Below are 65,522 nucleotides of genomic sequence, written 5' to 3'. Positions count from 1 at the left end.
CCACTCCAGTACTCTTGCCTAGGAAATCGCATGGATGGAGGAGCCTCGTAGGCTACAGTCCATGGAGTTGCTAAGAGTTGGACACGACTGAGTGACTTCACTTTTACGCATTGGAGAAGGAAATGGCAACCCACTCCAGTGTTCTTGCCTGGAGAATCCCAGGGACAGAGGAGCCTGGTGGGCTTCCGTCTATGGGATCGCACAGAGTCGGACACGACTGACGTGACTTAGCAGCAGCAGCAGCAGGCTGTTGTTTGAATGTTGGACTGTAGAATCTAAGCTGGATAAGGAGGAAACTGAAGAAAAACGAGAAGGCTGATAGATTGGAAGAAAATAGAGGTCAGTTTAGGAGGTTGGCTTCCTAAGTGGCTTAGTGATAAAGATTTTGCCTGCCAGTGTAGGAGATGCAGGTGTCCATCCCTGGATTGGGAAGATCCCCTTGAAGGAGGAAATGGCAACCCACTTTGGACTGTATAGTCCATGGAGTTGCAAAGAGTCAGACACAACTGAGTGACTTTCACTTTCAGTATTCTTACCGGGATAATCCCATGGAAAGAGAAACCTGGTGGGCTGTAGTCCTTGGGGTTGCAGAGAGTTGAACACAACTGAGCATGCAGGCATGCACGCTTATGAGGTCAACAAACAGTATTCTATGCTAGAGGACTTCCATTTATCACTAAAGGTCAACTCAGTTGTCACCTTTTCAACTTTTAACTTCCTTGTTTCCCCCAGGCCCTTCTTCTCTTTCTTATTTTCTTAGTAATTTGAACCTAATCACTTTTTTGAAGCACTGATCATACTGCATTGTAATTGGTCACCATTATCCTTACATGACTAGGAAGTTTCTGAGGACAGAGATGGTGATGAAAAGGATGGTTTAGTAGCAAGTATGTGTGTCTCTTGGCACGGCCTAAGGTTTGTGTCTTTCAGGCTGTGAATTTGGGGGCTTCCCTGGTGGTTCAGGTGGTAAAGAATCCACCTGCAATACAGGAGATCTAGGTTAGATCCCTGGGTCGGGAAGATTCCCTAAAGAAGGAAATGGCAACCCTCTCCAGTATTCTTGCATGGAGAATCCCATGGACAGAGAACCCTGGCAGGCTACAGTCTTTGGAGTCACAAAAAGTCAGATACGACTGAGTGACTAACGCTAGCTATGAATTTTGGACAAGTTACTTTATTCCTTTAAAACAGAGATACCTACTTTGTAGAATTGTTATAAGGATTGAAAGGAGGTTTATGAAGTGCCTAACACAGAGCCTGACATAAACATCAATGAAGGTGCTGAATTGATAAATTAACTAACAATTTAAAATCAAGTAAAATTAAGTACTTTAGTAATTCAGTTGACAGTTAAGCATTTCTGTGTGCTCTATACTGTGGTAAGCACTGACGATTTGAAGGATATGATGTGCAAGACAAGGGCATGCTTAGAAGAAGTTCACAATCTAGGAAAAAAAAGAAAAAAAAATTAGTAAATAGGATTTGAATCCCATCTCCATCATTCATGGTTTTGTAATCTTGAGCCAGATTAGTAAGGCAACACATGAAATGAAGTTCCAAAGTGGCTATGTAGTATCTTTCCAATTTAATATTCTATGAACTTCTTATTGCTTGAGAGATAGGAGAAGAGGATGTGGTTATTTTTTTCCCCCAATTGCAGGCACATGGAAAAAAAGCCTGAAAAGTTACAAAATTATGGAGGTACAGTACAAAAAACTCTTTTTAATGAATCACTTGCAAGTTAAGTTGCTGACTATTGTCCCATCACCCATGAATTAGTTTTCCTACAGACAAGGACATTCTTTTGTATAACTATAATATAACTTCTAAAATCAGAAAATTAGCCTTACATAACTACCTCTAACCCTTGTGCTTTGCTCTTCCATCCTTGGGCACTGACTCCCCATTGGATTATCCCAGTGTGCAGACATCCTCACCATCCTGCTTCTCCCTGCACTGAGTTGCTCTTCTTTGCAAATTTCTTCTTCACCCAGCATAGGCTCTAACTTCACTCTGGGCTACCATTCCCCTGCTACACCTGCCATTCCCATTTCCATTCTTGCACTATATTTTTCTTGCTGCCCTTTGTTTTGGGAAGGAGGTAGCGAATAACTGGGTCCCTATTGCTTCCCTATTTATTATAATTGTTTAAAGCAGTCAATGAAACAATTAAGGGAGATTTTCTGTCTTTAGAACTATTGCAAGGTAACTCCAAATGGTGTACCTCAATCCTTGTCAATTTACTAGCTCTTTTAAGTCCACAGATTTGGTCTTATTGAACTAGACTATATCTATCTCAATGTTTTATAAACTTTTTAAAAGCAACAGAACTGTTTTTTTTCCCAAATGAGATGTTACATAAAAGCTTGATAGGTAAACCAGATCAAAGCAGAATATACTGTTAAAAGTAGGCCCCATCCTATAAACCGCTCCCCATCCCCATAACACATCCCAAAGCTGGGAGGGCAATAGGAATCAGCAATAATCGAGTGTCTAGGACTTCCCTGGTGGTCCACTGATTAAGAATTTGCCTGTTGATGCAGGGGACATGGGTTCTATCCCTGGTCTGGGAACTTAATTCTCAAATGCTGTGGGGCAGCTAAGCCTAGCACCCTCGAGCTGGTGTTCCACAACAGAAAAGCCACCACAGTGAGAAGCCTGTGCCACAGCTGAAGAAAGCCTGGGCCCAGCAGAGACGACCCAATCATAAATTAAATAAATAAAACATTTTTTTGTTTTTTTAAAAAAGATGATCAACATCTACTTGATTACTGGGGCGAGGCTCCTTGCTTCCCAACTGCTGGGGTGGGACCTCTCCTAACTGATTTTTTTTGCTTGTGCTCCCTCATCTTTAGTATGGAGACTCTCTTTTGGTTGGTTGGTGTAGGCCTTACTTTTTTGAGGCCCCTAGGTATCTCAGAACAGACTTTTTAAAAATGAACTTGAGTTATTGAGAAGCTTCTCGATAACTACCATGCCCGCTTAGGTAGATTTTTCCCTAGGTATTTTATTATTTTTGATGCGATTATAAAGGGAATTGTTTCCTTAATTTCTCTTTCTGATAGTTCATTGTTAGTGTATAGACATATAACAGATTTCTGTATATTACTTTGTATTTATATTAGTTTTGTATCCTTCAACTTTACCAGATTCATTGATGAGCTCTAGGAGTTTTTTGGTAGCGTTTTCAGGATTTTCTATGTATAGTATCATGTCATCTGCAAACAGTGACAGGTCTACTTCTTTTCCAATTTGGATTCCTTTTGAATAACCATTATAAAACCCTAGGTTTCTGCAGAATATAATTTGAAAAAAATCTAAATGCCATTTAAAAAAATGGCAACCCTTTACAGTCCTGAAATTGTAAGCCTGTTACTGTTGTATAATAAGATTTCTCTCAAAAATACATCCCAGCTTCCTGCTTAAAGAATTTCATAGGGTTTCTTAAGCTACTGTTCTAAAAAAGGAGCAAATAGGAGAGCTTTAAACTTAGCTGTTCATACTCTTATCACAGCAAAAATCTGTAAAAAATAACTTAAGATTGTGTAGCTCTTCTGTGACTTTTGTTTAGAGAAGAACAGTTGACAGAGTAGGTTATTTGAATTTAATTTAGATGTCCTAGCTGCTGATGCCTGTATGGAGTCTGTACCTCAGTACTGCCCCAAGAGTTGAAGGGATAATTGAGGTGTCTTGATAGAGTCATTGGCCTCAGGTTAATAACTTTTGTTTTAGGATATGAGGTGAGGAAACTGGGCTGAGGGAAGGGAAGGACTAGAGATGAGACTGCATAGCTTGGAAATTGGAAGAGGCAGGATCCAATCAGGTTGTGTTGCTTAAATTTAAGCTGTTTATCAGCCATTTCTCAGGAACTGACAAATCAGTGATAAAACTCACCTCTGGCTGACCTAAACAAAAAAGGGCAAATTTGTTATAAAGATATAAGTTGTCTTATGGAATTCAAGGACAGGCATGTTCCTGGGTGTTGGAATGTTTTAGAACTAGGATTTGGAAGGCTGACAGAATTTTCTTTCATTTTTAAGTGAGACTGTTTAGTTAATGGATGGTCATTGTAAATCAGGAAGAGTTTCCAAAAGTAGGACCTGAAGTAATCATCTGAAAGTATAGGGGTGTGCTCAGGGTTCAGAAGAAGACAAAGTATTTGCCTATGAAAACTCAAGGAAAATAGAGTTTCATGTCTTAATGTATCAGTTCAGTCCCTCAGCCGTGTCCAACTCTTTGCGACCCCATGAATCACAGCACGCCAGGCCTCCCTGTCCATCACAACTCCCGGAGTCTATTCAGACTCATGTCCATTGAGTCGGTGATGCCATCCAGCCATCTCATCCTCTGTCGTCCCCTTCTCTTCCTGCCCCCAATCCCTCCCAGCATCAGTCTTTTCCAGTGAGTCAACTCTTGGCATGAGGTGGCCAAAGTACTGGAGTTTCAGCTTTAGCATTAGTCCTTCCAATGCACACCCAGGACTGATCTCCTTTAGGATGGACTGGTTGGACCTCCTTGCAGTCCAAGGGACTCTCAAGAGTCTTCTCCAACACCATAGTTCAGAAGCATCAATTCTTCGGTGCTCAGCTTTCTTCACAGTCCAACTCTCACATCCATACATGACCACTGGAAAAACCACAGCCTTGACTAGATGGACCTTTGTTGACAAAGTAATATCTCTGCTTTTTAATATGCTGTCTAGGTTGATCATAACTTTCCTTCCAAGGAGTAAGCGTCTTTTAATTTCATGACTGCAGATACCATCTGTAGTGATTTTGGAGCCCATAAAAATAAAGTCAGCTTTCCACTGTTTCCCCATCTATTTGCCATGAAGTGATGGGACTGGATGCCATGATCTTAGTTTTCTGAATGTTGAGCTTTAAGCCAACTCTTTCACTCTCCTCTTTCACTTTCATCAAGAGGCTCTTTAGTTCTTCTTTGCTTTCTGCCATAAGGGTGGTGTCATCTGCATATCTGAGGTTACTGATATTTCTCCCAGCAATCTTAATGTGTAAGGAGTCATAAAGAGTCAGACACGCTTATGAGGCCAACCAGCAGTATTCTCTGCTAGAGGACTTCCATTTATTCTTAAAGTTCTACTCACTTGTCACCTTTTAAACTTTCAAATGTCCTTATTGCCCCCAGGCTCTCTTCTGTTTTCTTAATAAGTAAGTGAGTGAAATTACTCAGTCGTGTCCAACTCTTTGTGGCCTCTTTGTTTTCTTAATACTTTGAACCTAATCACTTTTTTTTTTTAAAGCACTGATAAATACTGCATTGTGGGCGTCTTAGATGGTGCGAGTGGTGAAGAACCTCCTTCCCAATGCAGGAGACATAAGAGACGCACGTTCGATCCCTGGGTTGGGAATATCCGCAGGAGGAGGACATGGCAGTCCATTCTAGTATTCTTGCCTGGAGAATCCCATGGACAGAGGAGCTTGGTGTGCTATAGTCCATGGAGTCTCAGAGAGTCCGACTTACCACTGAAGCAGCTTGGCACAGCACACAGCACAGCAGTGATTTATCTTGCAGAGTAAAGAGCCATGGTTAAGAGCCACTAGGTTGCTGGTTTCCTCTCTGTTTAAAACCAGAAAGCTGGGCAAGTGTACCTCTAAGGTCTCTTCCAACTTCAGAGTTCTGAGACTTGATACTCTGGCAGCATCAGTATCACCTGGGGGCTCATTAGAAATGCCCTTTCTTGGGCACCACCCTAGACCTACTGAATTGCAATCTGCATTTTAACATGATTCATAAATAGTTAAATAAGTTCAGTGTATCCAGCAATGGGCTTATTATATAGGCATTAAAAGAAGATGTGTGTATTTATGTATGAATTATTAAAATATAGAAGAAAATGGCTATTAACTAAGATTAGTTAATGGTTTCATGATTCCATTAAAAAACCCACTTGTACATATAAACAGTCTGAAAGGATATAAATCAGGCTGAATTAAAGATGATTTTCTTTTCATTATTAATGTATTATATGAACTTTTGAAATGTTTTTAATTTCATTAGGGGAAAAAAGTAAGCTATACTCTCTTTTAGAAGTCATTTCAATGCCTGCTGCTGCTGCTGCTAAGTTGCTTCAGTCGTGTCCGACTCTGTACGACCCCATAGACGGCAGCCCATCAGGCTCCCCATCCCTGGGATTCTCCAGGCCAAAGATACTGGAGTGGGTAGCCATTTCCTTCTCCAATGCATGAAAAGTGAAAGTGAAGTCGCTCAGTTGTGCCTGACTTTTAGTGACCCCATGGATTGCAGCCTACCAGGCTCCTCCGTCCATGGGCTTTTCCAGGCAAGCCTAGTATCATTTTTAAAAGGGCTCCCCAGGTGGTACCGTGGTAAGGAATCTACCTGTCAACGCAAGAGACACAGGTTTGATCCCTGGGTGGAGAAGATCCCTTGGAGTAGGAAATGGCAACCTGCTCCAGTATTCTTGCCTGGAAAATTCCATGGGCAAGGAGCCTGGTGGGCTACTGTGCATGAGGTCACAAAGAGTCGGACACAACTGAACGACTGAGCACAGCACAGCATCATTGTTAAAAGCATGGACTGTGATGTCAGCCAGGATTTAACTCCACCATTTTCTGGCTTTTTGACATAGACCTATTAAGTTGTCCTCTGGAAGCCTTGGTTATCTCATTCATGTATATGATAATTAATTGAACCTACATCTTGAAAATTTTGAGGATTAAATGAGATATTGGATGTTCAGTACTTAGCACAGAGCCTGAACATAGTAAGTGCTTGATAAACATTAGCTCTTATTGCTATTATTGTTCCTTTTTTTTTTTACAGGTCCATTCATTGCTTCCCTCCCCCACCCAAAGCCTTCACTTGGCAAAAGAGTAGCAGTAATAACAATTAAAAAACAAAATACAATAGGCTAATGGCCTTGGGTAAGTATCAAATTGAAAAGGAGTAAGATCAAGGTTTCCAAAACTCCCCATAATTACAGTGGACAAAAGAGGTTTGAATAAAAGTACATGGTGTTAACTCTAATGATATTATTCTGTAGGGACAACGTGTAAATCAGCAATACTTTTTTGTTTATACGGATATGTCTCTAATTGTTGGTTGTTTTATTTCTTTGTGACAGAACACTTCAATTAGCTTTAGCAGAAGAGAAATGGAGGAACCATAGAGCATTAAGGATGAATTCAGGAAGACCCGAGACCATGGAGAACTTGCCTGCTCTTTACACTATTTTCCAAGGAGAGGTATATTCTTTTGTCTTTGAAAACCTACCATTTACATTAAGCATAAATTAAGGGTGAAAAGCTTCGGGGTTTGGAGCTCCTGACTGCTTGAGGATGCCTTGAATGTTACAGTTTAAATGGGAAGTTCTAGTAGAACATCTCACTCCCACATGCACCTCCTCTAAGTTCCAGGCTTCTAACTATGGACTTGACATATCTTCATTTGGATAACTCATAGCATCTCTGATTTAAGGGAATTTTTTTTTTTTCCTTTGGACTTCCCTGGTGGCTCAGACGGTAAAGCGTCTATCTACAATGCGGGAGACCCGGGTTCGATCCCTGGGTCGGGAAGATCCCCTGGAGAAGGAAATGGCAATCCGCTCCAGTACTATTGCCTGGAAAATCCCATGGACAGAGGAGCCTGGTAGGTTACAGTCCATGGGGTCGCAAAGAGTCGGACACGACTGAGCAACCTCACTCACTTGGTCATGCTTCATGGCTTGTGGAATTTTGGTTCCTCGACTAGGGATTGAACCTGGGCCACTGCAGTGAAAGCCTGGAATGCTAACCACTAGACTACTGGGCAACTCCCTTTAATTTATGTTTTAAACTGAATTTTTAATTTTCTCAAGAAATCTGTTCTTTCATTTTTACCATCTCAGCAAAAGCACCTATTATTCATTCAGGTACCCATGCTAGAAATCCAGGCATCATCCTTGATTTCTTCACTTGATTTGATCTTTTTTTCCCTCTCTCTCCAGTCTAGTAGCAAGTCCTATCTTTCTACCTCCCAAATATGTCTCTGCTATCCATACGGACACCTTATGGCACCCCATTAGTTTAACTTTTCCATCTCTTCCTAGCCCTTCCTGGGTTCTCTACTTCTTTTGTAGTTCCCTTCCAATCTGTTTTTCCACATTGTAACCAGAATAACGTTTTATTTATTTATTTGGCGACAATGCACAGCTTACAGGATCATAATTCCCCGACAAGGGATTGAACCTGAGCTCTTGGGAGTGAAAGCCTAGAGTCCTAACCACTGGACCACCAGGAAATTGCCCAGAATGTCATTTTAAAAACAGGTTGGAGAGAAGGAAATGGCAACCCACTCTAGTGTTCTTGCCTGGAGAATCCCAGGGACAGGGGAGCCTGGTGGGCTGCTGTCTGTGGAGTCGCACAGAGTCGGACACGACTGAAGTGACTTAGCAGCAACCTAGAAACGTATTAGAAACCCTTCCTGGAAAAGGCATGGAATTAGTGTATATCATGCTTGCTAAGTGCTTCCTAGGTTTTGTTTGGTAACCCGTAAAAGTCACAAATCTCACATCATTATATCAAAAAAATGAATATCTTTCTCTGTACTTTTGATGTGTATTTAATCATGGATCATACCATGATTGTAAAAGCTTTTATTTCAACTATGTGTGAAATCAGTACATGGTTATTAATAAAAGTGAATGGCTTTTAGTGTATCTAAAAAATAAAAACAGATTGGACCAAGCTGCTTTCTTGAAGCTCCTCTCAGTTTCTCATTACGGTTGAATATTTCCAAATTTGTTTTTATGACCCTTAGGTGACTTGGCTTCTTCTTACTCTGGTGGTGGTGTTTTGTTCTACTCTATTCATTGTCTTGTTGTTGTTTAATCACTAAGTTGTATCCAACTTTTTTGCGACCCCATGGACTGCAGTCCCTTAGGCTCCTCTGTCCATGGGATTTGAAACTTGGATTCAATCCCTGGGTTGGGAAAATTCCTGGGAGAAGGAAATGGCAACCCACTCCAGTATTCTTGCCTGGGAAATCCCATGGACAGAGGAGCCTGGCTGGCTACAGTCCATGGGTTGCAAAAGAGTCAAGACATGAATTAGTGACTAAAACAACAACAACTCTTTGTCTAGTCACTCTGGTCTCCTTATAGCTTCAAATATTCTTAAGCCTGCTTCCTTCTCAGGACTTCTGTACATGCAGTTGTCTCTAACCATCCTGCATTCTCACCAACTCCTCATTTTTTAGGTCTCAGCCCAAATGTCATCTTTTCAGAGATCTTTTTCCCACCATAAATAAACGGCTCGCCTTATATTTATTTTGTATTTGTATAAAGTCTGTCTTCCTTCAGTTCAGTTCAGTTACTCAGTCATGTCCGACTCTTTGCGACCCCATGAATTGCAGCACGCCAGGCCTCCCTGTCCATCACAACTCCCAGAGTCTGTTCAGACTCATGTCCATCGAGTCGGTGATGCCATCCAGCCATCTCATCCTCGTCCCCTTCTCTTCCTGCCCCCAATCCCTCCCAGCATCAGTCTTTTCCAGTGAGTCAACTCTTGGCATGAGGTGGCCAAAGTACTGGAGTTTCAGCTTTAGCATTAGTCCTTCCAGTGAACACCCAGGGCTGATCTCCTTTAGGATGGACTGGTTGGATCTCCTTGCAGTCCAAGGGACTCTCAAGAGTCTTCTCCAATACCACAGTTCAAAAGCATCAATTCTTCGGCGCTCAGCTTTCTTCACAGTCCAACTCACATCCATACATGACCACTGGAAAAACCATAGCCTTGACTAGATGGACCTTTGTTGGCAAAGTGATGTCTCTGCTTTTTAATATGCTGTATAGGTTGGTCATAACTTTCCCTCCAAGGAGTAAGCATCTTTTAATTTCATGACTGTAGTCACCATCTGCAGTGATTTTGGAGCCCAGAAAAATAAAGTCGGCCACTGTTTCCACTGTTTCCCCGTCTATTTCCCATGAAGTGATGGGACCGGATGCCATGATCTTCGTTTTCTGAATGTTGAGCTTTAAGCCAACTTTTTCACTCTCCTCTTTCACTTTCATCAAGAGGCTTTGTAGTTCCTCTTCACCTTTGGCCATAAGGGTGGTGTCATCTGCATATCTGAGGTTATTGATATTTCTCCCGGCAATCTTGGTTCCAGCTTGTGCTTCTTCCAGCCCAGCGTTTCTCATGATGTACTCTGCATATAAGTTAAATAAGCAGGGTGACAATATGCAGACTTAATGTACTCCTTTTCCTATTTGGAACCAGTCTGTTTTTCCATGTCCAGTTCTAACTGTTGCTTCCTGACCTGCATAGAGGTTTATCAAGAGGCAGGTCAGGTGGTCTGGTATTCCCATCTCTTTCAGAATTTTCCACAGTTTATTGTGATCCACACAGTCAAAGGCTTTGGCATCATCAATAAAGCAGAAATAGATGTTTTTCTGGAACTCTCTTGCTTTTTCCATGATCCAGCGGATGTTGGCAATTTGATCTCTGGATCCTCTGCCTTTTCTAAAACCAGCTTGAACATCTGGAAGTTCACGGTTCACGTATTGCTGAAGCCTGGGTTGGAGAATTTTGAGCATTACTTTACTAGCATGTGAAATGAGTGCAATTGTGCAGTAGTTTGAGCATTCTTTGACATTGCCTTTCTTTGGGATTGGAATGAAAGCTGACCTTTTCCAGTCCTGTGGCCACTGCTGAGTTTTCCAAATTTACTGGCATATTGAGTGCAGCACTTTCACAGCATCATCTTTCAGGATTTGAAATAGCTCAACTGGAATTCCATCACCTCCACTAGCTTTGTTTGTAGTGATGCTTTCTAAGGCCCACTTGACTTCACATTCCTTAGAGGATGCTAAACTCCATGAAGTCAGGGCCCTGCTTGTTTTGTTCACTGTTGTGTAGTCTCAGGTAGATGAGTAGAAAATGGTAGGTGCTCAGTACACCTTGATGACTGAATGAATGATCAACCTTTGAGGGAGAAGGCATTGTGTTTGTTTAGAGAGCAGAGGCTTTGGAACCATACAAAACCGGATTCCAGTCCTAGCTCTTTTACTGTCTATGAAATCTTTGAGGTTTTCACTTCATTTCTTTGAGCCTCAGTTTTCTCATTTGTTAGATGGAGAGAAAAACAACTTTCATAGGATTGTGATGATGGTTAAATAAACTATCATCTATGAAAACACAGTGCCTGAGATACAGCAATTCATTAATGTTATCTCCCTTTTTTTAAAGCAGACGAGATTGTTTTCAGTGTCTTAGAGGTACCTGTTTCAACCATGTCATTCTTATGGTGTTCATACTTTATGACAGTTGACAAAGGTTTACCACCTAATAATGTGAGGCCTTTGAAGACAGACTTTGTGACTATTGGTTGATTGTAGATAAATGTGGTTCTAGACTTCTGTTAAGTGGATTCCAGCTTTTAATGTACAAGTCAAGGTAGAAATGATGATAACATTCTGATAAATAGCAAGCAACTGCTCTTCAGAACCTCTGTCCTCTTTCTTTAGGGCCTATGGTATCCCCAGAGGTCAGTGAGATACTAGAGCTCAAAAAGAAGAAATTGTAGCTCAGGAAATAAAACTGATATTTCTGAACATGAAAACCTCACTTGTCAGGTATTGCACAAAAAGAAGGAAGAGCTCTTTCCACAAACTGATTCAGATTTTTAGTAAAGTGGCTCCTAACCTTTATCTTTTTATATGAGACGAGGCTTGAATTAGTGTAGGTTTTATATTTTATTGGTCAAGGATGGATGGGCTAGAGTAGTGTTCAGAAAGAACTTTATAGTTGTAATACTAGAACTGTAGTTCTAGTATTTTATGAACACATTTTGAAAAATGCCTAGAAGTGACTGGAATAAGAGAAGGAGCAATTTCATGATAAATTAAAAAGAAGAAACTTCAGAATATTCATCCATTAGTTGAGTGCCTAATATTTATAAAGAAGTATTTACATTAAAATTCAAAAAAATTTTGTAAGCCCAATGTATGTCAGCACTTGCACACGTTATGTGTCATTGACTTTCTTGGAAGAAATTGTTAATCCCATTTTATGGATAATGAAACTTCTTAGAAGTTAAATAATTGCCCTGATGGTTAATAAATGGCAAGTTCTAAATCAAGTTCTCCAAGTCTGCAGCTGGGGTTGTTCAGTTGTTCATAAATGTGTGGTGGAACCAAAAGATCCATAAGAGAACTCTTGACTGAACTGGGTAGTATAGGAGGAAGGTGAACGGTAAACTCAGTTGTTCTGCCATCATTTGTTGGTACCTCTATCATGACATTTATAGTCTATCTTGTACTATGGTTTCTTGTGTGTATGTCTGTCTTCTCCACAAGAAGGTGTGTTACTGGAGAGAAGAGGCTGTTTATCTCATGTATCTTGGTAACTAATTCAAAATTTTTTAAAAATAGACTGAGCATCTCTTTTTTTTATGTTGTTTTTATTTCATGGTGCCTGATGTATCTTGCATGCAAGTGCTTGGTGAATAAGTGTTTGAGTTAAATTTGAATCTAAGCATTTTAGGATCAGTTCCCTTTGAAGAAGCTGGTGGTGTGCTGCATATTCTAGCAGTCCTCTTAGCGGGCTCAGCATAGTTGAGGGGCCCAGTGACAAGATTGCTGGGAAGCTAATATTCATCCTTCTCTTGTCCTCTGAGAGGCATCTTGGTGCCAGAGTCCATTAAGCATGGTAGGGGGTATAAACATAGCAAAGAGATTTGGGATTTGGCTTAGCCCAGCCATAGCCAAAGAAATGCTGAAGTGAGATTGGTGTTGGGAAATTGAAAATAACATTGGATTAGAAGTCAGAAAACTTCTGTACCTGGTCCTGATACTTTCTAACTTTGTGACTTTAGACAGATAACATGTCTCTGAGCCTCAGATTCCTCGTTTACATTATGGGGATAACTACTTTTAAGGCTGATGCAACGTCTAATCTGAAGATGGTAAATTCATTTTACCTAAGCCCTGAGTTCAGTTGAGATAATTACTGAATTTTCTCCCCTGAGCTGTTTGATTAACTGTTCTTGGGACACCAGGCAGACTGTGTAATCATCTAAGGCAGGTGCCATTCTGTTAATTTCAAGTCTGACTGCACCCTAAGAGACACAGTGATGGAAACCCCTGGTGTTAGAAATGGGCAGGAATGTGTTTTCCTAACTAAACAGTAGAGTGCATCCATTCTGGAGCACATTAACCTTCTCTGGGGATAGGCCATATTAAGATCTGTTATGATATTTCCACAAAAGATCATAATGTGACAGTGAAGTTTCAGGACTGAAAGGTGATAATGTTTTTACAGCAGTAAGGTGATTTAGGCTTCAGTTTCCAGATGCTGCTTTTAAGTTGTTTAGATAATTATGCTCTTAAATAAGATGTTACACAATAGCAAGCATTTCAGCCCTCTATCTAGAACCCTGGAGCAAAAGCCTGAGTGCTTTTAGTTGTTCCAGAAAGAAGAAGGGATTTTCGTTTATTGTAGCTAAAAATATTAAGTTTTACCTTCTTTATCCATGCAGCCTTTTTTACAGAGAACAGCTTGCTTTGTGAACTCGGATAAGTACTTCATGTCTCTGGTTTTCACTTTCTTCATTTGAAAAATGACAGGATTGGATCAGCTAATCTCTAAAGTCCACCTTGCCTTGATTTAAAGTACAGTATCTGCCTTATTGTCCTGTTTCTTTGGGAATACCTGGTCTCTACCTCAACATAGTGTATTCGTCATTTTAAAATAGGAGTTTAGAAATGTTGGTTCTTAACCCATTCTTAATGCTATATCTTGGAGTGTTAGTTTAAGCGCCCATTTAAGAATGAGGAAAAAAAAAAAAGAAAAAAAGGAAAAGAAAAAAAAAAGAATGAGGAAAGTGGAAGTTTTTATCTTTCTATCCTAACATTGAAGTGAATAGTGATAATATTTGGTGAATTGTGAGGCACTGGATTATGAGTCGAAGGATCTAGGTTTTGTGCCTACTGTATCTAAGTTAATTGTTTGGTGGTTCCAGTAGTTGCTCACATTTTTGTGCTTCAGTGTTTTGGACTTTAATAGAAAGCTACAATTTATTGAATGGACTTTGGGTGCCGGGTACTAGTACCTGATTTGTTATTTGCAGCAGCAAGGTGAGTACAAATGGGAAAGCAAGTTATGTTCAAGATTCCACAGGTAAGAAGTGGCAAAGCTGGGATTAGAAGCTACATCTTTCATTTCAAAGCCTGGGTTCTTCCTATATCTAAACTGTTTTGCCTCATCTGGAACATGAGGGCCCACTATATATACTCCTAAGATTGTTGCCAGGAGCAGATAAGATAACAAATGTCACATTGCTTTTGGCTGTTAAAAGTTTTATAGTTAAAGGGAACCCATGAGCAGCTGTAGTGTCATTAAGAACTCCCTGGATTCAGATTACAGCTCTGCTACTTATTAGCTTTGAACATTGTATATTTGAACACTTGGTCTCTCCATGCATCAGTTTTGTCATCCATCAAATGAAAGTAATAATAGTCCAACATTATATGGTGTCATGAGGATTATGTAAAGCACTTTGAAGAGTGTTTTGCATGTAGTGAGTATTTAGTATATGTTAGTGAATAGAGGTGCAGCAAAAATTATCTTCCCCTTTCCCTTCTTCCTTCCCCTTCTTTTAGTTGTGTTTAAGTGTAAGCAGTGATTGCCCAAGATGAAACAACTAAGTTTAAAGTCACTGGAAAGAACAAAGTTTATGTGTGTAACATTGTATTGAATATTTTATAAATAATAATGAATTTAGTGATAAATACAGTATGTAGTGTCAACTTTAATCCCAATCCACGATTGGAAGCAGGGGGTTAGAGGATAGAGGGGAGGAAAGCAGTAGAGGTAGAGTCTGAGATGATGATTTATTTGACAAGGCTTTTGGGCCTTATGTTTCTGTTACCTATGGCCTGCATATTACATAGATCCATCAAGCCTCTTTTGTTGTTGTTATTCAATCGCTAAGTTGTGTCTGACTCTTTGCTACCCCATGAACTGCACCACGCACCAGACTTCCCTGTCCTTCACTATCTCCCTGAGTTTGCTCAAACTCATGTCCATTGGGTCAGTGATGCCATCCAACCATCTCATCCTCTGTCGCCTCCTTCTCCTCTTGCCCTCAGTATTTCCTAGCATCAGGGTCTGTTCTAATGAGTTGGCTGTTCAGCTTCAGCATCAGTCCTTCCAGTGAATAATCAGGGTTGATTTCCTTGAGGATTGACTAGATTGATCTCCCTGCTGTCCAAGGGACTCTCAAGAGTCTTCTCTAGCACCACAGTTTGAAAGCATCACTTTTCGTGAGCTATAGACCATGGAGTCGCAAAGAGTGGATCATAACTGAGTGACTAACATCAAGCCTCTTACTTCCCCATTGTAGGTCAACTCTGCAAAAGACAACTCTTTCTCTGATTATATCTTTTCAAGTTCTGTCAGATGTTGTCTGTGTAATGACTTTTTCTTTAATTGTCTTGATAAAACCCAAGACTCCAGTTGGGAGTGAAATAGAGCAAGCTGTATGGTCTTACTGGTTCAAAGTTTAGGAAAAAGTGATGCCTCACATGATCCATCCCAAAGTATTAAACTTCTCTATTTGGATTGGGGACCTCCGTTCCAGAGAATATAAACTATAACTTTATACGGATGTGAGACTTGGACCATAAAGAAGGCTGAGTGCCAAAGAATTGATGCTTTCAAATTGTAGTGTTGGAGAAGACTCCTGAGAGTCCCTTGGAGAGCAAGGAGATCCAAACCAGCCAATCCTAAAGGAAATCAACCATGAACCTTCACTGGAAGAACTGATGTTGAAGCTGAAGCTTCAATACTGATGCAATGAACTGACTCAGTGGAAAAGACCCTGATGCTGGGGAAGATTGAGGGCAGGAGGAAAAGGGGATGATAGAGGATGGGATGGTTGGTGGTATCAGAAACTCAATGGACATGAATTTGAGCAAACTCAGGGAGACAGTGAAGGACAGAGAAGCCTCGCAAAGAGTTGGACATGACTTAGTGACTGAACAAGTACCATTATACCATCTAACATAACTCCAGTCTCACCAGTGTTTTTATTAGAATCACACATACCTGTCAGTTTAAATTTCTAAAAGAACAGAAAGAATGTTTGACAGAATATCAATTTCAGGCAGTCAGTACCAAGTGGAAATTCAAAGAGATGAGGTTAAATTCTACAGGAGAGAGCTCATTTGTGTGACAAAGATTCTTTTTTTGTTGTTTTTATAGGTTGCTATGGTCACAGACTATGGAGCCTTTATCAAAATCCCAGGCTGTCGGAAGCAAGGTGGGAACCAGTAACTTGAAATTCAGCACTCTCATTTGGCTCTGTCTACTTTCACCTCTAATTATAAGCTTTACTTTTTTCAAATAGTAGTTTGTTTTTGTTTCTAGTGTAAAGATGGAAATACAGACAATTGATTAAAGTTCATTTTTAGGAAGCCTTAACTCTGAAGAATGGTGTTTTTCTGACTTCTGGGGAGGGCAGGGGGCATAACCATTTGTGTTCACTTCTAGAAGTAACTCTTCCCTAAATTTCTCCTATGATCCTGGTTGAGTCAGTTGACCTCTTTGGACTTAGGATTTGGGGAAGAGCAAGCTACTTATTCTCTGAGACTAACATTGTGAGTTTTCTAGCATGTTGCATAGGGAAAGGAAATAGTATTGTAACCAGTACAAATTTATATACATAAAATGCTTTAAATTTTCTTCATAATTGATAGGTATCTATTGAACATTTTTAGAGAATCCCTTTTGTATCTATAGTCTTATTTGTTTCTCTAAATAATTGTGTTAAGTAGATTCCATAGACTGGTGACCTGCTCAGAATGTTTGAGCTAGGTTATAGCATGGTCAGGACTAGAACCCAGGCCTCCTGATGCAGATGTGTTAAAGATCTTAATCTAAAAGATATACATAAATATATTATTAGGAGAAAATATAGAAGAGTATTTGACTACCTAAAAGTCAATATAGAAGTATATTTGACTATATAAAAATAAAAAACATAATTGCAAACATCATCATAAGCAAAGTTAAATGAGAAAAAAGAATTTGCAGTCCATATGACACAGGACTAATAGAAAAGAGGAAAGTAGGAATGGGGCCAAGGATATGGAAGGATAATTCACAGAAGAAAAAACAGCAGTTGAACAATAAATATCTTACAAGATGCTCATTCTCAATAGTGATTAAAAATATAACTGTAATATATCCATTCAATGGAATACTGCTCTGCAGTACAAAGGAATGAGAATGAAGTATCAAAATACACAATGATCTAGATTCATTTCCAGAGAATTATACTGAGTGAAAAAAACTAATCCTGAAAGATTACCTGTATTATGGTTCCATTTATATAACATTTTTAACAGCTTTATTAAGATATAATTCACAGATCTACATTTCATTCAGAGTGCATAGTTCAGTAGTTTTGAGTATAGTCACAGAATTTTGTAACCATCACCACAATCTAGTTTGATACCAGTTTTGTCATACAGAAGAAACTCTGTAGCTATTATTGGGCTTTCCAGGTGGTACAGTGGTAAAGAATCTGCCTGCAATGCAGGAGACCCAGGTTCAATCCCTGGGTTGGGAAGATCCCCTGGAGGAGAAAACGTCAACCCGCTCCAGTAGTCTTGCCTGGGAAATCTCATGGACAGAGGAGCCTGGTGGGCTGCAGTTCATGGGCTCACAAAGAGCTGGACAGGACTGCGCATGAGCATGCTTATGTGACAGTTACCTATTATCAATCACTCCAGGCTGCTTATCTCCCTCTCCCCCTTTTAAGGCATGTTCACATATGCCTATGGCTTCTGAGGTAACTCAGTGGTAAAGAATCCACCTGCTAATGCAAGTGCCTTGTTCCATCCCTGGGTCAGGAAGATGCCCTGGAGGAGGAAATGTCAACTCACTCCAGTATTCTCGCCTGGGAAATCCCATGGCCAGAGGAGCCTGGTGGGCTAAGGTCCATGGGATCACAAAAGAGTCAGACACAACTTAGTGACTTAACAACAGCAACATATACTTATGTATTTTAAATGTCATTGTGTATATTTAGAAGAATGTTTGAAAGAATAGTCAACAAATTAGCCGTGGTCACCTGTGGGGAGCTTGGTTTGATCAAGGAGAGACAGAAAGGGAGCTTTCAGTTTGTGTACAGCAGAAATTAAACACAACTTTGTAAGTCAACTATACTATAAAATTATTTTTTTTAAAGGAACTTTTGCTATTTGTAATTATAAAAAATTTTTTTTTGTTTTACAAAAGCTGACCTTACCTTTAACTTTGGAGACTACTCTGCTGCAAATTGCATCTTAGCTAATTAGAAATAGCTTACTAATAGTTTCCAAGCTAACAGTTGGCAATCTGTAATAAAATCTCTCCTTTCATGTTGGCTGAGATTTAATGACATGAAACTCATCCTCATCCCTGTATGGTATGCACCTCTTTAGACCTGAAGACAGATTTTCTTGTCAGTGTACCTGCCATAGACACCAGTACCTGAAAGTCCCATCCTTACTTTAGCATTTATGTGACACTTTGGTGACTGTGTGAGGATTAAAAGCCTGCCACCTTCCAGTTAACAGTTAGTCTTCAACTCACTTATATCCATACCCTGTCAGATGATGCCTCTGATTGTGACTGCCGGTTTACAAGTGAACCTGTCAGTCTAACAACTGTGCTGAGATAAGCTTGAAGGGAGAGGTCAGAGAGCCAAATCATTAGATGGAAACTCCACAAGTTCTAATCCTGGGCACATCTGTAGGTTTATTGGGTAACTTGAGCAGTTGACTTTTCCACAGTATACTTTAGCTTCTCTGCCCTTAAATGGAAGAAGATTATTAAGTACAGTCCTGAGAAGACTGAGTTATGAAATAAATGATCTCTAGATTTTAACATCTGTCAGGAAGGTAGACTCTAATTTGAGTTATTTTTCTCAGATTTCTGTTTTCAGAATTTTTAAATCACTACTGAGTTAAAGACTGGTTCCTAGTATTCAGATCTAAACTAAATTTTCTTTCCCCTCTTATAGTATTATCTGATAGAACTTTCCACAATGATGGAAATGTTCTTTATCCGATATGTTGTCTAACACCAGCCAGTTCTCCAGGCACCAACTGGTTGGAGAATTAAATGTTTCTGGTCAATAATGTTTGGGTAACAAAAAACATATTAAATATGTCTCCAGTCAATACTTTGCTATGAATCAGGAGTTCTCTCGACCTCCCCTCTATGAGTTTGATAATTTGCTAAAATGGCTCACAGATCTCAGGAAAACACTTTGCTTTTGTTTGCCAGTTTATTATAAAGGATGCAAGCAGGAACAGCCAAATGGAAGAGATGCATAGGGCAAGATACAGAGTGGGGAGTACACAGAGCTTCCATGTCCTCTGGTATACCGCTCTCCAACAAGCTGATGTGTTCAACAACCTGTAAACTCTCTGGCTGTCATTGTTTAAGGGTTTTTATCGAGCTCAGTCTCCAGCCCCTCTTCCTCTTTCCTGGAGGTCAGTGGAGCTGAAAGTTCATCACTTCCATCACTTGGTCTTTGTGGTGACAGCTCCGTCCAGGAATTATCAAGGGTGCCCACAACGAAGTGGGGACTCTTTAGCATAAGCTCTAGTATGATCAAAAGAGACTTATGAATTATAAAGACACCACTATCTCTAGGGAAATTCCAAGAGATTTAAGAGTTCTGTGTAGGGAGCAGGGACAAAGACCAAATATATTTTTATATTATACCACATCTGTTGTTTAATACAGTAGCCTACTGACTTTTAAATTTTGTTTGTTTTGATTAAATTCAAACTTTAAACATCTGTAGCTAGTGACTATTGTAGTGGACAATGCAGCCCTGTATGTTTATGAAGTTCTTTCTTTCTTTACTATCCTCTTCCCACCAGCATTGAACTACAAAATTTTGAGAGTAGAGATTATTCATTGTTGCACTTTTAAAGTGCCCTGCTTGTGGTAGAAGTACAAATATTTTTAGCAGTGAATTCAGGTTTAACAAATGATTACTGAGTTCTATGTTTCGGTCACTGTGTTACGTGGGAACAGAGATAAGAAAACATAGTCCCTGCTGCTCTCAGATTGTTTACAGTCTAGAGGTGTAAACAAATTACAATGTAGTGTAATAAAATGAGTGAAGTTTCAGTTAATCCACTGAGCTGTGAATAGGCTACTGGGATAAGTCAGGGCCTGCTACAGTGCCTGAGATATAATGGATGTTCAGCGAATTTTATTAAATGAAAAAATAAATCCTAGTCCTAGCTCTACCACTTACTAGCTTCTTGACTATAGCAGGTTGCTTGTCCTTGAGCCTTCGTTTCCTTATCTGTGAAATGGGACCATGTGTGTTATTTTTAGAATTTCTTGACTGGCAAGATCATGTCTTAGCTCATCCTTAGATCCATTTTTGCTTATAGTATAGTGAATGTTTAGTAAATGTCTGAATGAACCCCTAATACCACAAGATAAAGGATGTGCAAGCACTTCAGTTTATGTGCTTTACATTATCGTTGTGAATCGCTGATTGAAGATACTCAGTTAGCCAAAAAAGTTCATTCTGGGTTTTTCCGTAACAAAATCCAAACGAACTTTTTGACCAGCTCAGTAAATTAACTTGAAAAGTCTAGAGAGGAAATTCATATGTCCCAGAGGTAAAGGAGACCTTATTTTCATGTTTTTTGGCTGCAGCTGACCTCTAATGGTTTGTAGTTTTTACCTTTTTCCTTTATTGTCAGTGAACTTTGTAAAATTAATGGTGAACATAAAACAGATGGGGTAATATTTTTAAGGGAACTGTTATAGGCTCTGTTTTTTTCATATGGCAGTTAAGATTCTAGCTCTTTCCAAGTTGTCAGAATTTTTTTTTTTTTTTTTTACCAGCAGACACTCAGTTGGGACACATTCTGTTTAAGTATTATATTGGGTATATTGAATATGGTGATGGACTTGATATGCCCTTTGGGTATTTATGACTTAATGTCAGAGATCCAGATACAGACTGCTTCCTCCATGTAACACAATGAGCAAAGCATTTGTGTTGATTTCTGTTTTAGAGCCTTTGCTAGAAAAGAATTAGATGTGTTTCTATTGTTGCGGATTGTCTTTCTCTTTTTAGTTGAAAAGATAACAGATTGATAATATAGAAAATAATGGAGAAGTATCAATATGATGTTGAAGACATTTGAATTGCATTTCTTTATCAGCTCTGTCACTTTGGACAATTTACTTCTAGACTATTTCCTCATGTGAGTCTATGTCACAGGGCTGATGTAAGGAAGGATTAAATGGATGCGTGGATATACTGTATCTAGTGAGGTATCCAGTACGAACTGAGGGAGCCTCATGTTTTATTTTGGTTTTCTGCCATATATACTTAATCCAACTATTGGTGGTGTGTGTGGTTAACAATGAAATACTTCCCAAGAATTCAGGCTGAGAATGAAACTAATGATGAATCCCTCATACAGAGGATAGGATTAGCCACAGACAGAAATATACCAGGTAATTGCCTGTAAATCTGTGACTGAAGGGATGGGAACATTCAAGATTTCAACAAGGTAATCTGAGTTTAATTCCAGGGAAAAAGAACTGGAATGAAATTGCAGTTTAGTAGACTGAAATCTAATTGATTGTATCTTTCTACTAGGAAGAGATTATATGAGTAGATATCAATCTCTGGAACATAGTAAAAGAAAGCCTGAGAGCCTGAAGTTGGCAGTGTTTATCTTACCTTATTAAAGAAGAAATGAATCTGATGATAGGAACGAGAGAGATGGATTCTTTTATGAGGAAGTCCATCAAACCTTCATAGACAGGAAACATATCTCAAAACGTTTGTTTCCCTTTTGTTCTTATTCCATGTTGAGGCAATTTCCAATCATTAATCTGATTTTTAGGTATATGATACTGGGGTCAGTGAGTAGTTTTCCCAGATAAGGACTTGGAACCTTCCAGGTGTAAGAAAAGTATATCTTCTATTGTAAGTTAATAACTTGGTGAATTGTGTATATCTCTGAACCAATCACTAAATTGACAGTCTAATTAATGTATTTTGGTATATAAGCATCTGCACGCTGAAGATTCCTACACTGTTTTTTCAATTCATACCCCTCCTCTGATCTATGAACTTACATATCCAACTGCTTACCTGACGTTTACATTTAAGACTATGGGCTCAACCATTTCTCTTGTTTAATTCACCCAATAAGCGAAGGAGATAAGCCATTAAGTTTCAACTATAAAAATCCTACACACCAAAAAAAAAAAAAATCCTACACACCAGTGTAACAATTTTTGTGTTCCCTTTTCATCTGTGTCCATGAGACATAGTTTTACATAATTTCAATCACAGTGTACGTATCATGTTTAGATTTTGTTTATAAATATATATATTTGGTTTTATAGCTAACATTTTTTATGGTTAAAAATATTCATGCTTATGGAATAATAAGAGAGAACCTACCAAAGCAAATGATCATTACTACCACACAGAGATAGGTGCTGTTAACATTTCAGTGTATTTCCTTATAGTCACATATGTACATAGAAATGAACATACTGAAATTAAGATTATATCCTGTGTATACATTTTGTAGCTTTTACACTTAACGAATGTTAAACATTTTTTTGTCTTTTAAAATACTTTTTATAAACATTTAAATGGCGTTAGTTTATCATTCACATGTATCACATAATCATTTTAAGTTGTTTATAATTTTTCATTATTAATGCTCTGCAAAATGCCATATTGAAGAGATGCTTGGGCCAAAAAATATCCTACTTTGGAATCACATAGGAGAACAAATGGTTAACTCATTCTTTCTTTGTGGTACTCCAATAAATAGACCTGTTCAGGAGAGAAAATGTTCTCTCAAGTATATTAGGTTCAACATTAATTTCCTTCACAACTTCCATTTGCAGTTCAGGAAAAAAAGTGAAGTTTAGAATTAGAGGACAGTTGCAGCCACAAAGATGTCAAAATGAAAGTTTTCCCTTTCCTTTAGGGCATCTGAATTTCCTCTGGGTTTTCTAATTAGGTTACTCTGCTCATTACCTGATCACGAAGAAGAAAAGAGCCCAGATTCATGAATTTTATCCAATTTAAAGATTATATGATGGTCTAAAATTTAAAACATGGGTTATATAATATATATATAAAGCATTTTGGCTCTGGCAGTATTGGAAGATAGACTGTCAACCTCCAGAATCAGCTGAAGTAGGTCTGAGAGACCCAATAACCATGAGCAGAGAAAGGAGTGGCTTCCCACAGGAGCTCCAAACACAGATGGCGGATACTTTGTTACAGGCGTGCTGACAACCTTGTGTATGCATGTGTGTGAGAGAGATTGAGAATAAAGGTTAGTAATTGTCTCAGGAAACTTCAGGGAGCGCAAGTTTTTGGGACAGAAATCTTTGACTTATTTTTTCTTTAGATTCCAGGTTTATTTTCATTCAGAATAAGTGTTTATTATATTAATTTCCCTCAGAATAGAGTTCTCTATTATTAGAACATTTGAAAGTAAAAAAAATTGACCTGTAATCCTATACCCTAGTCTAACCATTGCTATAGTATTTTGGATTATTCCTTTCTAATTGTTGGAATCTGTTTTAAGCATTTTCATTATTTAAATGAGAAATGCTGTTTCCTACAGTGCGTGGCACATAGTAGGCACTCAAATATTTGCAAAAGAATTAATTATTGATATATTTTTACATAATCTTTTGAACATTGTTTTTAATGGGCTGTTGAGTAGCTGTACTGTAGACTTAGCCATTACCCTATTGCTGGATATTTGCTTATTTCTATTTTTTTCCTCTGTCTTAAAAATACATTGAATATTTTGATGTAAATCACTTTTCTAGGTACAGATAGATTTTTCTATGTATAAGATTTTTTTCTTAGTCTCAGAAGTGATTATGGGTCAAGTTAATATTTAGAACTTTTGGTTGCTAGGGACAGAAATGCAGGAGAAACATTTTGTAAATTTCTGGATAATTTCCCTGGGCAGTGTAAGATATTCATAAATCTAGCTTCCATCAGGGCTGGATCCAGTGCTTAGTTTATGCCTTCAGGGCTTTGTCTCTTGCTTATGCAGGCTCTTCTTTGCTTCTGGCTGACTCTTGCCACCTGGTGGTAAAGATGGGCATTGGTAACTTCTTGTAGTTTATAATCCTGACAAGTCTTGAGAAAGATCTGATTCAGCTATATCTTGTGTCTGCCCCTGAACCAGCAGTCACTGTGGCCTGGGGAATGAAGCCTTGATTGCCTATGCCTGTGTCATATCCCCACAGCTGGGGGTTAGATCAGCTCCAACCAAACTACAAGGACTGACCAGATTATTTTAGAATGTAAGGAAGGTGGTTCTCCCAGAAAATGACCTTGGATAGACAAGGAAAAGGATGTCTGTTAATTTTATTAAATATTTTTATCACTCTTGATAGCCATTGCTAAGTGATTTCTAAAAATTTATGTTAGCTTCAGTAGTATTTCTTATTTCACTATATTTATATCAACACTGGATATTATTCTCTTCTAAATATTTTGCTAATTTAATGTATTAAAAATGGCAACCTTGTTTATTTTTACTTTTTTCACTTAATATAATTGTTTTTATAACTAATTTAAATGGCTGCTTACTCTTTTATGAAAGATTTATCATAATTTATCAAGCTGTTTTCCAAGTATTGGTCACTTACATTTTGTCATAATTTTTATTTTTAACCTTTGTAGATAATAATACTGCAGGTATTTTTATATGCCATAAATTTTTGCCTGTGTTGAATTTTTCTTTTGGAAAAATTCCAGTGGTGTTTTTTTTTGCATCAAAGGTGTAAACATCTTTATGCCTTTTGTTTTCAAAGAATTTTACCAACTTATATTTTTACCAGTATTATAAAAATATAGCTATTGCATCACATCTCTGCATCTCTATAATTAAGCATTATTTTAAAGAATATTTGTTAGTTGATTAAGTATAAAAAGTCATCTCAAATTATTTTAATTTGCAGTTTTAAACTAATGAAAACTTTTTCAGTGAATCCCCAACTCCCATTGTCTCTTTACTGTGTTATTTAGAGTATGAGTATGAGTATGCCCAGTGCTTTTTTTCTTCTTGTGCCCAGGTCTGGTCCATCGAACCCACATGTCATCCTGTCGCGTGGATAAGCCCTCTGAGATAGTAGATGTTGGAGACAAAGTGTGGGTGAAGCTTATTGGCCGAGAGGTAAAGTTCTGTGCAACTTCAGCTGGTTAGAAACTGCTAAGTAAAGCTGGGACTTTCTAAGCTTTTCATGGTGATACTTCACGAGTGTTTATATATTGTTAACTGTGGCTGGTAATCTGACCTGAATTTAAACCTTTTGGCTATCTGTCTGTCATGCAAACTCAGAAGGACAGTGTGAACTGTAATTAGTGTGGTCCAATAATTACTTGTTTATGAGACTTCCCTCCCTGAAGTTCATCCAAATGATGGATGTGGAGGGGGAAAACAAAAAAGAACCAAAAAGAGAGAAGAAAACTTAAATCTATGAGCCTGTCTTTAGTAGAAAAGTTCCAAATACACTTCAATTTGGACCAAAACGAAAAAGAACATAGAGTTTACAGTCATTTTTCATACCTGACACCATGCTATGTGAGGGAAAGTGAGAAAATGCAGGAGGACCCTGTTAACAGCAGCTCGCTTGAGGGTCTGTGGGTCTGTGCAGACCACCGGCGTGATGTGCATGTACACTGAGACCTGCTCTTCCCCAGAGGATGGCAGAGGAGACAGTCCTGAAAGAGATATTCAACAGCGTTTGAGTGCCTAATATATACTAGGTCTGAGGGATGCCTGAGTTAGTAAATCAGATATAAATGACTTCAGTGGTTATGGAACTTGTGTAGAATATACATTCTATACAAGAGGAGATAAATAAGAAGTGAGCAAACTAAAATAATTAACAATAACTACAGGTTACAGTAAGTGCTGTAGTAGAGTCAAACGATGTGGAGGTTGATTTAGATACAACGGTCAGAAACAGACTTTTGGGGGGATGGTGGTTGTATATGATCTGAGACCCAAAGGAAAAGGAGCCAGTCATGTGAAGAGTTGAGAAAAGCATATTCCAGGCAAAGAGAGTAGCTGATACAGACCCCAAATTGTAGAGGCCTTCAAGTGCTGACAGAAGCAAAAGAAGACCAATGTGGCTAACAACTGTCTTCACATTTAAAGGCACTGTTAGTTGACTTCATGTTTAAGAAGCTTTTAGACAAAGTCCAAAAGGAGATCTAGTCCACTGGAAAGTTCTTAAATCCATTCTATGCTCATGGATCTCTGAACCAATTATTACACTGAACTATATAAAAAAAAAATAGCTTCAATTTTTGCCTGGTTACTTCCGCAGGCCCTGGATTTCTGAGCAGTCATTTTTGTCTTTCCCCTAAGGAGGGTCAAGAATGATAAAGAAAACCATTTCTTGAAATGCCTTTGCCATAGAATTTGCCTGTTATGCTTATTAGTACACAAAATGTTCCTAGCACAGGACCTGAGTTCCTAGAGGAACTCAGTGTTAGATACATGATAAAAACTTCCAATTCTTAGATAATTTTAGACCAGCAGTCCAAATGATGTACTTTGAGCTTTTGCCAATTTTGCTTTTGTATTTTTCAGATGAAAAATGATAGGATAAAAGTATCCCTCTCCATGAAGGTTGTCAACCAAGGGACTGGGAAGGACCTTGATCCCAACAACGTTATCATTGAGTAGGTAAAAGGTTTGGAAAGGTTAAAATAACTTTTCAAACCACAGAATGATATAGTGAATCAGGCCCACCTACACTCCACTGTTTGTAGACTGTGATATTGATAAATTATGTGATCTTTGGTTTTTAGAGGTAGAAAGTGTTATGTGTGTGTGTGCTTAGTTATTCAGTCGTGTCCGACTCTGTGTGACCCCATGGACTATAGCCCACCAGGCTTCTCTGTCCATGGGATTTTCCAGGCAAGAATACTGGGGTTGGGTAGCCGTTCCCTTCTCCAGGGTATCTTCCTGACCCAGGGATCGAACCCAGGTCTCCTGCATTGATGGCGACTTCTTTACCATCTGAGCCACCAAGGAAGCCCAGAAAGTGTTGTAGATAACACTAAGATGAAATGGCAAACATGCAGCTCCTAGCATAGAAGTGCTCTGTCAATGATTTAGCTTCCTTCCCCTTATTCTTTTTCTGCTTCTGCCCTTTAACCAGTTAGCCATAAAGCATTCATCATGAGGTACTTGTTAATTGCCTTTCCCCTAGCTCTGGGACTGAAAAAAGGCAGAGACCATGTACGAAGGACAATTCCAGTGGGGTTTTAGACTCCTGCATCTTGGGATGTGCTGTGTCCTGAACACAGCACCTTACTTTCACTAGCTCTTCTGACTTTTCATTTATGAATAGAAGATTTTCTGTGTAGGATGCTGTCTGGTGATACACAGAATTTGCTGTCTCAGAATCTTTCTTGAATACAAGCATAGCTCTGAGATCCTGTGGTTTCAGTTCCAGACCACCAAATAAAGCAAATGGCTGAGTCACATAAATTTTCTGATTTCCCAGTGCATATGAAAGTATACTGTAGTCTATTAGGTGTGCAATATCACAGTGTCTAAAAAGCAATATATATACCTTAATTAAAAAATACTTTATTACTAAAAAGTGCTGAAATGATGACAATAGTAGCATCGGAGATCACTATAACATGAAATAATAATGATGATGAAAAAGTTTGAAATACTGCCAAATTACCTCATTTGATACTGAGACATAAAGTGAGGAAATACAGTTGGAAAAATAATGCCAATAGACTTGCTTAATTCAGGGTTGCCTTTAAATTGTAGAAAACACAGTATCTGTGAAGCTCGGTAAAATTAGGGTGTGCCAGTGATTTCTAGGGCTTCCCTGATAGCTCAGTTGGTAAAGAGTCCGCCTGCAATGCAAGAGACCCCAGTTCAATTCCTGGGTCGGGAAGATCCCCTGGAAAAGGGATAGGCTACCCACTCCAGTATTCTTGGGCTTCCTTTGTGGCTCAGCTGATAAAGAGTCTGCCTGCAGTGCAGGAGACCTGGGTTCGATCCCTGGATTGGGAAGATCCCCTGGAGAAGGGAAAGGCTACCCACGCCAGTATTCTGGCCTGGAGAATTCCATGGACTATATATATAGCCTATGGGGTCGCAAAGAGTTGTGGACACGATTGAGCGACTTTCACTTCACAAGTGGTTTCTAATCAGGGGTTCCTAGATCCTTAATATCCCTTGAAGGAGGCTGAGGGGTTTATGAACTGTTTTCAGTGTTTCAGAAAGCCAACTAAAATCATATGTTTATCCTCATGTTAACCATGACATTATTTTGTTGCTTCTTACATAAAATATCACATTGTTTATTTCATGCTAATTTGGTGTTCTTAGTGGCCATCATGTTATTTACTTTTTTAAAATAATTTTTAAAAAAGTGTTGTTTGAGTGGGGTCTTGGCAATGCAGTGTTTGGAAGCCCTTATGTTTATAGTTCTGAAAAAAATAATTTTGAATATGAAGGAAGGGAAGTAATGTTTATTGAAAACATACTATATGTCAGGATTAGGCAAGGTGATTCAGGCACATTAATGTGTCTAATTCTTATAACAAGCTGCAAAGTGGGTGTTATTTCCATTTTACTTTATTTTCTTAGTTTCTAGCTTGATACTTGGTGATAACTTGCCTGTGATTGTATAACAAGTTATGGTGGGTTGAATCCAGGTCTTTCTGATGTTAAAACTAATATTGTTTTCCCCACATGATGCTTCTAGGTGTTGCATGTGAATTACAGAGTTTTTCATGTTATTGTAGTTTAGTCTCTAAATGTTGACAGGTTTGTAGGGCTGATTTTTTGTTTTTTGGTAGGGCTAATTATTGACAAATACTTTATATTTGAAATTTTTTATAATTCTGAGCCCAGAAATGTTAAGTGTGATATTTACTGATTGCATTGTAATAAATTACTTCTGCTCCAAAGAATCCCATCTATACAGACACATTAAAAAGCAATGAAATTTCCTAAAGCCACTCTTATAAGGGTAAAAAATATAAAACAAGATAAAAGAGCTACATCTGTTTCTTACAACGAGAGAAGAAAATCAAAAGGAAAGGACCCCTTGGTTTTATGTTGTACATGTTTCTATGTATGGGCTATTTCTAGTAATGACCAAGTGGCTGAACAGTAACTTTTGTTGTAAACTATTTATAGGCTGCATCTAGGAAAGAAGCATGGTATAGTGGAATGATGACAGGTTTTAGAGTTAGACTTGAATCAGGAAGAGCCCTAGTTCTGCCCCAAGCTAGTATATGAGCCTGAAGAGATTACCTAGCCTCTCTGAACCTCAGTGAAGGTATATCTTTACTGTGCCAAGTGAATGGCACCTACATCTTGGTGTAATAGAAATGATGGTATAGTTTAAATTAAATCTTGTTTAGAAAGAACGTTAGCTTAGAAGGGAAGGGAAAGGCTACCCACTCCAGTATTCTGGCCTGGAGAATTCCATGGACTGTATAGTCCATGGGGTCACAAAGAATTGGATATGAGTGAGCGACTTTCACTTTCAGCTTATTGTCTAGTCTATAGTAGAAATTTAACATATAATAACTACTTGTAGTTATTGTTTTAAAATATTTCTTCATTGTTCCTCTAGTATCTGAGATTATCATACGTTTTCTTCTGTTTTTTATTTTTTAATTTGTTCTTTATTTTTTGACCATTCTGCATGACATGCAGGGATCTTAGTTCCCTGACCAGGAATCGAACTCTGCCTCCTGCCATGAAAGCATGGAATCTTAACCACTGGGACTACCTGGGAAGTCCCCCACACTCCTTCTTTTGAAAGAATATATAAAAGCCATGAGGCAGAGGCCACATCTTATCTTTCTTATCTCATGTAATGTATAGTAGTTGTTCAGTTAGTGTATCCATTTACTTAGTATTTGACAAATATTTATTGGGCTCCTATTCTATTTGAAGTACAATGGCAATACCAAGGTTTCTGTCTAAGGACCTTACTGCCTAGTGTAATGAAGTAATTATGCAAATAACTTTGATACAAGGCAACATGTAATATTAAAAGAGTGATTTAAAGGAAGGATTCTAGGAAATAGCCTGAAGAGGAAGAGTTGATATCAGGCCTTGATGGTCAAAGAAGAGGGGACAGTTGAGCTAAGTCTTGAAGAATAGGTAAGATTTCGTTAGGCAGCAGGGGAGAGAATAGTATTCCAGGCAGAAGGAACAGTTTGAGGAAAGGCATGAGGCAGGAAAGCATGTGGCACATTCAAGAGTCTTGTTTAAGGGAAGAAGAGGGTATGCTTAGGTACAAGAATGTAGGGCTTGAAAGATAGTTTGGAGTTAGATTGTGGGCAGCTTTGCATATCAGTCAAAGAATATGAATGTTTTTAAAGCCTTTGAGTGGGAGAGACTCCTGAGTAGATGATTCTCTCCAGGTACCCCATTCTCTGGCTTCATCCTGTTAGGCTCAATATCTTCATGTTGTCTCCAGCTACCCACAGCTTGACAGCTACCTTTCATTCTCCATCAAAATCTAGTGGTCTTATATTTCATTCCCTCAGGCCCCAATGTATTGAATATTAACAAGGTCATCTAATAAGTGAATCTGCAAATGGAAAAGGGCTAAATACAGTTTCCAGTTGGGTTTAACCAGCATAGTATAGTCTTTAGAAAGAACGTTTATGTATGGCCACACTGTAATTATCCATTTATATATCTCTTTCTACCATGTCCTATCACTTCAGTATACTTCCTCACATCACTAGTACTAGTGTTTGCTTCTTATTAGTTAAACTTAAAAATGAAAGATTAATCCAACTATGTCTGCTGGAGACCAGTAAATGAATTATTACTGTTTAAATGAAATGTATTGAAGCCTAAACTAGCTTGATGGCAGTAAGGACAGAAAGGGAGTGAGTGCCATATTTGTTGAATTGAGTGTTAGGTGGGAGGTATGATTCGGCTTATGGTATGTTTGAATCCACAGAGGATTGAAATTGATTATAATGAGGGTTTGCTTAGGCTGCAACTCATAGCCACTTGAAACTGAGCTCTGCAAATGACATCTGAAAGCAATGGAGTGACTGTTCAAGTTATGTCTGCCTTGTTTTCTTAAATTTAATTTTATTGCAGTGAGAACATTTAGCATGAGATCTACCCTCTTAACAAATATTTAAGTGTATAATACAGTATTGTTGGCTGTAGGTACAGTGCATGCATTAGACTGCTAGAACTTACTCATCTTCCTTAATTGAAACTTTATACCCTAGGTAAGTAACTCACTATTTACTTCTTCACGCTCCTCACCTTGGTGTTTGTTCCTCAAGCTTCACTCTTTGAGTGGACCCTCTCCTGTGACCCATACCAGACAGCTGACCTTCTATCATTTGAGTAAGATTCTTCTAGGGCACAAGGTAGGGATATGAGCAGACTTTAGAACTTAAACCATATGCTTATGTGGTCTGTCCCAACTGGGAAGCCACTAATCACATAGGCGATTTAAATGTGAATTAATTGAAAGTAAATAAAGTTTACCATCTGATTTCTCAATCGCAAACCACATTTGAAGTGCTCATCAGCCATAGATATAAAGTCAGACGTAAATAGTCAGCAGTACAGACATAAATTTATAGAACTTTACATCTTTGCTTTTTTTTTTTTTTTTTTTTTGACAACAGTATACTAGATGGTGCGCTGTCTGCTCAGATATAGAAAAGAATATAACATAGACTTTACTTTTCAAGTCCTGGTTGTGATAAAGTTGTTCAGTTGCTAAGTTGTGTCCAGCTGTTTGTGACCCCATGGACTACAGCATTCTAGGCTTCCCTGTCCTTCGCTATCTCCCGGAGTTTGCTCAAATTCATGTCCATTGAGTTGGTGATGCTATCTAACCATCTCATCCTCTGCTGCTCCCTTCTTCTTTTGCCTTCCATGTTTCCCAGCATCAGGGTCTTTTCCCATGAGTTGGTTTTTTGCATGAGTTTGCTTTTTGGTTGTGGAATAAAGGGTGAGGCAAAATATAAACAAATTAGTAAAATAAAGTGAGTATTAACTTTGCCTGTGGTAACAGGGAGCATTTTATAGAAGATGCGATATTTGAGCTGAACTTTGAAGAATGACTGGGACAGAATATGGAGTATCTTGATCCTCTTTGTTTCCTGTCTTGAGCCCACATAGCCCATAAAACTTGGCTAGAATTTGTGAAGTGAGTAGCTTTCTTCTGCTTTGATTAACCTGCATTGCTCTAGGTATTGTGGCTCTTTTGGCAAAATATTTCTCTACTTTTGCTGGACTCTGGAGAGACTCGCTAGTGAACAGTTGGAAAAGCCTAGGTGAAGTCAGAGTAAAGACATTCAGGTAAAGAAAAATATTTTGGATGAAGAACAAAGAAATTGCAGCAAGCATCCATTGATGCTGTTGCTTGCCAAGCCTTGGGCTGAGGTGCCAGGGAAACAAAGACAAGTAAGATATTTTTTAAACGGGCCCAGATCTAGAAAGAAATAACAACTATGTGGTGTGATATGTGCTAGGATTGAAGTGTATATGGGATGCAGTTTGAATCTGAAAGGAAGAGTGATCAGGGGTGATACTCTTCAATTAAACATTTTCTAAGAATACTCTGTGTAGGTCCTGTGTATTATAGTGAAGGTAATAAAAGCTGTGACAGCTGGGGCACTTCGGCTCTGCTGGCAGCAGTGTAATTGGTAAACACGCTGTATGGCAGTGTCTACTGAGACAGATGCCCTGTAACTCAGTAGTTACACTCCTACCTGGAATTAGGCATTTCCCCAAAGAAATGCATGTACATATACAAGTTTACCAAAAGCACCCTCATAGAAAGTTCACAGAAGCACCCTCATAGTAGAAATTACTCAAATATTCATCAACAGAAAAATGCTTTACAACAATGAGAATGATCCACAGCCACACACAACACTTAGATGGATCTCACAAAGCAGTGAAAGGAGCCAGATACAGAAGGGTCCATACTCTGATTCTCTTGATATAACTTGGAAAAATATGTAAAACTAATCTATTCTGTTAGGAACTAGAATAGTGGTTGTTCTTAGAGGAGGCACAGTGGCTAGAGGGCCTTCGGTGGTGTTGGTGATGTTCTGTTTCTGTGAGGACTGATTATGTGGATATTTCAAATTGTGAAAAATCAGTCAAGCTGTATACTTGTGAGTACTTTTCTGTGTGTATTTTATTATTTGGTCATATATTTAGAATTTTTTAAAAGTGTTATGGGACTGTGATCAAAGAGATTAATTCTGGGTGAGGGACTTAGGGAGGAGAATTTGATAGAAGGAGGAGCAATAACTGAGCCGAACCTTGAAATGTTTGGGTGTAGTTAGGCGGTGAGGTGGGAGTAAAGAGGGGAAGCAAAGCATTTCAGGAAGAGAGAGGGGCCTAAGCAAAAACAGTGAACCATCTGGGGAAGGTAAAATAGTGTGGTTTGGCTCGAGCATATTGTACAAATAAAGATGAGGCCAGAAAAGTAGATTAGAGACAGGCTACTTTGCCAACAAAGGTCCGTCTAGTCAAGGCTATGGTTTTTCCAGTGGTCATGTATGGATATGAGAGTTGGACTGTGAAGAAAGCTGAGCGCCAAAGAATTGATGCTTTTGAACTGTGGTGTTAGAGAAGACTCAAGAGTCCCTTGGACTGCAAGGAGATCCAACCAGTCCATTCTGAAGATCAGTCCTGGGTATTCTTTGGAAGGAATGATGCTAAAGCTGAAACTCCAATACTTTGGCCAACTGATGTTAAGAGTTGACTCATTGGAAAAGACTCTGATGCTGGGAGGGATTGGGGGCAAGAGGAGAAGGGGACGACAGAGGATGAGATGGCTGAATAGCATCACCGACTCGATGGACGTGAGTTTGAGTGAACTCCGGGAGATGGTGATGGACAGGGAGGCCTGGTGTGCTGCAGTTCATGGGGTCGCAAAGAGTCGGACACGACTGAGTGACTGAACTGAACTGATGAGAGGCCTTGAATACCAACATAAGAAATTTGGATTTGATTTTCTAAGAAATCTTGGATGGTCACCAGGAGTGACCTTGTATGGGTTGTAGGGGACCTAGCAAGGCGAGTAATTGTATCTTCATCCCCTGTGCATCAGTGAGATGAAATCTAGTCTTACTCATAGTAATTAATTCAGAGCCTTGTCCTGAATGAAAAAATTGTCTGGTTCATGTCATTGCTTTCACTGCCTATCTCCTTAGGCCCAGTGCTTTTCCTTTCTCCCTTCTACACACCAAAAACAACACAAAAAACCAACATAGAGTATTAACTAGTAGTATCTCTGGCCACATCTCTTAAGAGGGCCAACAGTCAGTATCATTTCATTACAGGCAAGAAGAGAGGCGGAGGCGGTCCTTCCAGGATTACACTGGGCAGAAGATCACCCTCGAGGCTGTCCTGAACACCACCTGCAAGAAGTGTGGCTGTAAAGGTAAGGTGAAGCCTCTGCCCTTTCAATTTTATTCTCCTTGTGGATGAACTCTTCACAGGATGAGGGAGGCCACCTAGTGTGCCTTTAGATCATCCTGGGTTTTAGCCAAGTATTAGCCTCACCTGCTTATCTGGTGTTCCTACTAGACTCACATCAGAGTTCATGACTTGCTGCTTTTTCTGTTTCCTTTTCTGAATGCTGGCCCTGCCGGGTGCTACACTACCACCACTACTCCCCTCCCTCACAGGTGATGGCCTGCCTGGGCAGGGCCCCCATGTACTATGACAGGAGGGGTAAGGGTGTTGGATTGTTAACAATCTAAATTTCATCTCTAAGGACCATTATTGTTTGGTTGCAAAAATAAAGTGACTTGGAAGTATATTCCGTAAGGATCTAAATCAATCCTTTCATGCTTATTTTACCTTTCTCTCTCTAACTTCTGAATTCTGAATACAATATTTTTTTCGTAGTAAAGAATACAGGCTAGTCACTTCCTTTTAGCTTTGTTTCCTCAAGTTTCCTCCAGCCCTACTCAAATATTAAAGAGCTCTTTCAGCCTGACTTCCCTTGTTGGAGCTATAATGAGAGGGATTCCCATCTTCTCATTTTCAGAGTGACCTCAATTTGTCACCAGGTCTCCCTAGCCTTTCATCTACCTTGCTCTCTTGACTTTTCTACGAGTGGTAGCAGATTTGTGTCCAGGTTGAGGTTGTGGTGTTTAAGTCCTGATTTATCATTAAGTAGAGGGAGGAAGGGAAAAATGAAATTGAGAGAACGAATACTTCCTTGCAGATATTGTGGGATTGTTCCAGATATTTGGAAAACTCTATGCTGTATTCTCCTTCCAGGCACCATTCAGCTTCTGGACTCTGAGTTGCAAAGTATTATAGTTTACACATAGCTTTTTGATGATCTCATCAAATTGTTTGTGCCCCTAAGGCAGGGCCTACAAAAGGCTCACAGAAAACCAGCTGTGTAGCATCTGTTAAAGGGCAGGCGCAGGGACAGTGAGGTTCTCTTACCTTCAACTTGTTTCCACCAGGTGTTACATGAGGCAGAAAAGAAAAATGAAAGATGGAGTTTGGCCCAGGCAGGCCAAAGGTGGTTGGTTTGGGTGCAACAGAAAGAGCACAGGGCAGGGAGACGTGAGGCCCAGGGTGCGTTTTAGTTCTGCTGCTGTCGGTGTGACCTTGAGGTACTTCTTTACTCTGGGCCTTCATATCTTCTTCAAATGCACTGTTGGGTTTGATGATCTCTCAGGGCTGGCCGGACCTGACGGGCTGTGAATGTTGGCTGCTCCCAGGGGACTTTGCTGTCTCTCTATGTGTTAGCTTGAATTTGAGTGCTGTGTTCTGCCTGCCGCCTAAGAGCTGTCTTCCTGTAGGGCTTCTGTGCCCGCCACTTGGCTCCCTCTGGTAAATACTCTGCTCTCTGGAGCAGCCTTTCGTTGTCAGAAATAAGTTCCAAATAGACCTTTAAAACCAATGCAGAAGACGTGGGTTCAATCCCTGGGTTGGGAAGATCCCCTGGAGAAGGAAATGGCAACCCATTCCAGTATTCTTGTATGGGAAATCCCACAGACAGAGGAGCCTGGCGGGCTACAGTCCATAGCTATGGTTGCAAAAGAATCAGATACGACTTAGCAGCTAAACAACAACAAGACCTTTAAAAATTACTGAACCCAGTTGCAAATGAGGGCAGCACAAGCCTATATCCTCACATTCTTTGCCATTTCCAAAGCAGTGCCAACGTTTCCCACAGTTCTAGGACCAGCTGCCTGTCTAGCTCTGGTTGAGTGAGCAGTGCCGTCAAGCTGCTCTGAATGCAACAGCTGCTGTGAATGAACTTAGTAGTACCTCCTGAACCAGCCAGCCCTTCAGGAGCTTCTGGGGAAGATCCACCTGCTAAGGGGAGAGACTGCTTCTTCCCTCCCTGCTTTTTCTACTTTTTTTCTGCAGGCCACTTTGCAAAGGATTGTTTCATGCAACCAGGTGGGACCAAGTATTCTCTGATACCTGATGAGGAAGAGGAGAAAGAAGAGGCAAAGTCAGCAGAGTTTGAAAAGCCTGACACCACGAGAAATTCTTCTAGAAAAAGAAAGAAGGTGAGTGCTATCTTGCTTTATCATATTTTTTTGAGTTTTAAAATAAAAATATACTTTTTGCAAAAATTTTAGAAATACTGAGAAACGTAAAGAACATTAGGATCTCTTGTAATCTTTCCACCCAATGAGACTCTTAATATTCTTATATTTTTCTAGGTAAATATATACATAGATAAATATATAATGCTCTATGTAATTGTATATATATATGATATGATTTTTATATCCTATCATGTATATATATATATGATTCTCACATATATATATGTGTTTATACATAAACACAATCATCATCTTGCTAGGTATAGTTTATATCCTACTTTTTAAATTATATTTATCAAAAGCATTTTCCAGTATCCTAAAGTGTTCTTGTGCGTGTTAGTTGCTCAGTTGTGTCCGACTTTTTGTAACCCCATGGGCTGTAGCCTGCCTGGCTCCTCTGTCCATGGGATTCTCCAGGCAAGAATACTGGAGTGGTAGTCATTCCCTTCTCCAGGGGATCATCCCAACCCAGGGATCGAACCTGGGTCTCCTGCATTGCAGGCAGATTCTTTACCGTCTGAGCCACCAGGGAAGCCCTAAGTATTCTTAAAAACTTGATTTAAGAGCACCATACGATACTTTACCCTATGGCTAAATGATGGTTTATTTAATTGTGTTTTTTGTGGGATATTTTTGAATGCTTCAACCTAGTCTTTGGCCACGTGTCTTATTCCTTTCTTTACATAAATTCCTAAGTAAGATTGCTGAATTAGGGCTTTAAGACTCTTTATACATCTTATCAAATTGTCTTTCTAAAAAGTACTTATTTTGCACCCAGCAGGGGATAAGAGTGCCTGTCTCACTGCATTGTGTCTTCCATCTATACAGTTCATAAAACAGACATTATTGTAGTGCAGAAAAAATCCCAGTGCATTTGTAGCATACAGCACAGAGAGGAAATGGGGGGAAAAAAAACCTATGCTATAATTAGGTCAGAAATGGTTGTTCTCATATAGTGTAGTGTTTTTTTAGCTGTGGCCAGTTATTAAGTTTTGGAGTTTTCTTTGGTTTTGTTTTGTTTTAAAGCTTTAGCAAACTTTTATTAAGTGGTCATTTTGTTCCAGGCATTGCAAACCTAGGAACATAAGAATTCTGATAAGGTCCTTACCCTCAGTGGGCATTATTTAAAAATTTAAGTATTTTCTTCATTTTTTGGACAAGGAAAAAGGCCCATTGTACCATTATTAAGAATTAGCCCAATATATGGGTGATAATTTATCAATCTGTATATTCTTTCCCTGGGTGATCACATCCCTTCTAAGACTTCAGCTGCCCTGACAACTTTGATGTCACTAAATAATATCCCAGTGGTACCTCAGACTCTGGCTTGGAGCCAGTCAGACATAGTATAAGCCCTTTCTGTGCTATTTGCTAACATCAGTAACTGACAAAGTAGGATTGTTGTGGATCTTTGATAATTGTGCTCCTTGCAGAGTGATGCCCAGCTCCTCAAATTAGATATAAAGCACTGACAAGTAAGTTTTTAATTAATGGTTACCTGTCACGACTGTCATTAGCTCTTCTTTGCCCTCCTCCCTATACACACATTCCTACCCCAAGCCCCAAAACACAACCACCAAAACCCTTGCTTCTGTCCTTCTAGCTTCTATTTCTAGTTTTAATGACAGCAGTAACCTTCTAGTCTCCAAGAAAGAAACAACGTGCAATTAATTTTTTTCTCCTTTCTATCCTGTACATAGTCAGTCACCAAGTCCTGTCTGTGGTGCCTTATAATACCTCAATTCTCTTCCTTCCTCCCCCTCCCACTCCTACTGTGCATTTTTGCTCCTTACCTCTCTCACTTATATTCAGACTACTGAACTAGCCCAAGGAGATTTTAAAAAAATTGTTTTTTTTAATTTTTGGTTTCCCTGGGTCTTCCTTGCTGCGTGCAGGTTTTCTCTAGTTGCAGTGAGTGGGGGCTGCTCTTGGTTTGCAGTGTGCAGGCTTCTGTTGCTGAGCACAGGCTCTAGGTGTGTGGGCCTCAGTGGTTGTGGCACAGGGGCTCATTAGTTGCGGCTCATGGCCGCTAGAGCACAGGCTCAATATTTGTGGCGCATGGGCCTTAGTTGGCTGCGGTATGTGCAGTCTTCCCAGACCAGGGATCGAACTGAGTCCCCTGTGTTGGCATGCAGACTCTTGTCCACTCTACCACCAGGGAAGTCCCAGCCCATGGAGATTTTTAAAATACATGTTTCCCTTCTACCTCTTGAGTACCAAGTCCTCAGGGCCTGGGTCTGGACATCTGATTTTTTTGGAAAAAAAAAAAAAAAAAATCCTTCTTTATCTCGCTGCTTGACTTCAACTCTTTTGCCCTCTGCTTTAACTCTGAATGTGGACAGCTCTGAGGCCGTGGCTGTTTTATTACTCCCTTCTCTTCTGTAACTGTTGTTGTTCTGTGGCTAAAAATCTTGTCCAACTCTTTGCAACCCCATGAACTGCAGCACGCCAGACTTTCCTGTCTTTCATTATCTCTTGGATTTTGCTCAAATTCATGTCCATTGAGTTGGTGATGCTGTATCTCATCTGTCATCTCATCCTCTGTCGTCCTCATCTCATCTCATCCTCTGTTGTCCCCTTCTCATCTCATCCTCTGTCATCCGCTTCTCCTTTTGCCTTCAGTCTTCCCCAGCATCCTGATCTTTTCCAGTGAGTCGGCTCTTTGCATTAGGTGGCCAAAGTATTGGAGCTTCAGCTTCAGCATCAGTCCTTAAAATGAATATTCAGGGTTGATTTCCTTTAGAATTGAGTGGTTTGATCTCATTGCTGTCCAAGGGACTCTCAGGAGTTTTTACTCCAGCACCACAGTTCGAAAACATCAATTCTTCAGTACTCAGCCTTCTTTATGGTCCAGCTCTCACATCCATACATGACAACTGGAAAAACCATAGCTTTGACTATACAGACCTACAGACCTTTGTTACAGACCTACAGACCTTTGTTGGCAAAGTGATGTCTCTGCATTTTAATCTCTGCTGTCTAAGTTTGTCATAGCTTTCTTTTCAAGGAGCAAGCGTCTTTTAATTTCATGGCTGCAGTCACTGTCCATAGTGATTTTGGAGCCCAAGAAAATCAAATCTATCACTGCTACTTTTTTGCCTTCTATTTGCCAGGGAATGATTTCTTTCTGCATTGCTTTGTAGTTTTCAGTGTAGAATTATTAATATTTTTGCCTCCCTGGTTAAGTTTATTCCTAAGTATTTTATTCTTTTTGATGCTATTATAAATGGAATTGTTTTCTTAATTCCTTTTCAGATTGCTAGTTGTTAGTGTATAGAAATGAAACTGATTCTTATATGTTGATTTTGTATCCTGCAACTTTTCTGAATTCATCGATTAGTTCTAATAGTGTTTTTGTGGACTCTTTAAAGATTTTCTACATAAAAATTGTATCTATAGACAGATAATTTTACTTCTTTAGTAGAGCTTGATTTTAAACTGAATTCTATTTCTATGTTTCATTCTCTTTTAACCTTTTAGAGTTTAAATGGTGTTTGTCAGATTCCTAAAATGGTTCTGTGGTTTTCTCACTGCTGTGGGTCTTTGGGTGTTTTTGCGGTTGCTTAATACAGCTGGTACAATTAGTTATTGCTTTGTTTCTAAAGCTGCTTTGAGATGTGTATTTTAGTTCTCCAAAATAATTATTAAGGATCTGCTAAGTATGAGGCTCTTTATGACCTGCTTGGTCAACCCATTATCCAACCTTCCGTTGCTCTTCACTTGGTAGATAAATAGTCTGATGAACAGTGGCAGTAATAGTCATCATACCTGACTACTTTTTAAAGTACCTTTGTGTATATGAACTTCTGAGTTATGAGTCCTCTTTGATTTAAAAGTGCTCTAAGGGAATTGAAATGGTAAAATCTCCCCCCTTGGTTGGTGCCACTGTTTCTACCAAGAAAGCAGCTAGCACCATTGTCCTCTCACCTTGTCGTTAATCCCTTCATTATCTTTTATGCCTTACGTTTGTTTAGTATTTACAATTTATAAAATATCTTAATTTTTTTTCCTTTTCCTTTTTGGGGGCACTCTGCATGCCATGTGGGATCTTAGTTAACCAACCAGGAATCAAACCTGTGCCCTCTGTAGTGAAAGTGCTGAGTCTCAACCACTGGACCGCCAGGGAAGCCTTGTACAAAACTCTAGTATGCATTGGTTTAATTCAGTGCTATACCTATTCATTACATGACAGTTTTCATCCCAGTGTCTGAAAACTGCAAGTCGTTTTTGTTGGCTGTAATTAGAACAAGAGGAACCTCTGTGTTGCAAATGGAAATGGGCCGTGAACAGGCTAGTAAAATAGGTATAGAGGCTTTAATAGTGAAGCCCTGGATACTCTTTCCATGAACCTGTGGTCTGTGCTTTGCTAGCCTCTTTCACTTATCAAATGCCATCATGGGTCTCTCTAAATCAGGCTCTATTATGAGGAAGCATCTATGTTGGGGTTAGGCTGCCCGCTTATTATAGTGAAGTTTAGCTATATTTGATCCAGAATATAATTTTCTTCTTTTGATTCAGGTACTATAATTCCTCTCTGCTGTACTATATATAGAAAACAGAAATAGAAAGCCATCCCTTGGATTCAGTGCTGGCTCTGTTCTATTATCCAGAGAATTTCTGGTGCCTACCTTCGAGAGAGGTTGCCAGTCCTGGGCCCAATCTGCTGGAGCACAGAGGGTCATCCAGTGTAGTCTGCTCAAAAGCCTTCTATGATTCTCTTTTTTCTATGGAAAAGTCTGAGTTCCTTTAAGACTTTGCATGATTTGTCCAACATCACAATATCATCTCTTTACTAGTCCCTTCTGTCACGCACTCTACTCCAACCTCATTCATTAAAAGAATTTTTGTTATGTGCCAAACTCTGTTCTAGTCATTGCAGGTACAGTAGTGACCAAACATGTAAAATTCACATCACTTTCTTTCTGAGGGTTACAGACAATGAACCTAGTAAGTAAATACCAACATTTCAAGTACTGATAAGTCCTGTGTGTTGTGTGTTAATCTGCTCAGTCGTGTTTGACTCTTTGCGACCTCATGGACTGTATCCCACCAGGCTCCTCTGTCCATGGGATTCTCCAGGCAGAATACTGGAGTGGGTAGCTATTCCCTTATCCAGGAGATCTTCCCAACCCAGGGATGAAACGAGTCTCTTGCACTGCAGACAGGTTCTTTGCTGTCTGAGCCACCAGGGAAGCCCGATAGGTGCTATGGATAAAAATTAATTTGGTTATGAGAGATAGGGAATAGCAGAATGGAGTAAGGGAATAGGTGACTTCCCGTTCTAGACAGGATGGTAAGGGCAGGCTTTTCTCAGAAAGCATCATTTGAGTTGATCTTTGAAGGAAATGGGAAAGCAAGCTACTCAGAGAAGTGGTGAGAGAGCCCTTCAACAAGTATGATAGCTAGGTATTGGGAATGAACTTGGCCTTTTTAAGGAACAGCAAGGAGGCCAGTATAGGAAGTGAATGAGTTAGAGGAAACCAGGGCCTTATATGAGAATAGGAGGACTTCAACTTTCACTTAGAATGAGATGGCTATCATTAGGGGTTTTGAGTAGAGGGATGACATGATCTTGGAGAAGGCAATGGCACCCTACTCCAGTACTCTTGCCTGGAAAATCCCATGGACGAAGGAGCCTGGTGCACTGTAGTCCATGGGGTTGCTAAGAGTTGGACACGACTGAGCGACTTCACTTTCACTTTTCATTTTCATGCATTAGACAAGGAAATGGTAACCCACTCCAGTGTTCTTGCCTGGAGAATCCCAGGGACAGGGGAGCCTGGTGGGCTGCCGTCTACAGGGTTGCACAGAGTCGGACACGAATGAAGCGACTTAGCAGCAGCAGCAGCAGCAGCATGACATGATCTGTCTTCTCTTTTAAGTGAATTATTCTGGCCACTGTATGGAAATCAGATGGTCAAAAGGCAAAGGTGGAAGTAGCAAGCTAGTTAATAGACAGTATTAATAATCCACATGTGAGATGATGGAGGCTTGGGCTTCCCTGGTGGCTCAGAGGTTAAAGCGTCCGCCTCTGATGCGGGAGACCTGGGTTCGATCCCTGGGTTGGGAAGATCCCCTGGAGAAGGAAATGGTAACCCACTCCAGTATTCTTGCCTAGAGGATCCCATGGACAGAGAAGCCTGGTAGGCTACATAGGTCCACGGGGTCGCAAAGAGTCGGACACGACTGAGCGACTTTGCTTTCACTTTTTTGTACTAGAATGATAGTAGTGGAGGTGGTGAGAAGGGAGTTAAAGTGTGGATATATTTTGAAGGCAGAGCTGACAGAATTTGTTGAGTGATCAGATGTGAGATAAGGAAGAGAACAATTGAAGATGACTGCAAGGTTTTGCGGAGAAGGCAATGGCACCGCAGTCCAGTACTCTTGCCTGGAAAATCCCATGGATGGAGGAGCCTGGTGGGCTGCAGTCCATGGGGTCGCTAAGAGTCGGATACGACTGAGCGACTTCACTTTCACTTTTCACTTTCATGCATTGGAGAAGGAAATGGCAACCCACTCCAGTGTTCTTGCCTGGAGAATCCCAGGGACGGGGGAGCCTGGTGGGCTGCCGTCTACAGGGTCGCACAGAGTCGGACACGACTGAAGTGATTTAGCAGCAGTAGCAGCAGCAGCAAGGTTTTGGGTTAACTGAGCTAAGAGAAGGAATGCAGAGGTAAGTTTGGGAATGGAGAGCAATTGGGTTTAGTTTGGGTTGTCATCAGTGAAAATGGGAGAGAAAACTGGAGGGGCGGGAGAGAAGGTTTAGAGGGGGTGAGGCATAGAAGCCTATCCGGTACACACATGGATGTGTAGAGAGAGCAGTTAGATGTGTAGTTTTGGAGCTCAGAGGAAAGGCTCAGGTGAGATACAAATTTGGGAGCCATCTATAGATAGATGGTATTTGAGTTCATATATGAGATTGTCTGGAGAGTAAATACAGGGAAGAGAACAGGTTTGAGGACTTGAGCCCCAGAGTGTTTCAATTTTTAGAGGTTATGGAGCAAGGGAGCCTGAAAAAGAACAGCTAGGGAAGTTGGTGGAGAGTGAGAGAATGTGGTGGAAGTTAAGTCAGGAGTGTGTTTTATGGAAGATAGACTGCGTCAAATGCAGTTGATTGATCAAGTAAATGAGGCCTAAGGATTCACCATGGATTTGGCCGTGTGGAGTGGAGCTCATTGGTAACTTTGACAAGACCTGTTTCAGTAGAGTGGTGTTAACCAGGTTAACAATTTTAACCTGGTTAAAATTGCTTAGGAGGGTTTTGTTTTTCTTCTTTAATGGGAACTATAAGAGCACATTTGTTTACTGCTGGGAATGAGCCACTAAAGAAAGAAAATTTGATGCAGAAAAGGGACAATTCTTGGACTGATGTCTTTGAGTAAGAAAGAAGTGATGGGACCCAGTACATGGTAAATAAGCCACACGGGATCTTTCAAGCATTTACCTCGTCTGTCTTCCCTCTGTCTGGAAGACCCTCACTTCCCTTCTTCCATCAGCATTACCACCACTACTCCACCTGCCAAAGCCATGTTCATCCTTTAGAAGTACAGCACATTACCTATCCTTCATGAGACCATTCCAAATTCCTCAGATATAACTGATTTCTTTCCCTGATGTGTCTGTGGTATGTTGCTTGTACTTTTCTCACATCACTTCCATGGACTGCCTAGTATCTTAATTAGTGTTTCTCTTGATTAGTGTGTACCTTGAAGGCTTCTGATCCCTGATTTCTAACGTCATTCAAGTATTACAAGAGACAAATTAGTAGATATTCCTGGCTTATAGAAGGTACTCAACAAATATTTGTTGAATGAGTGTACTGTATGGTTATAGGGAGTTATTCTTCCTCTTGTTTGACAAGGTTAGCTCAGGTTTGGAGGAATGGTGCCAGTCACTACTACTGAGCTACTAAATGTGTTTACTTGGCATCTGCTACTAAGGCTTTAGTAAGTACTCTATTTGTCTGAATTATATTAAAAATCTGTGTTTTCTCATCTCCTAAGCAACATTGCATGTAACTATGGCTTTCTAGAATACTTTGTAGGTAGTAAAGTTCAGTAAATATTTGTGAGTTGATTAATAAACCTTTTCCTTCCAGTCTTACCCTTTCCAAGCTTTGATAAAGTGGGGCTCATAGGCAAATTCTAACCAGGATTCACCTTCCATCCTACTTTACAGAAATTCACCCTGGAGAATCAGTTTGAGAATCAGATTTTCTCTTGAGAATCAATCATTTCTCAAGAATAAGAGAATAAATAACCAGTGCTTTCTCAAGAGTAGTTCTTAAGAATAAATAGAAAAAGACTTCCCTGGTGGCACAGTGGATAGGAATCTGCCTGCCAGTGCAGGGGACCTGGGCTTGATCCCTGGTCCGAGAAGTTTCCACATGCTGTGGGCAACTAAGCCAGGGTGCCACAACTACCGAGCCTGTGCTCTAGAGCCTGCAAGCTGCAACTGCTGGAGCCCACACACTCGGGGCCCACAGGCCACAACCAGTGAGGCTCTGTGCTGCAACTACTAAAGCCTGTGCGCCTACAGCCTGTGCCTGGCAACAGGAGAAGCCACCACAATGAGAAGCCTGCTCACCGCAACAAAGAGCAGATCCTGTTCATTGCAACTCAAGAAAGCCTGTGTGCAGAAACAAAGACCCAGTGCAACCAAAAAAAGAAAAGAATAAAAAAGAATATATGCTTGCTTGCTGGCTAATCAGTGCCTTTCGGTTAAAAAAATGCTAATTTAGGTGCCGCCTTTAATATACACGGAGCTATAAAGAACATCTGATTTGCTCAGTCGTGTCTGACTCTTTGCAACCCCCTGGTCTGTAGCATCCTAGGCTCCTCTGTCCACGGGATTCTCCAGGTAAGAATACTGGAGTGGATTGCCATTTCCTCCTCCAGGGTATCCTCCTGATCCAGGGATCGAACCCGCGTGTCCAACATCTCCTGTGTTGGTAGGCAGATTCTTTACCACTGAGTCAGCAGGGAAGCCCATGTGAGAACATCTGATTTGGGGCCCAGCCTGAGTTGAATCCAGGTTCTACCACTTGGGCAAGGCACTGTATCTCAATAAACCTTTCTGAAGTTATAATTTTCTTTCCTGAACATATAGAGATGATTATACCCACTTAATAGGTTTGTTGTGATGGTCATGAGGTATGTACGCTAAGTGCCCAGCCCAATATCTAGAAAACTAGGTACTCAGTAAGTGTTAACTGCTGTTATTTCCCCTTTCTCAGTTTTTGTTTTTATCTCACGCTAGTATACTGCTATCCTTTTTCAGAACTATAGAGAATGTGGATGGACTAACTGCTGTAGCACAGGATATGTGCTTTTCCGAGAGAGTGGTTTTGAGGAGTGGCTTCTTTCTCCTGTCCTTCTGGCCTGTCTGCCATGAGCTCAGACCCCTAGTTCACTACCCTTTACCTTATGCTCCTCTTTCTCATTGGATGCAGTTGAGGAACCAGAAGCTAGTTTTACCTTTGACTTTCCATCTTCGCCTCTACCCCAACTCCCAACTTTCCTCTTGAACTACAACATACGAAGTAATTTTTGTTCTCCAGCTCAAGATTATAGACACACAATGAAAATGGTGCCAACCTGCTGGAGGACTAGATTTTCTTTGTTCAGGGTGCAAAAGAGCCTCTATGTCAAGACTGAGGTCTAGAGGACCATTTTCCTGAGTTTTGCTTTCTAGCTAGAGGCCACATTCTATTATGCCAGGGTTCTCTAGTGATTTGTTCTTCTCTTTCCTCCTTTGGGCATTCATCATTGACAGAGAGCAAAGTACAAATAATGCCAAACTCTGGATTAGAAAGTTTAATGTTCTTGTCTTTCCTGTGTGTGCTGTGCTTAGTCGCTCAGTCATGTCCGACTCTTTGCCACCCCATAGACTGCAGCTTGCTGGACTCTTCTGTCCGTGGGGATTCTCCAGGCAAGAATACTGGAGTGAGCTGCAATGCCCTCCTCCAGGGGATCTTTCCAACCCAGGGATCAAACCCAGGTCTGCAGCATTGCAGGCAGATTCTTTACTGTCTGAGCCACCAGGGAAGCCCAAGAATACTGGAGTGAGTAGCCTATCCCTTCTCTAGGGGATCTTCCTGACCCAGGAATCAAACCAGAGTCTCCTGCCCTGCAGGCAGATTCTTTACCAGCTGAGCTACCAGGAAGCCCTGTTCTTGTCTTTGGTGTAGCTCAATTCACTTCTTTCAGTTGTTTTCACCTCTGTAAAATGGCAATAATTCCTGAATTCTGACCTTACCAGATTAATATTACTAGATATGAGATGTGGAAAGCTAGATAAACTAAAGTGCTGTTTGGTTGTAAAGTAGTAGTATTACTCTCCTTTCTCATTTATTTATCCAGGGTGGGCCAGGCTTGGGGGAATTGGTGCCAGACTCTGCACTTGCTTATTTACTTTTCCAGGACTCTGTCCTATCTGAGGGGCAAAAACTGACAAGGCTGCCAAGCCCATGTAGCCTGTGATTGGCATCCATGATCTTGCTTGCCATCCTGGAGATTGCAACACCATAAGCCAAATCAGGGATCTGCCAACTCTCAGCTTCTCCCAGTGATGGTTCCTACAGCTTGGTAACATGGGTCTGGCAAGCTTCCCCTCTTTCTGCTCCACTGGAGACTCCAAGAAAGAATTTTGGTTTAATTTTCTCTCAGAACTTTGACTTATCTGCTGTAGATACTTGGCCAGACTGTCAGAACATCCTGGGAATTCTCTAACAATATGATAGTTCTGGCTATCACTGAGTACTTACTGTGTATCAGACGCTATAGTTAATGACAGTTTTTGCCATGTTTAATCCTCATAGCATCTTTTGAAGTGGGTTTTATTATTTGTAGTTTACTGAAAAGAAAAGTTCAAAAAAGTTAAGTCTTCTGTTCTAAGTCACATAGTAAGTGGCAGAGTTGAAATCTGAGCCTAATTCCATCTTGTTCTAAAATTGTTGTTCTGACTACCATTTACCATGAGGCCTCCCATCACTGTACAGGAAGAGGGGCCATGTGCTACAGAGAAAAATTGAGATTTCCAGTCAAATGATCTATATGCAGATCCCAACCCTGCCTGTGTGATCAGGGGCAAGTGGTTTTCAGCTTTTCCAGCCACAGATGCGTCTCTTTAAATCTTCATCATGGCCATGTGACATAGGTGCTGGTCTTATCTCTGTTTTACATTTGAGGAGACTAGGCCACCCTGAGGTAAAATGACTTGCCCAAGGTTACGTGAGAGTAGTGTAAGTGTTAAAGCCAGAATTCAAGTCTGGGTGTAACACCTGGTTCCGTGTTTGGTCCACTGTTTTCTCACAGCCAGCTCCCAAGACCCGGTCTATCAGGCAGACTTAACAGCTCTCAGAATGCTGACTGGAAGCCTATGGGAGGGGCAGCAGCCTTGTCCTCGTCTACTCTCTTTTTTCCTCCCATAATCTCTTAGAAACTTTACCAAGGCAACATAAACATTTGCAATCCAAGGAAAAGGTTTATGCAATGCTTAAAAATTGCTCTGAGTACCCTACCGAAGCCCATGGGTCTGTGTCTCATTCTTTGTGTGCATTTGTGCTGTTAATTTGGCAGCACGGTGGGGTGGGTGGAGTGTTGAGAAAGTTCTATATCAATTTACTCTTGTAAGGTTGGTTGTGAAAGTTAGAGATGATAAATATTCAAGGGCAGCAGGTAGGGCCTTATTAATCGATGGCTGTTATTTCCCCCGGCAGCTGGGTCTGATAGAAACCAGCCTGGGAGTCAGGAGTCCTCAATCTATTATTCTCTTATTCTCGGACGTTTGCGGTACTGTCTCTTGAGAGACCAGGTGATCTCTAAGGACCTGACTTTCAGCATTAATATCTTGTGCTTTTTAAAAATGAAAGTAGTAAATGCTTATTTAAAAAAAATGAAAAAGGACAGTGAAGGGCCCCAGCTTCCCTGTATTCAGTTCATTCCCGACCTAACACTTGTTGCCTGTTTGTGTCCTTTTCACTGTTTTCTGTGATTTTAAGTATATTCAAGTATGTTAAATATGTGTATTATAATTTACTGTGCAAAATATTATAGTTTATATGTGTAAATGTATATTACATATGGTATGTATATATATTATATACCTTGGAACTTAGAGTACATACTGCATTATGACTTGATCCTTTTCCATTTGTTTTGAGCACTTTCTCTTGTTAGTACTTAAAGATGTAGTTTATTATGAATGTTTTCTAATGTATTGTTATCCCCTAATGATTACATACCATTTTTTTTAAAGCAAATACACATATATAATGTTGAGTTCTTAATTTTTTTTTTCAGGAAAAGAAGAAAAAGAAACATAGAGATAGGAAGTCATCTGACTCTGACAGCTCAGACTCTGAGAGCGATACAGGCAAGAGGGCAAGGCACACATCAAAGGACAGCAAGGCAGCAAAGAAGAAGAAAAAGAAGAAGAAGCACAAGAAGAAGCACAAGGAGTGAGAATGGAGCGTAGAGAGGGTGGCTGAGAGAAGGAATCCGGAGCCTGTGCTTTGAAGCCTTGGCTCTCAGAAAGACTCAGTAGTGAGAATATGGCCTCCCACCCTCTTCTCTCCTATGGGAGATGGCATCCCCTTGTGCCACAGGCAAGTCTGGGAGTTAGGTATCAAAAGCAGCTGCCTGAATGAGTTGTTCCCTTATCACTCTTGGTCCCTTTGCAAGTGACCCCTGCAGCTCACCCAGTTCATTCACCCAGCTTCATTCAGCAGGAGGTCGTATTACCCTCTCCAGCTGCCACTGCCAGAGCCAGATTCCTGTACAGGAGTCCAGGCTAGAGCCACAGGAACTGCTGTGGGGGTGAGTCTGGCTATAGTTGAACGGAGGGATTGGCCCCTACCTATTGGCCTGCCTGCCCTGGCCTGATTGGTGGATGGTCTCTGTGACATCCAGCACACGGGCAGAGGGAGACTGGCAGTATGAGGGAGAACACGGTAAGGAGTGGTGCTCACTTTTTCCATCCCCCCAACATGATTCTGCTATGTTAGAAGTGACAGCCAGTGGTCACAGCCAGAAAAACATTGTTTGCAGTGACTTAGCTTGTTTGTGACATTCCATCAGACCACTGAACCAGACAGTTCAAGCCGAAATCATTGCTTTACTTTGTATTTACTACAGTGTGAGTCAATTGGTTCCATTTCAGGTTTCTGCTTAAAATCCTGGTACTAAATGGAAGTGTGTCTAGTTTTAAACTTACTGAGAGTCCTTATTAGTATAATCCCTCTTCCTGTAAACTTACAGACTTAAAAGTCACTGAGGCTGCATTAGGTGACAGGAAAACATTTAATATGTCACTTTAGACCTTGAAGAGCGGCCCAGCTAAGGTACAGAGCCAGAGGCACTAGCAGGTCACAGCCTTCTTAGGAGATCACTTATAAGCCCTCACTTCTGTAATGATCAGATGACCTCTCCCCTAGGGCTGGCTGGAGAACCAGTAAGAATTTGTAACCATGAGTAATGGCCTGGCACATGTGCAGAAGCTCAGCAGTCATCTTGGCCAGTGGGTATTTTCTCCCACCACCACTGGCACAAGCCTGGATCTTGTGTTCTGAAGAGAGTCCACAGCATTCCATAGAGAAGAGCAACTGTCCAGACCCCGTGGCACTCAGTGCGGGATGGGCCAGGGGAGATGGTTCAGAAGTCCTGTCACTGAGTGATTATTCCAGGTTGGACTAGCTCATTTGGACTCAGGGAGGGGGCACTGTGAAGGCAGGGTGTAGGTGCAGCTGTTTTATGTTTTGTACGTGTAAGGTGGTCAGGTGTCACTGTCCCTGAGACTGTGCATTTCAGTCTCTCATCCAGTGCTGCTTCCTGAGTAGCAGTCTTTTCAGCCTCCTGTCTGACACACACAGAAACTGAGAATCCCAGAATCATGTCACCAAAGGCAGAAAGGCAACTGGGTGGCCTTGGCTCTGCTTTATTGACCTCAGAGCACCCTTTGGATGCAGTTAAAAAAACAAAGAGACACAATGAGAACGGAACTGGATCCAGGCTGGTGCCACCTGACCCCAGGAGAATTTCCCCAGTCAAGGTAGATTTATACAAAATGCCAGAGGAGAAAAATGAGGCAATCTGGTGCCGAGTCCAGGAGTAGCCAACTGGCAGAAGAGCAGTCAGTGGAAGGAGAGGGCAGGTCATGCCTCTTTCTCGTAAGTACGAGTGCAGACCGCACTGCCATGGGTGAGTGTCTGGAAAAAAGACAGTCAGATTAGGGCAAGGGCGTGGGCATGGAAGGTATTGGGAACACTCCATTCTGATGGGGAGAGCCCCCTACTACTTCATGATAATAATTTTCATTTACTGCCTACCTACTATGTGCCAGGTTCTTGACAGACTTTTTTTTCCTAATGCATATACCAAGTCTTTTTTTTTTTTTTGGCTGTGCCACGTGGCTTGCAGGATCTTAGTTCAATACCAGGGATTGAACCTGGAACACGGCAGTGAAAGTGCTGAGTCCTAAGCACTGGACTGCCAGGGAATCCACCCAAGTCTTTTAAGTTAGGTATTGTAATTCCTCTTGCAGAGATTTGGGAAAATGAGCTTTCAGGGAGGAAGCAACTTGGTCAAGATCCCAGAGTGTTTCTCTTTCCCTTGTACCATTCCTTTCCATCCTTAGTGCCTAAGAAGGTACCTGGCACATAGTAGATGTAAAGGTGAATAAAAGTGCCCAGAGACTCTTGGGAAAGGACTATCTTAGGCCACCAATTCTCCATTCTTTCCCTAACCCAGGGCCAGAGGCCAAAGCCCCCATCATCCTTCCAGGCATCATACAGCCAGGCCCATGGTTTCACCATAGCCTGATTGCTCAGCGAGTATTTGGTCCTGTATATCACATTCCCACCAGAGCCAGGTACCTCATTATAAACTGCAGGGCCCCTGCCCTGTGGGAGTGCAAGAAGGCAGTGAGCCGGTTACACTGACCAAGAAGGTCTGCATGAAGATGCTGAGGTGAAAACCTGAGACCCTACAGAATAAGGAGGCAGAGACCACAAGTGACTGCTGTCTCTACCCCAGGGGGTGTTCAGTCAAGGCTACATTCTTTGAGTGAGGTCCTTAAACAGACACATCTGACAGCCTGGTTGTTGCTTTCAACCCAGGCCTTAGTCAGGTACTTGCAATAGGCCAGGCATGGAAAGCAGTCAGAGGAGGTGAGTGAGCCTGGAATGAAGTAGAAAGGGCTGTGCTGTCAGGGCCCAACCCATGACCAGCCTGTCCCTGCCCAAGGGTTAGGAGATGGGAGCCTTTCCTACAGGGCTGGAATCACATTTGGCTGTGCTTTCTGCCTCTCCCTGGGCAAGGCAGTGGGCCCATGCAGAGGATGAAACGAAGGCTGTAGAGTGTGCCTGCTGTAGTCCTCCCACACCAGCGAGGCTTTGTGCTCTGCAACCACTCTCTCCTTCAGACTTCCCAGCAGTCCTACAAGGTTGTCGTTATTAGTACCCACTTTACAGTTGGACTTGGTGAAGGTGACTTGTCCAAAATCATGCACCCTATAAGCTGAGATTTATGCAGAGGCGTGTACAAAGCCCAAAGCCACAGTATTACGAGTCCTAATACCACCCAGGCCTGCCTCCACCCTCTGTTGGTCACAGGGCATGACCTTGGCTTTGCACAATAGGCTTGGTTGAAGGGACAATAGAAACCAATTGGGTAAGGCTTCAAAGTTAATCTATCTTACCAGAATGAGTTTCCCGTCGACTATTTCCCGCACAAGTGATGTCTCTTGTCCATTCCACTTTTGCACGTGGACAAGTTTGCCACCATCCAGTGTCACGATGGACTGTGGAAAGAGGGTAGAGACCTGAGCTGAGATCTGAGCTAGGATTGAGGGGCAAGAAGAGGTCTGGTCACTGGGGCCACAAAGGACTTAGCCTCTAATGCAAACTATTGATGGTGTGCGAACCAGAGCTCAGCCAGCCCACCTCCAACCTAGTCCCATGAGACCTCTAGTTCACCACTCCTGCTTGGCTGGAAGAGGGGCCTTCAGCTGTTGGGCAAGAAGGGAGAAGCAGGCAGTACAGTGAAGTCAGACAGCCTGGCTCTGAGAAGTGCCACCAGCCTTCAAGATGGGCACTTATCCCATATCCTGGGTGATGCCCACAGCCCCAGTCCCTCTAAGATACAGGAGATGGGTACCAGCCTAATCCCTGGGAAAGACCAGTGAGGAGGAATAACCCTGAGACTCCCTGGTGGTGATCACACATAGTGTCTAAAAGAACCTTGGGGATGCGAGGTATTGGAAAATTCGACTGTGCCGTCTGTATTCCTGTGCCTCTTGGTCCATATCATGTGGCCTCTCCCCTCCAGCTGATAAGTGAGCATCAACTGCCAGGTCCTGGGACTGGGTGCCCTTGGGGTGTTTCACAGCCCTGGTCAAATGTCCACTTCGTCTTCTGGGTGCTGCCAGCCTACATCAGCTGGCTCTCCTCTGGCAACTCTTCCCAGGTCTCTAGAAATTTGGGGGCTTTAAGCCAGGCTGGGGGACCCTGACGGACCAGCAGATCTAAAGAGGCTGTGTGTATGTGTTTGGGGCTAGAGGGGTGGTAGGTGTGCACTCTTAGCACCCCCTTCCTCCTCATTCCCATTCCTCTAGTTTTTGGTCCATTCAGAGCAAGTTATTTTTAGCCAAGGCATCCCAGAGAGCTACTACTGTGTTTAATTGGGGTTCTTGCCCTTCAAGAAGATAGGCTAGCTCAAGGAGGTGAAGGTGTATGGTGGGGTAAGCACTTCTTTCCAAGGTGGGTTGTGATTTTGGGGTACCATCTCCTCTATGCCGCCAGCTTCCTGTGTGATCCGGGGCTGGGCTCCAGTCTCCTCCACAGGGAGGATACTAGACCCTCTCCTGTCCTTGGGGGCAGCTGTGAGGAAGAGATAGGGTCTAGTGGAAAGGTACTGCTAGAGGAACACCTTGTTGAGGGCAAAACCCCTTTGTTCTCTCTCCTATGCCTGGCTCAGGGGCTGGGAGGCCTGAGGCAAGCGGCCAAGACAGCCACCTGCAGACAAGCTGCCAAGAAGTCCTGAGACTGGACGTAGATGTCCTCTTCCTCCCTGGAAGGAGAGGGGCGGAGGCTTGGCGAGAAGATACTACAAACACACCAAAGACAGTGCTTCATCCAGAAGATAACTTCTTCCCTGTAGGCTGGCAGCACTAGAAATGGTTTCTCAGGGTCACTGACCAAACCCGGGAGGTGGAGGCTGAAGAAGTATCTGAGTAGGTCTCCACCTCTTGTCCTCAGCTGTATCCTTGGCTCCTGGAGGCCAGGATCACCTGTTCAGTTGAGGACCCTGACTTCTGGGCATTGTTCCTAAAGTACTTGAGGTCACAGCCATGTCCACATAACTTCCCCGCCATCTATGGAAGGGGAAGGAATGCCAGATCAGTTGCATGCCATGTGCAAGGTCACCCAGCTGGAGCTGGTGTAGATGCTGAGGTCAGAATATCCTGGCTCTGCAGTCCAGTCCCACAGGCAACAGGTAGATGCTTCCCAAGAAGACAGGGAAGAGAACAAGAGGACAGGACTCATGCTTTTAGCACTTGGGACATCCCAGCACTCCACAGGCAGGCTTCAATCCCCCACAACAGCCCACCCCTCAAGGTGCAACAATAGGGTGCTGCCCTATTCCCCTTCAGGGCCTTCCATCCCCTATGGCCCCTTCCTCAACTCACCTTGACCTTCCTGTCATCTGCTGTGGTCTCATCGAACTCGACTCCCAGCTTGAAGCTGATCTCTGTGTTCTTGAAGGTGCTTTGTGTTTTTATGATGACTGTGTCCCCATTCACTTCAATGATTGTGGTAGGCTTGGTCATATTGGCCACCTGCCTGGTAGCAAAACCGACACCTGAGGGCAGAGGGAAGGGTATGAGCATGAGCTGGAGTGAGAGGCGAAGTACAAGGGGCTCAGTGACCAACTCAGACCAGAATGTGGGGAAGGGAGAAGAGGCGGGTGAGAACTTTCAAAGATGTTATGTGGCTTTTTGTAATTCAGTTTTTCCCATTAGCTCTTTGCAGTAAAGAGATTACGGATTCCATGAGAGGTGAGAAACTTAATGGACAAGCGTGCCTCACAGCAAGTTAGTGGCAGAGCTGAGGGTAGAATAAGCTACTATTAAGTGCCTCCTGTGTGGTAAAAACTACACATGTAAGTCTTTCTGTTCTTCCAGTCTCCCTGCAGGATTGATGCTAGTATCTCTACAGATGCAAAAACAGAGTGAGCTGAAGCCCAGGGTCACAGATCTGGAATTCAAATCCAGAATGTTTGACTGCAGAGCTCACTTTACTGCTCGGCTAAAAAGGCTGGAGCCCAAGGCTCTCGTCCAGGCCACCTGAGCAGCTTTCCAAGCACAGGCTGAGGGAGAAAGAAAAGAAATGGGGACTTTGCCTTCTGGAACCTATGGACAAGGATTTTGCACTTCTGAAAGTTTTTGCTCTGAGATGCACTGGTGCTCATCCCCCATAAGTGATAAAGACATTTTCAAAACCTTATCTGTAATCCAGGAGGTAGGCAAGAGGGAGTGTTGGTCTCTGTTCAGTTTTAGGCGAGGCCTGAAGTGGTAGGCAGTCAGACCTCCAGTCCAGGTCTCCTGTGGGGACTCCCCTCGGCCTCAGCAAGGCTTCCCCAATGCTGCAAGAGAGCGTGCAACCAAGAGCCCTGCAGGTCATGGTTTCCCTCATAGCTGGCCTTCTGCCTCCAACTTCCCCTTCCAACAGTCTCTGCTGAGCTATTCTCCAAGGGCAGAGGCTTTGGTGAGGTGGTGCGTGGAAAGTCCCTGATATGCCTGGCTTCACGGGTGGTTTTACTTAATGTTTATAAGAGCCCTGAACAGTTGGCTTTATTATCCCCAATTTACAAACGAGGCTTTGAGAGTGAAGTGACTTGTCCTAAGTGAAAGGATGAGTGGTTTATCTAAATTTGAATTTAGGCTCCACAACTGCACTGTTCCTCTTGGGCCACCCTGTCTCCCAGCATGCACTTCATCGAGGTCCTGAGCCCGCCAAGTGTGCCACTTGGCGGCACTAACTGACACTGACACTAATTAGGCTGGGCCTCTTCGTCTTCCGAGAACTTTTCGTTTAACATGAGGGACGCTCAGGCACCCTTTGCAGCTGTGCTGCTGCTGGCCCACCCTGCCTGGCCGCTGAGGGATTTGGCCTTGCCCCCTGTTATCAGAGGCTTCCCAGGTGGCGCATGGTGAACAATTTGCCTACTAATGAAGAAGATGCAAGAGATGCAGGTTCAATCCCCGGGTCAGGAAGATCCCCTGAAAAAGGAAATGGCAATCCACTCCAGTATTCTTGCCTGGAAAATCCCAAGGACAGAGGAGTCTGGTGGGCTACAGTCCATGGGGCCACAGAGTCAGACACAACTGATCACGCACCTGTTATCAGAGTGAGTCAGGCTAATCCCACTCCCCAGCACAGAGCAGGACCTTGTCACTGTGCAAGGAGCTCTGTTTACTTAGGACCTACCCAGAGGTGTGGAGTGTTTGAGGAAGGAAGGCACTGTGGAGTCAGTGAGGGACTGAGCTAAGAGCAAGTTGCAGAATTAGGAGACCTGGGAAGAGACAGATTCCACTTAGAAATGAAGCTGAAGCTATTTACTAAGAGCTGAGGAGGGTCTTTTCTCCCCTTTGGCCTCTCATTTTTTTCCATCTGTACAACAAACAGGCTGGGTGGATTCTTAGACCCAACCCAAGTTGGGGCAAAATAAGGGAGCAAGGGTAGTAAGGATGGTGCAGCTCACTTCAGGGACCTAGGTCTTCAGTTCTAATGTCTGCTAGGAGAGACTGGGGATTGAGGGTGTGGAGCTAGCTCTGGGCATCCTATCTTCCTAACAACTGCCCTGGGCCTCCTACTTCTCTAAGAATTAATGCCTTCCTGGAGTCATTGGGCATAGTGCTTAGCATAGAGGGGCAGTTGAGCACTTTGGCCTCAAAAGTCAACACTTGTGCTTATTTCAGGGGTCAGGAACAGGTGGGAAGTGCCTGGGGTTGAGCCCCTACCCCCTCCCTCCTTGGTTAACTGCTGTAATCCAGCTGTCCCCTGGGAGGAAGGCATGGAACCTACCTCAACCATGAACATTCCAGTTTTCCCCATCCCAGCTTGGGGAACTGGGATAATCTCATAGTTGGAGATTCCAGAGAAGGGATATGACCTTCTCCCTCTAGCCCGTAACTGAAGGGGAAGGGCTGAGGTCAGTGATGAATTAAGCAGTTCTTATTACTCCCACCCCCAGGGCCTATAGTGGGAACTGCTCTGAGTTGTTGGGATTTAGAAATCTAGGTATTCACATCAGCTCTGCTGTGGAATTGATTTGACAAGTTTCTACTCTTCTGGATCTTGGCTTCTCCATCTGTTGAAGCAAGGCATGGGGATCTCTGGAGTCCTTCTCTGCAAGATTCTTTGAATCTTCATTCTCCATCCTGGCACCACACCCTCCTAGGCCAAAGACCCTCCCTGCTGTTACTAGCTCTTGGCTTTGCTTTAGGCCTCTTTGCTTTACCCCCTAACCAGATACTTCCCCAATGAGCAAGTTATCCTTGGGCTGCAGCTGATGATGGGGCCTCTTGCCCTACCCTACCACTAGGCTGGTTGGTGAGAAAGGGCAACCTCTAGCAACAATTTTTTACCCTAACTAACCCAACAAAGAGGAACATAGGTTCTTGCTAACTCTGCAGGCTCATCTTACCTCCTCCTCAAAGCCTGTTCACAGCTGTTCCCCCTTCTATCTTTCTCCTGGGGATTACCTACTTTATACCTTAGGACACTTCCCATCCATTCTATTCCCTTTCATGGTTCAGTTTCCAGTTCCTAAACTGCCCATGTTTCTTTTCTTTTCCTCCCTCCTCACCTTCAATCAGTGCTCCTCTTTTACCCACACCCCTACCTCCAGATCATAAGCCCTACTTCCTCGAAAGTGCCTCCCTGCCCCCCCACTCCCCCAGACATCGACCGACACAGCTGCCCCCTGGCGCCTCCTTGCCTGAGAATTTCTCTGACCAAGTTCAGATCGTTAAAGTCCCCTCCCAGCATTCCCTGGCGGTCCAGTGGCTGGGGCTCCGCGCTTCCACTGCAGCGGGGCAACCGTTCATCCTGGATTGGGGAACTAAGATCCCACATGTGTCGGGGGGAGGCAGAAAAAAAAAAAAAAAAGCCCCCTCCCAACAGGCCTCGCATGCCCTACCCCAGGCTGCCACTTTCTCCGCGTCTCCTGGCTCCCCATCCTTGACCAGGAGGGATGCAGCAGGCATACAGGATCTAGCCAGGGCTAGAGAACTGCTCCGATCGGGCACGCGGCCAGCCCCTCCCCAGCACAGCATCCATCCCAAGCCCAGCATCCCGAGCCGTCCTCACCGAGTGACTTCATGTAGTCATCGAAATTCTTGCTGTCCACTAACTTCCAGGTACCCACGAAGGCGTCCACCATGGTGAAGCTGGGCTAGGCTGGGAAAGAGACGACAGAACGCGTACAAGGACTCTGGGACCAGCAGCTCCCAGCCCGCGCTGCCGCTTTAAAAGGCCCCTGTGTCACGTGACGGGGCGTGGCCCACACCCTCGGGCCCGAAATAGGAAGCCCCAAGCAGGCCCTCTCTCGCCCGGGGCTGGTCGCCCATCCCCCAATGCTCCCAGGGGTGAAGTGGCAGCCGGTGGCACCCAGTTTGCCTACGTCAGCGCGGGTCCCGGGCTCCGAGTCCCTGCCCGGGCTGGTAAGCCCTGCTCCCTTCCCTGGCCTCAAGGCGCTCTTCGGAATCTGAGAAGGAAGCAGTTGGGGGCACGGTGCCCCCGAACTGGGGCGCAGGCCACCGACATCCGTCCCCTGATCCCTCTCCGAGCTTGGGGTCAGAACAAAGATGAGAAACCAGAGGAGAAAGGAAACTCGCCCTTGGGCATGATGCCCACGCCGGGAAAGCGCTGGCCGACTCTTGGCTGCGCAGGCATCATCTCGATCTTCATTTTACAGGTGAGGGGAGCCAAGATTCAGCGTGGGGCTGACAAGTTCGCAGGAAATAAGGAGACGGTGAATGGGGAGTCCAGATGGCGAGCCTGGTCTAGCTGGTCCCAGACCCCGTGCTCTCCCACCGCTCCCCACTCTGCGCGATGGCGGGGAGAGGAACCGGGGGCAGCGTGTGCCCTCTGCTCGCCCCCGGCAAAAGCGTGACCCTGTCCGTCGCGCCGCGTCTGCCCCACACGTGCTCGCCCCTCCCTGCGGAATGTCTACCGCGCGCCTTTCCGCCCAGCTGTCCAGCTCCCCCTCCACCCTGCCGGTGCGCCAGGCTTTTCTGACCTCTGCGCACAGCTCCGAGCCTTTGCTCCTGTCGGCCGTTGCCTCCTCACTCTCCTTCCGAAATTTCGTCCTTTCAGCCGGCTCTTCAAGGCTCAAGGACAGCTCCGTTCTGCCTGACTGCCTGCCTGACTGCCGCTGGCCCCCAGCTGTCGTCCTTTCTCTGACCTTCCACCGGCAGGCAGCCTTCCACAGGCAGCCTGCACTTTCAGACTGTCGTTAATCTACCTTGTTTGACACTACACTTTCCAAAGCACTTTTAATAATAAGATCCACCTTGTGTTGTTTTTTTGCATGCTGGGGGCTTTAAGTGCATTGTCTGATTGAACTTTTAAAACCAAGTTCCTGAAGTAGGTGTTATTATTATCCCTTTTACAGAGGAGCAGACTTGAGGTTTAGAGGAACCCTTCCTTTTTTTAATCTAACAGTTATTAAAGCACTTACTTTGTGCCAGGCCCTGGGCTAGGCTCAGGAGAGACAACTGGGAACATGACACACACTTACGAAGGAAAACGCAAAACCGAAGGGAATGGTGCCCAACTGCACTTGAGCCAGTGGAGATCCACAGGGTGGGGCCTAGGAGCCCTGGGATCCCTCCAGCTCTGCCACACACCTACAGTGTGGCGGGCCACCTCCCTGGACCTCTGCTTCTCTATGTGGAAGTGGAGAACATCTGCCTCCCTTCCCCTAACGTTCTGGGAAGCAGGCCAGGGAGGAAGAGCCCTTTCTCCCCCAAGTTCTTGGTTCTGTTGGACAGGTCCACTTGCCAGAACTGAGCGGGCCTATTTCTGCCAAAGCTGCAGGGACAGGCCTCAGGGCTGGGCACAGAGCCCCAGTGACCTCACTGCCGGAGCAGGTGCAGGAGGAGGAGGGGATTGAGCTGGTTTCCAACTCAAGGTCACAACCTTTAGACACAGGGCCACCTCCTCTCTCAGACACAGAGTGGCTGGAGAGCTAGGGACCAGAGCGCTCTCCCTACATGGTCCTTATGAAGCAGTGCTGGAGAGCTGGGGTGGGTGAGCAGCTCCTGGCAGATAGATCTGGGTTCCAGTTCTGATTCCAGTGGGTGCTACCTGTGTGGATGTGGGCAATTCACTTAAGCCACACTGAATCTCAGCTTCCTCTCAAAAATGGGGGAAATGACAGTATTTACTACATAGAGGTGTTGGAGGCTCTTAAATGCTAAGCAGGATAGACTGAATCAGTGTTCAGTGCTGCTGCTGTTACCATTATAGGATAATTATTGTTATCTCCATGATTAGTGCTGGACTCCTGAGACCTGCTCTCAGCTCTGCTCCTGACCTACCGGGCCACACAAGGCAGATTGCTTTGCTTCTCTGATCCTCAGTGTTCTTATTTATGAGACAGGATTAGAAACTGCTATAGCTGTGAGGAGGGGGCAGCTCTAGAGATCTTCAGAAGTCTTTTGCGTCCTCTTGTGAGCCCTGTCTAAGCTGAGCAGCACGGTGCTTTGAGAAACTAGACAAACCCCAGACCCGTTATTCTCACAGCTCTACCCCCATCTTCACCTGCCCTGCTCAGACCTGGCTCACTGGAATTGACTCCCAAGCCACACCCTGTCTCCTTACTTTTATCTTCCCTTTTAGGTATGTGCAGCCTTGTCCTCATCCCTCTGATTACCTGCATCCCCCCCGCCCTCTTGTGCTCACTACACTGGGGGAAAGCAAGACAAGGGGAGGGAATGTGTGAGCCCTGTCCCTTTTCCAGTCCGCTCGTTTTGTCGCCCTTGGTAAATCCAGATGTGGATTTAACATCTAGCAGGCAGCAGAGACCAGTCCCTGCCAAGAGCAGCATCACCCCAGCCCTCGCCCTATAGTGATGTCACTGTTCTGTGTTTCCACAGCAACCACAGGCTGGAAAGATGGAGAAGAGGAGAGATGAGTAACCAGGAGAGAGCCAATGAGATGGGCCGGCAGCACCGGATGATCCGTGGGGCCATGGGAAGGCGGGCGGCGGAGGCCTACTCAGCATCTTCAGCTGTTCCCTGGCCCTCCCTGCCATCTGGACGCCTCCGCTAGGGGATGTGCTGCTGGCACAGGAGAGAAGCGAGAGGTAGAGGCCAAAGAAGCTGAGCTCGGAGGCTCCAGTGACCCAGGGATATGGAGACCCTCCCTTTACCCCTTCAGGGCCTAAGTCTGTGGATGCTGACCACCCTCAGCCCACCCCCAATAACTGGGAATTTTCCTCTTTGGCTAGTTATGGTGGTGAGGTTCTCTGCCTCTGCCTGCCATGAAATCAAGTCTTGAACAACCTTTCCCTCCACACCCTCATACCCCTGCCTTGGTGCATGGTCTGTTCAGAAGCAGTATCTTTGGGAAGAGGCCTGGCTTCTAAATCCCAAGCCTGCCACTTACTAGCTAGAGACCCAGAACTAGTGCCTTCCCCCTTTTGAGTCTCCTTTCCTCCCAAATGGAGGGAGGCCATCTACTTTTCTGAATTGTCATGAGGATGGAAAGAAATAACAGATGGTAAGCCTCACACACACTAACAATGAATGGTGACCCCTCACCCCTTCTCCTTTCTGGGTCTCCTCCCCAGGGCAGTTGACCCAGCAGTGCTCAAGAATAAACCAAGGCTCTTTGAGACCCATAGGAGAGGATCCAAATATATCTATTTCTTTCCTCTGATGTCACTGTGTGCCTTCAGATGCTGCAGAGGAGTTTCCTCATCTCTCCCTTGCTGTCTCTCCCTTAATAAATTGAGCATTGCCTGTGCCCAGCACTGTGCTGGGCCCATTGGGGACCAGGGGGAACAGGAGAGCCACAGCTCTGCACTCCCTGAACTCACAGTGTGGTGGGGGGGACAGCTGCCACGGTGGGAGGAATGGAGTGTTCTCTCTGTCACTAGGAAATCGCTTCCTCGTTCCCCTAGAGTTCTAGATACTGTGGGTCTGAGAGAACAAATGATGGCAAATGACAGGTTTACTCAACACTGCTTTGCTTTTGAGAAACTGCTGCCTGTGGCAGAGTGTTCCCTGGAAGGAGAACAATGGCTCTTCTTGTGGAAGGTTGGGTGGGGTGGGGTGGATGGGCTGCAGCTCCTGGTGGAGGGCAATCACTCTTCCTTCTCAGAAACTGGCCGTCCTCCCTGTTGCTGGTGTAATCAGCCCAACTCTTTTAGCCTTATCTCATTTGTTTCATGAGTCTAATTTATTACTTAAGTGCTGCTCTAGGGGAAATGCCTGGCAGATAGTAGGCATGAACGAATGACTACTGAATACTGAGGGAGGGAGTGAGTGAACGCATGAGTGAGTGATTGAATCTGTTTCCCTCCCCAGCTTTAGGGTCTCAGGAGTGAGACTCGCTTGCATTCCTATCCTGCCCTTGTTATTTATCTACTCACTGTGGCCTCAGATCACCATCTCGCTGGGTCTCTTTCTCCATCTGCAAAAAGCAGTCCCCACCCAGCTGACCTCCCAAGGACTCTGGGAAGATAAGGTAGGATTGGGAATGCAATTACGAAGGTTAATTATTTCTCTTCTCAGCCTGCTTGGAGAGGCAGGCCCCACAGCGCCCATGCTGTGGCCCCTACACAGCAGCCACTCTGCCCTTTTAGTGCCTTGAAGGGGCGCCATGTTTCTCGCTTGCTATCTGCCTAGAATACTCTTCCATCCCAGGCCCTGCTCTTTTTTATTTTATTTCCCAAGTTTTATTTATTTGGCTGCCCCCAGTCTTAGTTGTGGCATACAAAACCTTCAGTCTTCATTGTGGCCTGTGGGATCTTTTTTTTTTTTTTTTTTCATTTGTGGCATGAGGGATCTAGTTCCCTGACCAGGGATTGAACCTAGGCCCCTGCTCTGGGAGTGTGGGGTCTCAGCCACTGGGCCACCAAGGAAGTCCCAGGCTCTGCTCTTTTAGTTAATTCCTGTTCACTTTTCAGCTTTTACGCTTAACTCTCTTTGCCTCTAGGAAGCCCTAAACCTCCCTGTCATAGCACTTACCCTACTTTCATGGGATCCTTTTGCTTCAGAACCTGTCTTCCTATTGGGGCTTTCCAGGTGGCACTAGTGGTAAAGAACCCACCTGCCAATGCCAGAGATATTAGAGATTCAGGTTCGATCCCTGGGTCAGGAAGATCCCCTGGAGGAGGGCATGGCAACCCACTCCAGTATTCTTGCCTAGAGAATCCCATGGACAGAGAAGTCTGGCAGGATACAGTTCATACCGTCACAAAGAGTCAGACAGGACTGAAGCGACATAGCACGCACAGACACTGTCTTCCTGTTAAGCCAGAAACCCTGTGAAGGCTCCCAGCTGTGCCCACAGGGCCTGGTGCAGGGACGGGCAAGGCTTTATAGAGTAGACAAATGATCCCTCTCCAGCAAAGACAGCCACTTGTCCTCGTCAGTGCTCTCTCTGTTTGAAGAGCCCCCTCCCACCCCCACCTCGCCTGCTGCCCTCGGCTCTCTTCCTGCCAGAGTATCCCATCTCCTGGCCTCTTTCTTTTCTCATTCCATTCCTGAGGGCCATTTCTGGTGTAGAGTAGGGCCCAAGTCCTCTCAGGGGAGAAGGGCCCTTTTGGACACATAGGTGTAGCCTGAGTCTCTCTGGGGACAGGGAGGCTCCCAGGAAATAAACCAGATCCTGGACTTGGGGCTGCTCGTGGCTTCTTCCCCAGATTACTCCTCTATCAGATGAAAAATGTGCCTCTGAAAAATTACAGATGATTAAGATTGGATTAGGTAAAGTATAATTAGAAAGGTGAAACTAGTGCTTACAAAACAGCACCTCAGACCACCCTGAGCTCCGGGCTGTGTCCGAGTGCCGTGTGACCTGGCGCCAAACAGGTGGCTCAGTGGTCACTCCCTTGAGTGCACTTCATTCAGGAGTGGCTTGCCTAAGATTCTGGGAAGCTCCAGCAGCTCCAGGAGGCCCAGGGAACCTGGTTGGTGCAGACATGTGACCACTGTATTGCGTCCTTAGGTGAGGAGAGCTGGCAGGCCATGGCAGGGGGCCTGGCAGGGAGTTGCTGTTGGCCTCGGGAGTCTGGGGCCAGGCGTGTTCCAGGAAGCAGATACAGAGCCAAGGCTGTCAGCCTGGCTGGGCCTTTTTTTAGGGGCCTGGGATCCTGGGGTTGGCTGGGGGTCAGTGAAGGGCAGCACCTCTGGGCTCTGAAGTGAACAGAGACACTAGACAGGAAAAGGAGAGAGCCTTATGTCAGAAGGGCTGGGTTGGCTGGGGGACAACGAGGACCAGAGCCCACAGTGAGAGTTTTCCCATTCTGGGGCGGGTGGTGGCAAGACTAATAATTAGAAGGTTGGGATCAGAGGCAGGAGGGATGTCAGATGAGCACGTTAGTCTTCCCTGCACTGGGGTCATCCAGTGCAGGGGTAAGACGAGCCCAGGGAGGTGTCAGGAGCCAAGGGCCGGCTCTCCATGTCACCTTCTCTATTTGATGAACCAGTGTATGAACTGTCAGAGGCGGGGGGCTGGGTATGGAAAGACCGCTGGTGGGCACTTGAGACATATCAGCTGTGTGAACTTGGCCAGTCAGTGTCGGTGCCTGTTTCCTTCTCTGTGTGAGGGGGCTCATAATAGCTACCTTTCAGGGTTGCTGGGAGGGGCAAACAAGACTGTGGGTGTTGAGAAGCTTTGTATGCTGTAAACTGTGGTGCAGAAGATGACCGCTAAAGTCAGTGCAGCCCTTACTAAGTGCCAAGCACTGGACTTAACAACTTTCTGTCTTTCAGCTCTTACAACTCTAACGATGATTCAGGGATGTGCGTGCATTGTCTCCATCACCCGCTTGCACATGAGAGTGAGGATCTGGACCCAGGCATACTTTCTTTGGAGTTTGTATGTTGTTGTTCGGTCGCTCAGTAGTGTCCGACTCTGCGACCCCATCAACTGCAGCACGCCAGGCTTCCCTGTCCTTCACCATCTCTCGGAGTTTGCACAAACTCATGATTTGCTGATGCCATTCAACTCAACTGTCTCATCCTCTGTTGCTCCCTTCTCCTCCTGCCTTCAGTCTTTCTCAGCATCAGGGTCTTTTCCAGTGAATCAGCTCTTCGCATCAGGTGGCCAAAGTATTGGAGCTTCAAAATCAGAGTTTGTGTGGCTTAACTGCTATTCCACGTCGCCTTTCCCTGCAGCCATCTTTGCCCTGTCTCGCTCTGCAGCCTTGGGCCAGGCTTTTCCCTTCAGTGTCCCCAACTCCGTGGCAGGAGTTGGGCCAGGTGATCTCTTTAATCCTTCAACCTTTGGCAGTCCGTAGTTCAGGGAGGGAACTTCCAAGTGGGGAAGAGGGTGAGGTGGGGCAAGAGGGATGAGGGACAAACTTTTCCAGCATCTCTGCCCCAACCCTGCCCCTCCTTAGTGGATGGACTGGTAGTTTCCCCTTTGCCCTACAAGTTGTGGGGCCAAGGGAGCAGGTGATGTTTAGCCCCAGCCTGAAACACTCGCTGGTTGCTGAAGGGGCGGTCACTGAAATCCGAGTGCCAGGACGCCTGACAACAGGCAGGCAGGGCCCGTCTGCCTTGGCTTACAGACCCTGGAGGACAGCAGGGACACAGCCCGCTAGAGCCACACCTCTCTACCCACCCATCCTGGGCCC

General features: G+C 43.1%; 2 protein-coding genes and 1 non-coding gene across 4 annotated transcripts; 2 read left to right on the top strand and 1 right to left on the bottom strand.

The window, feature by feature from the left end:
- Positions 1-6,838: 6,838 nt before the first annotated feature.
- ZCCHC17 (zinc finger CCHC-type containing 17) lies at positions 6,839-51,385 on the top strand. 2 transcript variants are annotated; one of them, XM_052660602.1, is made up of 8 exons: positions 6,839-6,902; positions 7,103-7,223; positions 16,221-16,278; positions 25,128-25,228; positions 26,654-26,745; positions 34,402-34,502; positions 36,494-36,606; positions 48,951-51,385. In XM_052660602.1, the coding sequence occupies exons 2-8, from the start codon at positions 7,158-7,160 to the stop codon at positions 49,110-49,112; spliced, it is 693 nt and encodes a 230-aa protein (XP_052516562.1). In that variant the 5' UTR covers positions 6,839-6,902; positions 7,103-7,157; the 3' UTR covers positions 49,113-51,385. The 2 variants fall into 2 exon arrangements, with proteins under 2 accessions (XP_052516562.1, XP_052516555.1); XM_052660595.1 differs by having other exon boundaries at positions 6,842-6,902; positions 36,461-36,606.
- Positions 42,647-42,718, top strand: TRNAQ-CUG (transfer RNA glutamine (anticodon CUG)). Its single transcript has one exon. It is a non-coding gene; the product is annotated as a tRNA-Gln (tRNA).
- FABP3 (fatty acid binding protein 3) lies at positions 50,564-58,177 on the bottom strand. Its single transcript, XM_052660613.1, has 4 exons — positions 58,019-58,177; positions 54,334-54,506; positions 52,345-52,446; positions 50,564-50,854 (listed from the first exon to the last, which is right to left on the bottom strand). The coding sequence occupies exons 1-4, from the start codon at positions 58,089-58,091 to the stop codon at positions 50,801-50,803; spliced, it is 402 nt and encodes a 133-aa protein (XP_052516573.1). The 5' UTR covers positions 58,092-58,177; the 3' UTR covers positions 50,564-50,800.
- Between the last annotated feature and the right edge of the window lie 7,345 nt (positions 58,178-65,522).

Source organism: Budorcas taxicolor, chromosome 2 (genome assembly GCF_023091745.1).
Source record: "Budorcas taxicolor isolate Tak-1 chromosome 2, Takin1.1, whole genome shotgun sequence".
NCBI lineage: Eukaryota > Metazoa > Chordata > Mammalia > Artiodactyla > Bovidae > Budorcas > Budorcas taxicolor.
The sequence above is the reverse complement of the archived record's forward strand: the minus strand, read 5'-3'. Positions and strand labels throughout refer to the sequence as shown.

Excerpts from the sequence above, each read along its gene's own strand:
- ZCCHC17 (XM_052660595.1), top strand. The coding sequence starts at position 7,158 with ATGAATTCAGGAAGACCCGAGACCATGGAGAACTTGCCTGCTCTTTAC. Across the intron at positions 25,229-26,653 it reads TGAAGCTTATTGGCCGAGAG|ATGAAAAATGATAGGATAAA; the intron begins GTAAAGTTCTGT and ends TGTATTTTTCAG. Across the intron at positions 34,503-36,460 it reads CAAGAAGTGTGGCTGTAAAG|GCCACTTTGCAAAGGATTGT; the intron begins GTAAGGTGAAGC and ends TTTTTTCTGCAG.
- FABP3 (XM_052660613.1), bottom strand. The coding sequence starts at position 58,091 with ATGGTGGACGCCTTCGTGGGTACCTGGAAGTTAGTGGACAGCAAGAAT. Across the intron at positions 52,447-54,333 it reads CAGATGACAGGAAGGTCAAG|TCCATCGTGACACTGGATGG; the intron begins GTGAGTTGAGGA and ends CTCTTTCCACAG. Across the intron at positions 50,855-52,344 it reads TCGACGGGAAACTCATTCTG|ACACTCACCCATGGCAGTGC; the intron begins GTAAGATAGATT and ends TCTTTTTTCCAG.